The following is a 72089-nucleotide window of genomic DNA, read 5'->3' as shown; positions in this document are numbered from 1 at the left end:
CTCGATAAAGTGAAGTCTCAAACCATTTGCATGTCGCAATCTTTATCTACCACCTACAGCTCTTAAAACAGCGCCAAACCAAGAAACATCATTATAAATGCAAACAAAAGAACCTATGTTAAACTTCTCACACAGGAGCTACATTGGCTTTCCAACTCAGCCAGGATCATTTTGAAAGTGTTCTGCTTTTTTAACTGCGCCCTTTGGATCTCTGGTCCAACATATCTACAAATGAGAATGTTAATGGGCAACTCAAGCCACACTTTGCCTTGAAAGAGTTCTTCCAAGCTGCACCACCACTAATTATCAAAATCAGAGCTAAGCAGAAGAGTTGTGTTGCCACAAGAGTGAGTTGCAATGAAACTCCTTCCTTCAGGTCCTAGGGTACATTCAAGAAAGACCTTCCTCTTTTGGAAAGTCATTTGAATGCTTGCTTTCCCTTCACAGCTTGAACTTTCGAAGCCTAACGGATTGCACCTTCTCACAAGCTGCTTTTTTTTCTTTCATTGCAGCCGTTTGTACATCTGTTCAATAAATGATTTGGAACGTCTTGGAAACATTCCTGGAAATTGAAGACGACAAATTGTGTGTGGGTCAGTGGGTGATTGATGGTCGCCCCAGTAAGTAATGACATTGATATAGTATTTAAGAAGGGAGGGCTTGCAGTGCAAACAGATGAAACTAAACAGAAAAGAGTTCACCAACAAACACATTACCAAAGATTCTTCAGCTATCCCATATGATGCAAACATGTAATTGGTCCTTAAATGTCCATCTAGTCTTTGTCTTCATTGCTTCTTCCATGTTGTTTTCACATTTTCTTTCTTTTTTTCCTTCTAATTGTTTTATCCCTCTCTTCTGATCTCGTTCGACATTTCGCCTTCAAACTTTCTTATTACTCTTCCTTCCACCATCTCTCTTTCCCTCCTCTGTCTCTCCCCCCACCTCTCCTCCTACACTGAATCTCTATGCTCGGCGTATTGAACGGCCTACTTTGCATCCGCCTCCGCAAAGCGGTTGTCTTCGAAAAAGTCCTGCAGCAGCGCTTACTTTAATGAGAGCGCTGCTGCTTCGATGTGCTAAGCTCCTGCCCAGCCGCGCCGCCTGCAGAGACCCAGTGGGCGCAACACGGGCTGGGTATAGTGAGACACAACGGCAGACTTAAATACAAGAACTACAAATTGGCTGGCTTAGGTGATAGGCATGGAACAGGCCCACGAAGCCCGTGATTCACACTGGGTCTGGAGCATGCTGGCGTCTGTTGTAGCAACTGGCCCTAATGGAACTCAATGGTTCTGCTCCCTTTTGCTGAATAATGTTAGAGTTTTATAGAGCATGGAGTGGGCCAGTTCAGGCGCTCCGCCGCTGCACATTACTGTGGTAACGAGTCTCACAACAAGCCATGCTCAAAGAGAATACTTGTACACAAAATATTTTATAGCAGCTCATGAAGGAGCCTGGATTTTAAAGATGGCTGATTGTCTAATGAGGAGGTGGGACTGAAGGGCAAGGTCCAAGTGCAGTTATTAAGGCTTTCAGTGGGTTGGATGCGAAACAAAACGTCTAGGTGCACCACTTGTGTCATTCTAGGTAATCAACTTTATAATATGTGTTAGCCTGTATAAAAGTGTGTAGCTAATTTTCCTTTTTACAGTCTAGTTATGACTTCTCAAATCACCTGTAAAAAAACACATGGCTCCTTAACTATAATAAGTTATTACAGTTGAGCTGTTGTGCATGGTAGTGCCTGCTGCCAAAGTGAGCAGCCAAGATGAAATGAAGGTCTTAGTGCATAACTAAAGCAGCAGTTTAAACAAGGAAAACCAGAGGTGAAATTAACAGTGGTCAGCAGAAACGATGAATTTTTGATTATGTTTTTTTTTTTGCACGATACAGTGCATTATAGAAAATAAGTCTACTTCTCATTCTGAACTGCAGCCTTTTTGTCTACATTACATTAAACTGTTTCTAATTACATTTTTGTCAATACATTGCTAACCACTTTTTTGGTGTTTTTAACTTTATACCAGAGGTTCTGCTTTCTTTCGTAATGTCTACAACCGTACTATCACTTTCATGTAAAGGAGCAAAAAGCCAAGGATTTAAGATTTATGTGAGAAAGGTGATGGTGAGACCATGGTTTGTTAATAATAAAATACCCTCTTTATCATGCTACATTGATATTGCAAGTCACCTTGTAGTTCTATGATCTTATAGAGTATCTCTGCCTTGGGTCTTGTTCCTCTATTTGCTTGCAGAATCATAATTACAGGCTGCAAAGCATAATTACAGCTGCCATTTTGAACATGGAACTCAAAATCTGGCTTTCCTTCCTTTCATCTGTTTTTCTTCAATGTACAGGGATCCGTTGCTGAATAAATACTTCTGATACCCTCTTCTGCCATTTAAGACACCAGTCAGACCAAAATTGTGGCAAGACTTCATCTTCAGGAAGCAGTTTAATTTGCTTGCTTTATCTAATATGACCATTTGACACCTTTACGCAAAGTGGACTTTTGGAAATCTCTCCAAAGTAGATATGACTGGACCTGGATGTAAGTTTAATTATACTTGAGTAATCAGAGTAGTTTCAGTAATTCTGTGTTACTCATTGATGCAGAATTACCAATAATAACATGATTCTGCCCTCAATGAGGAGCGATTTTGGGGGGTGGGGGGGATACTATGTGAGAGCACATTCAGCGAGAGGTTGTTGCTGTTTTTGATCTATTTCAATTAACACTATTTTCTTAGCACAAAATCCATCCCTGTGTCCATTTTGGACATCATGGTGCATTTTGCGAAGAGAAACTACCCCTAAATACTGGGAGTTAGTACCCCCAGTATCCCAAGTGCCAATTTAGCAAGTGTTAGTGGGCTGCTCACACTAGCTATTTCTGTTCTGTTGCATTTAGTATTATTTCTTAGTGTAAAGTACATCCTCACATCCATTTTGGATGTGAGGGGCCATTTTTGCACAAAAATAGTTAATAATGCAGAATTACTCTTCTTGCGTAACTCTGTGTAATTTCAGGAACTTTTAGGATAGTTATTTTTTATAACAGTACACAGAATTATGCAAGTTATCCCTACCTATAGATATTGCTGAGGGGTCAAGTGACAGCGGACTATGATGCATGTAAAAGGCTATAGGCATGGGTAGTAGCTTTTTCTGGGGATATATTTTCTTGGAAAATAATAATGATTAATGATTATTTTTATGTTGGTCCCAATACGCACCTGCTGAAATATATGCTTGCAATTGAAACGAGTGTAATATGATGTATGGAAGTGTGTTGATTAATGTCATTTAGTTAGCCACATTTTTATGAAAACTCCATTTTGGATAAAATGGATGCTGTTTGATGCTGTTCTGTTATTCATTCACCCTTGTATGCACTCCCCACCCATCTGATCCCTTGCACATTTTTTCTCCCAACAAAGCTTTGCAGAACAAAGTCAATCTGATGTCGTGGATTTTACCAATGTGCTCTTATTTAACCTCCTAGTCTTCCTAACTGTTGGAAGTTATCAAGGCCTTTCCACTGTAGTTCTGTTGCAGGGAATATTATGAATAAACATTGTTCGAATGAAACATGTTAGTTTGAACATCTCCTGATAGAAATACACACGGAAAGTGCTGGAAGGTGTCTTAGAATGAGTTAGTGCTTAGAAATCTTAAAGTGACGTAGAATAATTTGGATGTAACAATAAAGTTGTTACTTGTGATTAAGCCATGAAGTATGTCCATTCCTTCTAATTTGTTATACCAGAATTGTGCATAGAAATCCCTTAATTCTGGGAGTACGCCGAAGTTAGAGAAGATTTTCCTTTTCTATTAATGGATGCTGCTCGATTTTGCTGCTCATTCAGGACTTCAAATGTTCCTTATTCTGACTATTCTGTATAACTCAGAATTTGAGCCTTTATTAACATTTGTTCTGTAACACCTGATTTTTTAGACTTTCTGAAAATTAAAACCTTCAAATTTCCTGTTATGTACAATTTAGTTTTTGTGAGGTCTTCATAATTTATGGTGCCACTCTGCTAAATTGATCTTGGGTAGGGTGCGTTTAAGGCAAGACCAACCCAGAGTTGAGCTGCCTGAGGTAAAATGTAATAATTAACATTTTTGGGTGTCATGATTATTGTAGTACAGTCCTAAATATTGGGGTACGGTGTTCCACTGCCACACATATATCAGGAGTGATTGGCTGCTTAATTTTTAATGAATCATGTTGTTTTGAGCTGGTGGATGCAGTTAATGTGTATCTGGTTTTAGCAATCAGATGTGGTTAGATTGTGTTGTCCTGCGATAGGGAAAACTGTTGTGGATGTCTTTGTAGGTTTGGTAAGCTGTCTTGATGATGGTCTTACTTTATGGGGGTCTAGACTGTGTATGAAATTTACAATATGGATACATATTCTCATTTTAGTGGACACCTTAGATCAGCTGGGCCCATTCTACTCTGTTGATCAGGGTGCATTGGTGATTTATCTATACTAGTTAATAGATCATCGTCTTTGTCATACATCATTGTATTAAACGCCCTACTACTTTGTGGTGATTGCTTGCCAGAATGATTTTTTATTTTACTTTTCACCGGAAATAGAACTGTAATTGGCCGGAGTTAGCTGCACTAAAGGTTTAATGTTAAGAGTGATAGAAGGCAACATTAGCCTTTTATATTAAAGAGCTGCTGTTAGCTTTGTAGAGGCACAATGGGCAGAAGATATATTCTCCTAGGATAGAAGTTTGATTTCTCCCTACTCTGCCAACAACTGCCACCTCTGTAATGGGTAGTGGAAAGCTCACCAAATTAGTAAGTTGATTGAGGGTCTTGCCATGTGGCAGTACATAAACTACTCTCCTGTCACCATGGGACTTCTGAGTGTGTCTTCCCACGCATTAGTGGGAGTAGGAAGTTGGGAGACGAAATTCTGTAATTTTTTATTCAATTACAGAGAAGGCGGTTGTCTATATGAAAAAGGCACTATTTGAGGTGCATAATGTCATCTACTAATATTTTTAGCGGCACCTGTGCTTACACCTCATCACATTAGTGTGTACGAATGTGCAGTAATCAAGATCCCCCCCAGTAGCTGGTGTAAAAAGCAAAGGCCATTGTTGATACTCAACATACAATTAACAACTGGAGCATTCTGTGTGGCATTAAGAGGAACATGATTAGGATAACATTCTACTATGCTGTCTAAGTAAGAGAGCAGGATAACATTCTGCAATGCTGTCTCTGTAAGAGATGCAAATAGACTGGAATACAGGAAATCTGGCAGTGCCTGAAGGGCTGTTTCACAGATCTGTGAATGGGCTGTTTTTTTATCAGTTTATAGGCCTGTGTTACGGTTTGGTGGGCCAGTTTTTACAGTTGATTTCCTCATATTAACACAAACATTGCTTGCAGCAAGCACAAATGGATGCATTCTTGCATACCTTGCAAAACATGTATACAGCATGTCTGTACAAGTTCAGAACTGCCCTGATTTGCAAATGTGGTGCACTTTTTTAGCTATCTGATTTGCTAATAGGGACCACTTTTATTTTGGTGCCTGGGCCAATTTTATATCCAATACAAGCCCGAGGAGGTGGTAGTGGAGCAGCATGAGTTAAGAGAGCTAGGAATAGATTCCTCACTAAAAGATATTTTCGGCCATTTGTATTCTGTGATAGAACTTATAAAGAGTAATTTTCAATAGCCCTCAGAAGCTAACAAATTATCACCACCCCCTCCTCCGCTACCACCATCACTACCAACCTTCCTACCACCATTATCACTACTATTACTATTGTCATCACTGTAGCATTTGGACATGCCTTTGTTTGCTCTACTCTATGTAAGCCAAACTATTGGCTTTGTATGTATTTTTTTTAACCAGAGCCAAAAGCGCAATGCCAAGCTCTGTGATGTCTATCATTCCCTGAAATATTTTGCACCCTCGTGTCAAAGCCACGTATCATGGCTTGTCTGCTAATAAATGTTCCTTGGTTCAAGACAGGCTTAACATATCAGTCAGACAACAATTTGGCAATTAAGATCTTCCATTGATCTTTTGCAAAGGGACCAGTCTTGTGGCCAATATTGCATGTCTCAGTCTGAATTGACATGAGACATGAAGAAAGTTGGGCTTGTTTTTTATTTTAATCTCTTGTCAGCTGGGAGGTAAGATCCATGCAGTGCCGGGTGTATCAAGTTTAATGTTGTCAGCACACTTATTTATTTTTGTGATATCTGTACATCAATTAGAATGATATTCTGTAGAGGCTTCTGTCTGTGCTTCCATTGCCTTCAACCTTCCCTAAAAGTGATTGACAGACTGCATCCCCTTGATTGATGTACACTCTGGAGGTGCCGGCCAGTCTGACTATATTGAATTGCCATTAGGTGATGATGTTGCACTCACTTTTATTTGTTCCCTGGCCACAGAGATTACCTGAATAATCAGTCAAAGTCAGCAAATTCTTACACGTGCACAATGATCTTAGAGAATTCCAGCTGCACCTCAGATATTTCATAGACCCATCTGGTTTTGGGGCAATAGCCTCATTACCATAGACACTTTATTGTTATACCAGTGATCTAACAGAAGAAATAACTTGAGTTGCAAAGGTATGATGCTTGGGTAGGTCTGGCAGTCTGGTTCTTGTGTAAACCGACAGATTGTGAACATGTGCTGTGCAGAATTGACCGTGAGTGGCCAGCATTGGTTTATAGGGGACACTAGGAGTAATGATGGGTAAAGCTTTCACCCTGATCTGGGACAGTGTATGAATTCAGGCACTTATGTGAAATTTTTCTGTTGAGTCTAGCAAAGGCAGTGGCGGGCGAATACCCTGTAACTCGAAAATAGCTGCAGATGTACAGGTACGGTAGGGTACCGGTGATTGGTTCTGGTGTTGGTGGACACTGAAACTCCAGGACATGCACCTGTGGGTGAGCGTCTGACCACAGACCTTGGAGATTGTGTGTTTAATGTAGTAAATACAATCTTCACTGTTCCTCTCTGACTAGACAATACTACAATACTAATGACATCATAGAATGCCAGGATGTCCCTCTAGCTGATTGTTCCTCTCTATTCCCTGTTGTGGCAGTTGGTCACCTGAGGCTGAGCTAACAACAGCGAGCTCCTGGTGGGGTTTTCTTATCTATCTACATTATAAAGTAATCTGTCTGTCTAACCTGGAAGGAACCTGTCATCTTTTATCGTACACTACTACTTTTAGTTATTCTAAAATGTGTACTTCCTTGCTGTTTGAGATATATGAGGTATTTATGCTGATTATTCCTTTGTTTTGATATTACTCCATAAAGAGAGAGGATGTGTAGTAAATACAATCTTCACTGTTCCTCTCTGGCTAGACAATACTACAATACTAATGACATCATAGAATGCCAGGATGTCCCTCTAGCTGATTGTTCCTCTCTATTCCCTGTTGTGGCAGTTGGTCACCTGAGGCTGAGCTAACAACAGCGAGCTCCTGGTGGGGTTTTCTTATCTATCTACATTATAAAGTAATCTGTCTGTCTAACCTGGAAGGAACCTGAATAAAGGATCTTAATTACTAAGTGGACTTGACATCCTTCATTTACTACATTTAACACCACAGGGAATAATATGAGTGGGGGATGTAGGGGCAAGGGATGCTGCCACTTGCTACAGCGGGAACAATTTCCTACTGGAGCTTTGTGCTTCTAAGATTCCTCTCTGATATATTAGCAGCTACTTGAGTCAATGCAGTGTTTAGTATGTTATATATAAGTATAATTAATATTGTTGTCATAACATGCACTGCTTTGTCGTTATACGTTTTAACGGTCTGTCTTGACAGTGCAGCTGTCGCCAGATAGCTATTTGAGCATCACTAGAGAGGGGCTTTGGCTCTGCCCACATATTGGGAGCCAGGAGTGCATGTTTCGATTGGGCAGAGGTTGTGTGCTTCCACATAAAAAGTACTTGCCCTTCACACAGCTGCAATCATTTTGTTCATTTATCCAGATACCAGAGGTTGACCTTTCAGGGGCACACACAAGACATTGAAATTATATTAAAGTGTCTTAGATGACAAGATAATTGACTGTGTTTTTCTCTGCAGCAGGTCAGGAGGAGGCCACTCATTACTCTACATGGATTTTTAGGTCTGGCTTGATAGTACTTTCCAAAGCCAGACCTATTGGCATTGCAATTTTGAAATAGTTTGCAAGCATTGAACTCAATTATTCAAAAGAAATCATAGACTAACTTGTCAAGAGGCTTGACATCTTCACGCACCCTTAACTTGGAGTTAGGTGCTGTATCATGAAATCTGATATGCACAACACAGGTTTAGAAACACATTTATCTATGTTGGAGCTAATAGGAATGCACGTGTGTGAAATGAAGTAGCCACAAAACGAATAAAACAGCCTAAAACCTGAAAGCATTTAATGCTGCCAACGGATTGAAAATGAGCCCACTAAGGTGAACGACCAGCCTGCCCCTGACTGAGAGCAATCTTCTGTTTACTTAAAACGACATGTGAATGTTGTGAAAGCCAAAGCTTTATCTTCTGTCATATAATTATGCCACACACTGAATTGCACTGGGCCAGTGGTGGCTGTAGATGCTTTTAGTAATGGTTTGGTATACAGATTTGATTGCAGTGATCTTTTTTATTAGAACATGAAAACCAGATCCACAAGGTGACGATTATATGAACATCCCCATTTGGTGGATTTTTATGTATCTCATATAAAAGAGAGATCATTTTGCTGAGCCAATAGATGACTTTCAAAAAATTACAACTCTCGATACTGAGGTCAGAGGCCATGCCCTTTGGCCACACATTCTCCACCTAAGTAGGTGAGACATTCATGTTTTGGAAGGAGCTCCACATTAGTGGAAGACCATCTTAAACCTGCCTTTTATGTTTGCCATATTTCCTATTAGAATTGCCCATTTAAAGGATCTGTACATGGTGTCTGCATTCAGCACAAACAAGAACCCAAGACTTCCCTACATTTAAGCTGGATAAACAAATATTAAGCCTTCCTTGGGGTTTTGAGACTCTTGCCAGTAAGAGCACATTCGAAGACAACCCTTAGGGCCTGATTCCCAAAGGTAACTTACATTTGTGAGTAAGTTTAAACTTTTGAGTGAGTTTACTACTTATTGGTTCTCACAAACTGCAGTTTTGCAGTAGCTTACACTAGTGTGGTAACTTACACCTTTGTAGCAAGTCCACCAATATGCATGGCCAACCATGGGAACTGCAACACCCTCCATTAGAAAATAATGGTGGTAGGTACTTACTACAAAATTGTAAGTTACAATAAAAGTGCAAGGAGATAGAGAGACCACATACGGACCCTTTTAAAAGAAACTTACAGCACCAGAAACCTAGGAAGATCTTGGTAAACTTCCTCTCCTGCGCAGTGAAAGAGGTCGTCCTTGGTATAGCTTTAAAGTGCAGATTCCTTACTGTTAAAGGCTTCTGTTACATCCTAAGGTCCGATGTATGTTAGACAACTGATCAGCAGCAGTGGGAGATTAGCAGACGAATGGACGAGCTTCACAATTTGGGGGCCAAAGTGCAACTAAAATTCCCGACGTATATGGAATAGTACGATGTACAATTATCGTTGTCTGAAAGACATGGATGTGTTGATTGACTCGATCAAAAGAGACTCATACGCTTGTATTTATGTTTCCATCTAGGGATCAGAAGTGGTCAGGGAGGTGCCGGTCATCTGCAGAAAAGTTTAAGTTTCTGTTTCTTTTTTTTTTCGTTTCCACCTCCCGGGGATGCTCTAGGGCATTTATAATGCCAATTAGTAGTGGGAGGGGTCCTCTGGGTGTGTTCTGGGAAGGGGCACTAGATGAAGAGCAGTGGGATAAAAGAAAAAAGACAAAAGTCCTCATATTCACCAAACTGCGGTATTTTTAACCATTGGCACTAACTACGTCAAAAGGAAGATGGGGCGAAGATGGTTAGAAACTACATGGGGTAATCAAAGAGATATGCTTCTTGACTTGGACGTCAATGGATGCAGGTCAAAGGAGAGGCAGAGATTGGTGCTCAGATACCTTGAGGGGAGCACCACCCATGTAATGATTCTGCAGGAGACCCATCTAACAGCAACTGAGAGTAGAGCCCTCTTTTTTAAATCTCGGTGAATGGAGAGCTATATAGTCTCAGATCAAGGTGTTTATTGTAAAGGGGGTTGCAATCCTATTGAGGTGAGGGATATCGGTAGAGGTTAAGGACTCAAAAACGCTACTCCGGTAGATGGGTTTTGGCAGATCTAAGGTGTGCAGAATAAGGATTTACATGTGCGGTCTTATAGGGCCTGAACGCTGATCTATCCCTTTCTATTAACCCTGGAGATTGGCAATTGGAGTGGAATCTGATGGAGTCCACAATCCCAGTGGTCCTCGGGGCGCTTTTAATATCTTATTGAACATTAACCTCAATAGATCCACCAAAGAGTGTGTCCATACACCTAAGACCAGACAGGCTCTAAGAGGTATGTTACAGGATTTCAGATGGGTTGTTGTGTGGTGCCATCAAATGGTTTCTGGAAGGGGGTACACATTTCACAGTAAGAAATATGACCACTTTTCAAGGCTTTATTATCTCTTTGTAGACGGTGCTTTAGCTGATGGTATTAAAGAAGTTAATCACCTCACAGGTCATATTTTTAACAATCCAGCCATAACTATGCTCCTCCAATGTCCTGGAGGTGTGCAGAATTTAAGGTGGACAGTCAATCGTGTTCTACCCTTGGATATATAAATCATAGTAGCCCTGAAAAGTGCTAGTGATGATTTCTTTCATCAATATCATGGGATCTGCTTTCCTATCTATAGTTTGGGATACCTTCAAAGCATTTGTGTGGGGGGTCTTGAGAATTGAATCTCACTTTATGAATAAAGCAGACTGAAAGGAGCTTACCTCCCTGGAGCAAGAAATTGGGGTTTTGGAAGCTAATTTGCAGACACAAAAGCTGGATCTGGTAGGGGGATTAAACATCAAAGCATTTGGAAGAGGTGCAGCTACATTTTCAAAGTAAGCTTGAGAAGAAGTGCAGGGAAAGATTACAGGCCAGGTGTCAGAACCTTTTTGAATATGACAAACAGTCAGGATCACCCTTGGCATGGAAGACGAGGACAGAGAAGTCCTGGAATAACATCAAGAAGCTGATCAGTAATTCCCAGGGGAATATTTCTAAAAAGGCAGGAGAAATGCAGGATCACTTAGTCTCTCTTTTCTCAGCAGTATACACAAAGGAGGTTTATCCAGACCTCGATTGGCTCAGGGAATAGTTGAGGGAAAGGAACTTCTCCTGGCTTACGGATTCAGGGAGTGAGTGTCTCAAGGCATAGATCACTGAGGAAGAAATTTTAGAGCATTTAAAATATGTTAAGAATAGGAAGGCGGCAGGTCCAAGTGCCATTCCATCACAGCTTAATAAGTTCCTGAAGAAAGAGGTAGAGCTTATCTGGGGGAAACTGTTTAACTCCATCTACCTATAAAATGCCCAGATGCCAGACTCAAGGAGAGATGCTATGCTAGTTTTGATTTTAAAACCTGCCAAGGACCCTAGAAAAGCATATTCATACTTACCATTTTCTTTACTGACTGCCAATTATAAGGTCGTTGTAGTAACAGTGTATACAATTAGAGTATAGCTTGGCATGAGACTGGAACGGTGGCAGAGCGGCATATATTGTCTGGCAGAGTGGCTAAATTAAATCCTCAGTTAATCCACCTCAATCAAAAGGGCTTTGTACTGAAGCCCCAAATTCATGATCTCACTCAACAACTAATAACATCTATTGACTTAGCCACAACATAATCAATCCCTTTGGCAGTTGCTACAATTGATGCTGCCAAGGCATTTGTCCAAGTATGCTGGGCCTATCTCTGGGAGGCCCTGGTGGCATTCGGCTTTAGCTCGACTCTCCAGAGATTATATATGAACTCGCCTGCCCCAATTCTAATTAATGGGTCATTGACTAAGCGCTTTGGAATTGGTATAGGCATGAGACAGGGTTGCCCCCCGCACCCCTTCTTTTCCATATTTATATTGAGCCAATTGCCCAACTGCTTAGAAGTGATCAACAAGTAACCCCAGTGGCATATCTTGACCTTTGGCTGGCCTCCGCCTCAAACATCACCAATGAGTAATCCTTTTCTCCTTGCAGCATCACAAAAATAAGATAGTACCTTATGACAATGATCTCATACTCTATACATCTTATTCTGCCCAGACCATCCCTCGGGCAGAAAAGTTGGCAGAGGAGTTTGGGGCCCTATCGGTATACTCTGTGAAACATATCAAAGTCAGTGAATCTTTTTTATAAAATTATAATATAACTCTGTGATTTGATGTATTAATACATATAACGTTTTAATCATATGGAGCGACATCCTTATAAAAAAATGTATTTAAACTGTATTTTGAATTGTGATGTTTTTTATTAGCTAAAAACAATAAAAATTGAATTAAAGAGATATCAAAGTCAGAGAGTATGTGCTGGAAGTCAGAGATCAAATACCTGGGTATTTCCATAGTTCACCCTCTGGAGCACGGGTACTCATAGTACGGCCCGCGGGCCAGTGGCGGCCCGGCAAGCCTTCCCTGGCGGCCCGCTGACCTTCCTGACATCGTACCCGTGTTGTATTTTTAAAAAAAATTAAATTGTGTCTTCAAACACTGCTGGTTGCTGCAGCGCGAGTCTGAGAGACTCTGCTGCTCTGTGGGGGCCGGCCGCCGGGTGATTCCAATGATAGTGGAGCTGCAGGGGCCTAAGAAGAGGTTAAGTACAGCAAGGCCTCATTAACATACAAATGGTCTTTCTAAAGACCTGTGAAGTGCTCGGGTGGGGCTGTGTGTGCCAGGAGGCTGTCTCAGCCCAGGCTGACACACGCAGGGTGAGGTGAAGAGGGTGACAAAGGGAGGTAGTGGGACGAGGGAGAGGGAGAGGGAGAGGGAGAGAGGGAAAGGAGACAGAAAGAAACATTGGGGCTTGTTCCATTAAATATGAGCTAATGAAAACAGTTTAACATAGATACTTTAGGTAGATATACACCACCTATGTGTATCTCGCCTGCTGTCTCTAATGTAGTCATCAAGTGTTTATTTAATGACAGAGCTTATATCGAGATTACTTTACTCTCTATCTTAATTACAGTGATCAAATAGCACGTGCTTGGCAAGAGCAGCAGCAAGTGCAAAATCCAGAAACACCGTCTTGTGTTCAAATCAAAAAGGTTTCTTAGTTACATAGACGCATTCCAAACTTGCCTGCAGTCAGTGCATGTTGAAGCGCTGGTGCGCTTCTGTTCGAGTAATTATGTTATTGCTGGCAATTCCTGCAGTGCAGGAGTATTGGGACCACTCAGTCCAATGCAGGTAAGCAATTGAAACTGCAGAATTGCGGTCCTTCAGACAAGCAGCACTAGTGCTTAGGGCAGTGTCTTTAGAAACCACATTGTTTTTAAAACAGGCAACGTTTCTCAGTCCCGGCGTCACAATGAACAAGATGCTGGCGCTCCCTTTTAGGGGAATTATGGTAATGCCAGCCCCTCACAGATACATGTGCTGGGGCACTGGGAGGGAGGAAAAGGGAGGGAGACAGAGGGAGAGGGAGGGAAAGGAATAGAGAGGGAGACAGACAGACAGAGGGAGGGAGACAGACAGAGGGAGGGAGACAGACAGTGAGAGGGGGAGGGAGACAGACAATGAGAGGGGGAGGGAGGGAGGGCGAGGGAGACGGAGGGGGCAGAGGGAGACAGACAGAAAGAGGGAGACAGACAGAGGGAGGGAGGGAGGGAGACAGAGGGAGGGAGACAGACAGTGGGAGGGAGACATACAGGGAGACAGACAGAGGGAGGAGGGTGACAGACGGAGGGAGACAGATGGAGGGAGAAGGGAGACAGAGGGAGGGAGGGAGAGGGAGACAGAGGGAGGGTAACAGAAAGAGGGAGGGAGACAGACGGAGGGAGAAGGGAGACAGACGGAGGGAGACAGATGGAGGGAGAGAGAGAGAGGGAGACAGGGAAGGAGTCAGGGAGGGACACAGGCATATGGAGACAGAGGGAAGGAGACAGGCATATGGAGACAGAGGGAGGGAGGCAGAGGGTGACAGAGGGAGACAGACAGGTGGAGGGAGGGAAAGGGAGACAGAAAGATGGAGGGAGACGGAGGGAGGGAGGGAGACAGAGAGAGGGGGAGGGAGGGAGACAGAGAAGGGGGGAGGGAGACAGAGAGAGAAAGAGGGAGACAGAGAGGGAGACAGAGGGAGGGAGAGAGAGACAGACAGAGGGAGACCGAGGGAGAGGGAAGGAGTGAGACAGTCGGAGTGAGTGAGAGAGGATGAGAGAGGGAGTGAGACAGTCAGAGTGAGACAGAAGGAGAGAGAGGGAGTGAGACAGTCAGAGTGAGTGAGACAGCGGGAAACAGGGAGAGAGGGAGAGAGAGCTAGAGAGAGGGAGGGAGAGAGAGATAGAGCGAGATAGAGATAAAGAAAGAGAGAGAGAGAGAGAGATGTGTGTATGCCGGGCCTGGTGGCTCAGAGGACGAAGGCGTCCACTGCAGGGACCTGTGATCAACCTCATGGCCAGTTTTTTTTGTTGCTCTAGCCCCGCCCCCTCCCCCACTGACCCCGCCCCTACTGGTGCGGCCCTCGGACACAAACCACACTGTAAATTTGGCCCCCGAGAGAAAGTTTGTGAGTACCCATGCTCTGGAGGCTCTCCCGGCATTTAATCTAGGGAGGGTGGCAAAGGAGGCTGAGGCCTCCAGTGTTTGAGGGCTCACTATATCCAGACACGTTTTAAGACATGACCAAAGTGGGCAATTGCACAGGGCCCCCGCCTTCCAAGCGGCCCCCTGAGAAAGTGAACTTCTAGCCTATGTGGCCTCTTCCTATTCTATTTCTCCATCTAAACCCCTCTCCCTCAAGGCCTACCTCAACTTATGAATCAGTCTCCCTCGCCCCAGTGTCAATTTAGGAATGTTTGGGGTCCAGGCAAGACATATTTCAACTGTTTTTGAGTGATTCTAAAAGTTTACACATTTTAGCATTGTTTGGAATCGTGCTGGGTTGAATTAGTAGGAAAAACGGAAATACAATTTTAAGTTTTTCTTTACAAGGGATCTCAAAAGTGTTTTGTCCGGGCCCCCCAAATCCTTAAGAATACACGGACTGCATCCAAATGATGCTGGTCTTTTACTACTTAAACAGGTGACAAGAAGTGAAGGTCCGTAGCAGTAGCACCCTTACTACGCAACTGGGTGAGGGAAACGTTTTTGCGCATGAAATGTGAAATGTGTTTACAGACCTGTCATCAAATATCAATGTTTCCCTGTAGGCCTTTCCGCCACAATTCAGCAAGTTCTTTCTGTCTGCAAACATTACATTTTTTACACATCTCAGATTACGCCTGCAGTCCTTCTGCGCTGGGTTCTCTCTCTTAAGTAGTTGTTTTCGTTATTTCCTCTTTCTGAAAAAGATTACCCAGAACGACTCCACTTCTGCTATCCATCAACTAGAGCGCACCGGATCATGGTAGCTTTTAAATAGACCACAAACCCCGGCTCGTGGGCTCATTTGACATTTTCGTACGTCAGCCCCCGTCATCCAGCGTGAACCATTCCAAGTCAGAGGCTGACATCTCTGAATGACGGGTGAGACCTTTTACTATCTCGCCTTCCGCATGTCACGAGGCAATGACATTTGCCTTTTCAGAAGACTGCCTGTTTTTTGTAGTTGTTGAACATGACCTTTGCTGAAACCTGCTTGTTTTCCTGTGAAGGTCACTTCTCCGGCTTAACGTGCGCCCTGGGGGTTGGCATGAGGCATGTTTCCTCCATTTCATGCGCACGGTGTAAGATTCCCTAATGGGGATGGCAAATGGTCAGCACCTACGTGGAAGATCTGATGATGGGGATTGATGTTTTGTGCTGGTTTGCCTAGGATAATGAAAACAAATATATTTTCAGCTGATTGAAGATATATACCTGGTAACTCTGAAAAATCAGTTCCTGTTCATAGAGCAGGTTTGTACAATTGGGAACAAACCATTTATGGATTTCTGACTTCTGACTGCATCACTCCAGCTTTGAGAGTGCTCCTTTGGTTTCCAGTGACGAAGAGAGCTTGCCAGGAAGTGGTGTGCCACGTTTCCAGGCTGTATCTAAGATGTCTGCCCCTATTCAACCCATTGCCTCGAAAATCCTTACCCGTCAGCAACGCTTAGCCCACGCAGGGAATGGTGGGGTTGCTGCTAGCACTAGTACTACATCAAAGAAAAGGAAGGCAGGCAGTACCCCAGCTACCGCACACCAAGCCAGCAAGGTACCTAAAACTAGGGGCTCCCAGGAGAGGAAGGGCCGTCCACAAAACACTGTCACCCCAAGTAAAAATATGCCATCAAGTGCGAATCCACAGTTTTCCCCTACGCAGGTCCAGTCTGATATGAAAAATCGCCCTATGGTGAAATTAGAAGAGAAACTACAGGCGTGGCTTCGGCGCCGGACAAGATGGCTGCCTAGTGCGGGACCTCTCTGATGTCGGGACGACCTTCCCTGGATTTCGCCGTCATTTTCACTCCTTCGTCGATGTAGGACGTCGGAATGTGCAACCGGAGTATCTGCTGCTCCTTTTGAGACCCTTCTTGTGTGCCGGTGAGCGCGCTCCGCAATTATATATGCGCGACCCGTTTTTCCTCAGAAACAGAGCTCCGCCATTTTAAGCGCTCTCTACGGCCGCGCTGCCTGTTAACGTGTCGATGTTTGGGACTCGTTACAGTGCTGGCGCGCTTCTTCCTGCTTTGGAACTTTTGAGTCTTCTTTCAGCAACCTGCCTCTATGCATGAAATTTAACAGCAACTCCATATGATGCTGCATAACGTCTCCTGCCCAGCTCCTTACCTGATTGCTTGTGGCCCCCTATGAGGACAGAGACTTTTTCTTATTTACTATCTGGATTCACATCATGCAGTTTGCTCCATTTCTTCTACATGGCTTCCTGTGACCCCTACATGCCGCCTTTAACTGAATACACGTGCTGGTGAGCCCTTTAGCGCTGTGTATCTCTTCTTCTGTGCCACGATATCTGCAGAATGTCACCTCCTACTGGATCACTATGTGTTTCTTTTAGATTACTGTATACTATTTCTCTGTAAGTTCTATACAATGCAGCAAATTACTTTTTCTCTCTCTCAAACTTTTTTTGAACTGTCCTGCTCGCCACCTTGCATATTTCAACGGATACTGTGGTTGGTCAAGCCTTTTTGCTGTCGATTTTGACGCTATTTGACTCTTTTGAACTCTTGAAGCCATTTTTCGCTCCTTACACGTAGAATTTTCCTCAAGGGTGCGGTGCTTCCTGCGTTATCTTGGTTGCTCTCTCGCTCATCTGGGACTTAAGTACTGTACTCTCTTCGGATAAACGCACTTCTTTGCTTACTTCACAAAACCTTCAGGAACTTTTCTCCACTGTGGTCATATGGTCAGGCTCCGTAAACCGAAGTTTCTCTTTGTCCCTTCCAAATCTCCTTTACCGTCATTCTCAAATCCACTGTCTGTTACGGATTCAGCACCAAAAATGGCCGGCTCGGCACCCCATCGATCTTCAGTCACACAGTCTGTTTCCAATAAATCCTCACCTCCTGCATCCTCTTCCAAACGCCTCAAGCACGACCCTCCCTCCCCTGACAAACCTTTATCATCATCTTCTACAGACCAGATTCTGGAAGAGATACGCGCGTTGCGCCCATTTTTCGAAGAGACAAGTAAGGACATGCAACTATTGAAGGAGAAATGGTCAGTCATGGATGCCCGAATTACCTTAGTAGAACAACAAACTCCTGAGATTCAGTCTAATTCACAACGTATCTCCTCTTTAGTGAAAACTGTTCTCTCTCTTCAGCAACACACGGAGGATTTGGAAAATCGAAATAGGAGGACCAACCTTCGTATTTATGGTTTACCGGAATCTTTGGAGGGAGATGACCCGGTATCTTTCTTTACATCCTTCCTCCCAAAGCTTTTAGACATGTTGCCGTCTACGGCCCTCAGTATTCAAAGAGCCCATAGACTTGGCCCTCGTTCAACTACATCTACAAAACCACGTGGAGTTATTATTCTCTTCCTGAAGTTTACGGATTTACTTGCTGTTCTCTTGGCTGCCAGAGCCAAACGTCAAGTCTCCTGGTTAGGTCAGCGTGTAATCCTGGCTCAAGATGTTTCCAATGCCACTGCAGCACGACGGAAGGAATTTCTTTCTCTGCGTCCTTCTTTGCGCACCCTTGGAGCAAGATATGGCCTGTTCCACCCCTGTATTTTTAAGGTTACACATCAAAATAAGTCTTGGACCTTTCAAGATCCCGGAGAACTGAGGAACTTTATTCTTCTACAAAATGGTGGTGGCATGGACACTTCAGCTTCTTCATCTAATGGCTGACTAGTTTTAGATGTTTCTGATGTTATATAATCGTCTTCATGTTTTCTATCTTGGCTGTTTTTTCTTCTCTCTTTTATACCTTCCTTGAGATTGTTGTATTGTTTCTGTTATTAGTTGTTCTTATTTACTCTTGTACTTACCTTATGTTATATTGATTGTGGCATTTTTCCGATTGTATTTTGTTGTCCTGATGTTGCTTATAATCATTTTCTTCCCTTCCACAGATTTGTGTTTGCCATCCCACTTGGCCTGTCATTCCCTCTTCTGTGGCCTTATGATGTCCCGGTACGGCTAGGTCCCTGTTCCTTGGCTGGTTCCTCTTGTTGAGTGTCGCCATCCCCTCCTCTCCCTTTCATATTTCCCCTTCAGGTATGTTCTTTACAGTCATCGTTTTGGACTTGTACTGTCTCTTCTGTCTATCTCTCTCCCCTTATCTCTGTACCTCTCCTTTGCTTTCTCTACTTCTTTTTCTCCTTATCTTTCCTATTTCTCTCTTTTATTCTCAAGTTCAAGTTCATAAGCTTTATTCGATTATTCATAGACAATCATAAAAGCATACAGTATTAAAAATGTCGTTTAAAAATAGTTATAAAGCAAAAATTACATATGTTACAATAATTGGGACAATTCAACAGAGGGAAAGTATACGACCGGGCAATTGAGTTATACAACAGGTAGAAAAAACAGTGTTAAAATTCCAGACTTTTTCTATGGGACACAGCTTTTAGAATAAAGGTCGCGGTAAAAAAACAAATATCCAGGGTATCGAGTGCAAATAGTAATTTCATGGCATGAGCAGTTGTAGACACAGAGTATTTCATAAAAACAGGTTTTAGATAACACAAACGAAGGTGCAAATACAGTGGGCAGATAAGCATAAAGTGAAATGTGCTCTGTTTGGTGGTACCATCACACGGGCAGGGGCTTGAACTATAAATTTTCATCCGTGGAAATGCCACCAAATTATGGACAATGCCTAATCTCAACCTTGTGAGAACAAACTGATGTGACTGTTTGGTAATTGCTTTCAAATACTTAGACATGCCATGACCTTCCTCCATGTTAGAGGAATAAAGAACATGAGTTGTAAAATGGCTACATTGAACTCTACGCGTATTGGATTTGATCCCCCAAAAAACATTTTTAACCTCCTGTTTGGATATATTAATAGCACATAGGGGATCAATGTAAATATCCAAATCAAAGATTTCCTTATAGGATGTTAAAACATAATTTAACCAGGGGATCTTGCGGACTTTGTCCAGACGAAGACAGTCTTGGATAATTCGCCTGGTAAATCCAGTTTCGTCCTTTGCCCAGATTGACCTCCAAACCATAAGGGGTCGCAATCCCGTTAGATCTGTCAAATGTTCCAACCCGGCCTCTTTATGAATCAGTTCGGTGGATGCCGAGGGAGGGAGGCAAAGGAGTCTCTTGAGGAACAAGTTCTCGGTTACTTGTAGATCCCCTAGGTTACAATGGCCCCATACTCCTGAGCCATATAGGGCAATAGAAGTGCATCTATGCCGATAGACATTTAACATGTCAGGGATGCGACGACTGCCCAATTTAGAAGCAAAGCGAAATACTCCTGAGGACCCTTTACCCATCTTGGCCTTGACATTTAAAATCTCAGATGCCCACGACCCACTACTATTAAAAGTTAGGCCGAGGTAACAAAATGTATCCACAACCTCTATCCGGTGTTCCCTGACTGAAATGATTTAAGTTGTTTCACCTTTTTCCCAAAGGCCATAATAAAAGTCTTAGAATTATTAATTTTTAATTTCCTCCCCTGAATAAAATCATAAAAACAATTTATAAGTTTTTGAAGACCAATTGGGGTTCTCGAAAGAAGGACCGTATCGTCTGCATACAGCAGTACCGGTACTGGTTGGCCCTCTGTTCCCTGCCTTATACCTGATTTAATCCTGATCTTCTTAGTGCATTCCCCCGCCTGGCCAAAGCGGATCTGGGCTGACAGCTTGTTATATAGCCTGGCCAGGAAATAAATTATGGCTGACGGAGCTCCCATTTCGAGCAGGGTGGACCATAAAAGGGAATGGTCCACCAGATCAAAAGCACTTGAGAGGTCTGCGAAACAAAGAAATAAAGAGCCCTGTTTAGCTTTAGTGCATTTTCCTACGATAAGGTCTAGGTTAATGCACTGCTCAATTGTGCCAAGACCCTTTCGGAAACCAAATTGGGATTCCGCAAGGATATTATTGGCTTCCATCCACTCCTCCAATCGCATCAGTAAGACCCTGCTCATAATTTTTAATGAGGAATTCAGAAGGGAGATAGGGCGGTAGTTCTTGGCCTCTCCTCTATCCCCTTCTTATAGATCGGCAGGATTATGGATTCACTCCAGGTAGATGGTGTACTATCGCTAACAGATGCATTAAACACCTGGGTCAGGAGGGGGCTCCAAAGTGCCTGATCGGTTTTATACAGGTCGACAGGGACCCCATCCGGTCCCGGTGCCTTCCCCCCTTTACTCTTACTAATGGCAATATCTACTTCTTGGATAGTAATCCCCAGGGGTAGCTTAAGTTCAATGGAATCGATACTAAAACTATCCTGAACCTCCCTAGCCGGATCAAAGATTCCTGTGAAGTATAGTACCCAGCTGTCCTCACTAACATGAGCAGTTAAAACAGGGAATTCTTCCTTTTGAAGGAAGGGGCTATTGGCCGTGCTCCAAAATAGCTTACTGTCGTGCAACTCTGCCGCTTTGGTCAGGTTATCCCAAGCTTGCTCCCTTAACTCCTGTTTTCTACATAACAGTTGCTGTTTATAAGTCGTCCTGAGGGATGTGATAGCCTCCCTATCTCTGGGTTGTCTCGACAGAGCCCTCTTTAATTCTTGTAACGATTTCGTGCAGGCACTGTCGAACCAGCCCATGGCTGTCCTCTTGGATATACCCTTAGTAATGGGAAGGGACCTTTTAATTATAACGCCCAGTTTCTCGAAATCAGCAATAATGCACCGGGGGGTAGCATAAAAGTCAAGACAGTTAAGTATCACTACGGACCCTGCCCCCACAACTTTACGCATATGTTTCTCCGAATTATCCCCACACCATTTGATACGGATACCGTTTTGCCTGCAAGGGGTGATCTCATCAACTATCATACGCTTATCACTGGGCTTGGTCCCCCAAATAGAGGTCGACATTGTGATGGCATTATGGTCTCTATTACCAAAATCTACAATAATCGGGAGTGTACAAAGAGGGGCAATATGTACTGATAACAATAGGTGATCAATGACGGAGGCAGAATTCCTCCCAACAAAAGTTGGTGTGATATTGCCCTCTTTATCCGTGGCCAATTGTTGAATCAATAAATCAGTGTTTAACATAAGAGTATTAAGGGAGTCGCCGTAAGGACTGTGGGTAAAATGGGCCCGGTTCTCCCCGTTGTCTCCATCGAACCCACATACATTAGTAAAGGAGTGGGGGCAAGTGCGGATGTTGAAATCCCCACCCCAAATGATATCATAGATCTTATGGGTATCACTACACATCTTCCTCACAGCTGTTTCAAGCTCATCCACTACACAAGTACTCGTGGCATCAAACGTGTTATTGTAGTGGTTAATCAACAAAGTATCATGACCCCTTTTATGTTCCAGCCTTAGGATTTGTGAGTGGGAGCCCACGATAAAATGGGATTTCACACGTGCAGGAAAGTTCACAGAGAGTAAAATTACAAGCCCACCTTTTGCCCTACCCATGTTAGACTCTTGCGCTGGGTTATTATAGGACACAAAGCCATCAAAAAGGATATCTGGTATTGCCCAGGTCTCCTGTAGACAGAGGATATCAAATTGGGAAAGGGATTTCCTCCAAACCAGAGACAACACTTTCTGTCTCCAACCGGCAATATTCCAACTAGAAAGTTTGAAGCCAGGAAGACAAAGGGCAGGCTCTACAATCTCAAGGGCACTAGAGGGCACTATAGATGGTAGCATTTCATCTAGAGTGTCCATAGAGGCTGTTGGGAGGTGGGTAATCATGGGGTCTGGGTCCATGGGTATAAGGGGGGTAAGAAAAGGAAGCATTATAGAGACTACATCCATTGGTATACAATTAGCAGGGGTTTTTACATTAGTTTCGGCCATACCAGCCGGTGTACTATTTCCAGTGCCAGAAAAAGAAGAACTTGGAACATGGGCTGGGGATAGTCAGTCGACTCCATCTAGACCGTCCAAACAACTGAACCGATTGAAATCACAGAAGGGGGCATATGGGGGCATCATAGCCGGTCTTACATCATATCTTCTTCTATGTCTACCCCTCCGCTCAACCATAGTCCAGTCGTCTCTTCCTCTATCAAGATACATATGATTAGGGGGAAAGAAAAAGGACACTGAGAGCGTCTGAATGGTGGAGTCAAATGATCTATTGGAGCCCGCACAAATATGCGAGACCGTTCTAGGGTCTCTAAAGCTGACCATTATGCAATCCCCATTTATGGTCTTTACGGTTTTACCCAACCAGGGCACCCTTCTAACCATGATGATTTCATTATGAAGATGGGCCGGGAGGGGTCTGTTCCAATTAAGCCATCTGACAACTTTGCTTTTTAGAGATTTAAAGGTTTCGGCCTCCCCTGCTTCCAACGTGGGAGCTCCTGCCAGAACTACCGTAAAACGATTGGCTTTGGGCGGCAGGTCTGGCAAGCGTGGTCTAGGGGCTCTAAAATCATGGCTTGTGTGGTCTATTTGGCTATCAACCGTTAGCCCATTTACATTCGCAGTGGTCGAAACAAACCCAGATGGTAACAAGGGGGGTATGTTATTATTATTAGACTGAGTGGGGACCTGGGGGCCTAAGGGAGGGCCAGATGATAACAGGGGGGGTAAGTTATTGTTATTAGACTGGATTAAGACCTGAGGGCCTATGGGAGGGCATATTGAATTGGGGGCCTCTTTCGCTAAAAGGGGACCGGGAATAGTAAAGGTAGTATGCGGGATACTCAAAATATTAGGCTTAGTAGGTTTAGCCAATATAGCAGCTGTGGCTTTCTCAATAATTGATAATCGGAGTTCTATTCGTTCCATTTTGGCCTCTATAGGAAATAGGAGCGATTTGAATAAAGCTCCCAGGTTTTCGGTTGATACCTCTTTGCTAAGGGGAGGGGTTAAACTTTTTGGGGAATTGATGGTGTCATGTTTATGTTTAGCTGATTTAGACTTTCTGCCAGATTTCTTGTTATAGGACCTCTTGGGTTTAGTGGCAGCCCCTTCTTTAACCCCATTAGGCAAAATGTTGTTACGAGTATCATCGGGTTCAGAAGAGATAGACACATTGTTGTCAAGGGCTAAATCAATTTCTGGCAGAATTTCGTTAACCAGAATGTCCAGATCATGTGAAGCCAAAATGTCCTCCCTGGGTGTTAGCACTTGACCAACCACATTGCTGATAACTATATCAATGGGCCTCTCGGGGGTTTTAGCATTAGCTATTGTTCCAAGGGATGATCTCTTTAAAGTCGATAGTTCCTTTGATAGACGTTTTTCAAGGACATTAATTTCGGTGTCAATGAGGAACTTTTCCATACCTCCAACTGTAGCACCACCAGCTAGTGAGGTCTTACTCCTCAGTTTGCGACCGGCCATCTCCTGTCGCTGATACTGAAATGGGTTAAAGCAGATGCAAGATGGGCGGCCCGGTCCGGTCAAGCCCGGTCACGAACGGGCACAAACGGGCCCGCCCTTGGCCCGGGCTTCGCCCCGTGCTCCGTCCCGCGTGCGTCCCGCGTTCCGCGGGATGGGCCGGCCTTTTATACACAGAGGAGGAGGGGTCACGGGAAGAGGCAGCAGGTGCGCGTGATGTTTCCTGCGCGCTGACCTGTGGGCCTCGCAGTCCCGGACCCCCGAGTCAGCAGTGATTCCACAAACAGGAGCAACGATGGTCTCAATGGTAGGAGAGGCAATGTAGGTACAGCTCCCTCGTTGACTGCAAAAAGAGACTGCGAGCGGCTCCCGCGGAGCGGGGGCCGCGTGTCGTCTTTTAAAGTGAAGCCGGTTTCAGGCAACAGGCTCGGCAGGGAGGGGTCGCGGGAAGAGGCAGCAGGTGCGCGTGATGATTCCTGCGCGCTGACCTGTGGGCCTCGCAGTCCTGGACCCCCGAGTCAGCAGTGATTCCACAAACAGGAGCAACGATGGTCCCAATGGTAGGAGAGGCAATGTAGGTACAGCTCCCTCGTTGACGGCAAAAAGAGACTGCGAGCGACACCTCTTTTATTCTCTTTTCCTCTTCTTTCATTCATGCTCTAGTTTGTTCATAATTGCTATTTTTCTTCCATATTTTGTATTTGACATGTTTATCCAGTTTACAATTTAGAGTTGTTTCATGGAATGTGAAAGGTTTTAATAATCCCATCAAGCGACAGAGAGTACTCTCTTATTTATCTTCTCATAATCCCGATATTGTCCTTCTCCAGGAAACCCATCTTACTGATCTAGAATCTTTAAAATTGAAAAGAAGTTGGGTGGGTAATGTTTTATATTCTCCGTCAATTCATAAAAAAAATGGGGTCGCTATCTTAATCCATAAGAAACTCCAATGTAAGATTCTATTAGAAGAAAAAGATGCAGATGGTCATTGGGTTTTAGCTAAGTTGCTTATAAATGCGATACCCTTTACAGTATTTAATGTCTATGGTCCTACTACCTTTGACCCTTCCTTTTGGCCGTTGATCACTAGCAAATGTATTCAACATCAGGATGATTTTTTCCTTTTAGGAGGTGACTGCAACCAAATAGTTGATCCCTTTTTGGATCGTAAATCCTCTGTCCGTTTTTTCCCACGTAAACCCCATAAACAGTTTTTAGACACCATCTCACAAGCTCATCTTTCTGACTCTTGGAGACTCACTCATCCAGACACGCTAGATTTTTCTTTCTTTTCTCCCCCCATGCTTCTTTTTCTCGTCTCGACTATATTTTTCTCTCCTCTTCTCTAACTCAAAACCTTTTGTCCTCCTCTATTGAACCTATTGTAATCTCAGACCATGCTCCCATTGTTACAACTTTTGACTTGCTTCCTCCTCCTCCTAAATCCTCTCGCTGGTGCTTTAATTCCTCTTTGTTAACCGATCCTATTTTTTCCTCTTCCTTCCGTTCCTTTATTAGTGACTTTTTCCCAATCAATTCTGACCCTCATATCTCCCCTCATGTCCTTTGAGACTCATTCAAGGCTACAGCACGGGGTTTCATTATTGATTTTGTTTCTAAAAAGAAGAAGCAGTTTCTTCAAAAGCGGAAGGTTGCTTTAGATCATATTAAGATTTTGGAACATCAGTTTTATACCTCTTCTCCTACCCGCATGTCCTCTGAACTTCTTCAAGCTAAGATTGAATTTAATAAACTTACCACTGGCTCGGCTTCTTCTATCCTTCTTCGCAGTAGCGCACGTTACTATGGCGGGCGTAACAAATCTGGCAAACTCCTTGCTAACTATCTTAAATCTCGCAAAGAGCGCACTTTTATTGAGTCTGTTTATTCCCCTACTAATACTCTCCTCCATACAGACAAGGACATTCTTGAGCAATTCCATTCTTTTTATAAATCCTTGTTCACCCCGGAAACTCCCCCTACGCCGGCCCTTCTTCAATCTTATTTTGACAATTTACCCACACCCGATAACTCTCAACTCCAATTCGCAGACATGGAAACACAGTTTTGCCTACATGAACTTTCCACTGCTTTGTCTTCTCTTGCTAAAGGCAAAACGCCGGGCCCTGATGGTTTTCCAGTTGAATTTTATTTACACTTTTCTGACCTCTTGTTACCCAAGCTCCTTGTCCTTTTCCAATCGTTCTGCTCTTCTGGTCTTGCACAAGGTTCTTTTCAAGATGCTACTATCTGCCTTATTCCCAAAGAAGGCCGTGATCCCAAATTTTGTAAAAACTATCGGCCAATTTCATTAGTTAATGTGGACTACAAACTTTTTGCCAAATTGCTCGCTCTTCGTCTTGACCCCTTTATGCCACATCTCATTGGAAAAGAACAGTGCGGTTTTGTTAAGGGTCGTCTTACCTCTGATAACTCTAGACTTCTCCTCAGTGTTTTAAATAAAGCTTCTTCTCTCTTCTCCCACTTGTGGGACACCCCCGCGCCGCACGGCCACCAGCTGCTGCGTGTGCCCCTTGCCTGCCTGTGCCTCGCTGCTGCCTCGTTTGCCGGTTGCCGCCGCTGCGGTTGTTTTTGCCCTTTGTTTTGACGTGAATTTGTGCCTGCTTGTCTTAATCTGATTTTTCCCTTGTTTTTGTGATTATTTGTGCCTGTTTTGTTTTAATCTCTTTTTCCCCGTGTTTTGCCTTTCCTTCCTTTGTTGCCCGCCGCCCTCCGCCCTCCCTTCCCGCCAACGCCGCTTTTCCCCGCCCTTTTTCTATTCTGTACCCTCTCCGCTCCCGCCTCCCAGCTGCTCCGCCCACCCGCGCACTTGGCCTTAAATGGCGACCGTGCGACGCAGGTGAGTGTGACCCACTTGTGGGACACCCCCGCGCCGCACGGCCACCAGCTGCTGGGTGTGCCCCTTGCCTGCCTGTGCCTCGCTGCTGCCTCGTTTGCCGGTTGCCGCCGCTGCGGTTGTTTTTGCCCTTTGTTTTGACGTGAATTTGTGCCTGCTTGTCTTAATCTGATTTTTCCCTTGTTTTTGCGATTATTTGTGCCTGTTTTGTTTTAATCTCTTTTTCCCCGTGTTTTGCCTTTCCTTCCTTTGTTGCCCGCCGCCCTCCGCCCTCCCTTCCTGCCAACGCCGCTTTTCCCCGCCCTTTTTCTATTCTGTACCCTCCCCGCTCCCGCCTCCCAGCTGCTCCGCCCACCCGCGCACTTCGCCTTAAATGGCGACCGTGCGAACGTGCAGCGTTGACACGCAGCGGGTGCGCCGATTGTGCGCCGAAGGCGCGCCAAAGGTAAGCCCGTCTGCGCCCGTCCGCGACCGGATCGCGACCAGGGCCAGGACCCCTGGCCCACGAAGACCCCGACCGACCCGCCTGACATACGCCGCCGCCACCCTCACCGCTCTCAACACCGGCCGACTCCCAGACTGCCACCAAGCCACTCCACGACGTACCCACGGACCTTTCAGCTGCCACGCCTGCAAGTTCTCCTGCATCCGGACCTGCCTCGCACCAGCACCCGCAAAGACGAACACCAGCAGCACCCACCTCAAGTGCATCCTGATCAACACCCGCTCCGTCCACAGACACGCCATCGAACTCTGGAACCTCCTAGACGCCACAGCCCCTGACATTGCCTTCCTCACGGAGACCTGGATGAACGCCTCTTCAGCTCCCGACATCGCCATCGCCATCCCAGAGGGCTACAAGATCGTCCGGAGGGACCGAAACGCCAACCAGATGGGAGGAGGCATCGCCATCATCCACAGGAACACCATCCGTCTCACGACCAGCACCGACAACACCCTGACCAGCGCCGAACACCTGCATTTCCAGATCCACACCAACCCGAACACCACCCTCAGAGGCACACTGATCTACCGACCCCCTGGACCACGCACACAATTCAGCGAGGACATCGCCGACTTCGTCAGCCCGCATGCCCTCCCCTTCGCTGACTACATCCTCCTGGGTAAGCATGAGCGCAAAATCCGCTCCGATCGCGGATTTTGCGGATTTTCGGTGAATCCGCGATCCGCGAACTCTCGCGGATTTACCGAAAATCCGCAATCCGCGATCGGAGCGGATTTTGCGGTCAAAAGTTCAAGCGAGCCCAATTAACGATGGCGCCGGCAAGCTGCCAGCGCCATCCTGCAATAGTTACTTAATTAGCTTCAACAGGAAGCTCTAATAGATAAGATACAGCAGGGGCTCGAGCGCCTGCTTTATTTTAACAGTTGGAGCTTCCTGTTGAAGCTAATTAAGTAACTATTGCAGGATGGCGCTGGCAGCTTGCCGGCGCCATCGTAAATTATTTCAACGGTGGTGTCTTCTTGAATAAATATGAAGGGCAGGGTTCATTCGGGCACGACGGTCCTGGCACAAAAAAATAAACCTCAACAGGAAACACTTGCAGATATCAATAAAGCATGTGCCCTAGTTGAAGCTTAAATTCAGTGACTCATTCATCAGCCCAAAAATTAATCTGCTGCTCTGATCGGTCTCTGCCCTTTTATACACACAAGAGGCATGCTCGCATGGACGCCCCGTCCGTTTGGCCCCGCCCACACACTCGAGGTGTGCACCGTCTTCCCGCCATTTACCCACTATGATGGACATTTCACTCAAGGGACCCCTGCGCACTTCGGCGCGATTGCATAGTAACACACACTTGGTCGCTGGAACTAGTTGAAGCGCAAATGCAGTGACTCATTAATCAACCCAAAAAAAATCGTGAGCGTTGGGAGGCTGGGCAGATGTGCCTTCTTCCCAAATATATCATCGAAAATCCGCTGTGATGCTGCTCTGATCGGTCTCTGACCTTTTAGACACACAAGAGGCATGTGCGCTCGCGTGGAAGCCCCGTCCGTTTGGCCCCGCCCACACATTCGATGAAGCCCCGCCCCCAAATCCGCAAATCCGCTAAATCCGCGGATTTTGCGGATCCACGATCCGTGGATCCGCTAAATCCGCGAATCGTGGATCCGCAAAATCCGCCCATGCTTACTCCTGGGAGACCTCAACTTCCATCTGGAGAACAACAACGACCGCAACACCACCACCCTGCTCGACAACCTCGCCAACCTTGGACTCAAGCAACTGGTGTCCACCCCCACCCACCTCGCCGGACACACACTCGACGCAGTCTTCTCTTCCAGCACAGACATCGAGTTCAGCCACGCCACAGAGCTTCAATGGACGGACCACAGTTGCGTCCACTTCACCTTCAAGAGAACGACGACCCACCAACACCAGCAACAGGCCGCCCGCAGAAGCTGGAACAAGATCACAGCAGACCAGCTCGCCACCTCCCTGAGCCAGCACCCCCCTGCCAGCTCAGCGAACCCCAGCCAGGCCGCCGACAACCTCACGAAGTGGATCAGCAACTGCGCGGACGAACTCGCCCCTCTGAGGACCCCGCCTAGCAGACCCGGCAGCAAGAAGGCCCCATGGTTCACCAACGAACTCAAGAGCTCCAAGAAGAACTGCCGAGCCCTCGAGAAAGTCTGGAAAAGGGAACCGACACCGGACAACAGGACCTCCTACAAACTGGCCACCCGGAAACACCACCAGCTGATCCGCGCCGCCAAGAAAACAGCATTTAAGGACCGGTTGGACAACAACGCACACAACTGCAAGGAACTCTTCAACATCGTGAAAGAGCTTTCCAACCCCAGCGCAGGAAACAACAACGTCACCCCATCGCAAGACCTCTGCAACTCCCTCGCTTCATACTTCCACAACAAGATCACGGACATACACAGCAGCTTCAACAACCAACCAACGCACACCATGACCGAACAACCACCCCCCACCACCATCCTCCACGCCTGGACCCCGATCAGCACCGAAGACACCATCCGCACAATGAACTCCATCCACTCCGGATCACCGACCGACCCCTGCCCTCACCACGTCTTCAACAAGGCCGACGCTGTCATCGCACCCCACCTGCGAGACATCATCAACACATCCTTCGACACCACCATCTTCCCGGAGAGCTGGAAACACGCCGAACTCAGCGCTCTACTCAAGAAACCAACAGCGGACCCCACCGACCTCAAGAATTACCGCCCCATCTCGCTTCTCCCGTTTCCAGCCAAAGTCATCGAGAAGACCGTCAACAAGCAGATGGCAGCCTTCCTCGAGACGAACGGATCCCTCGACCCCTCACAGTCCGGCTTCCGAGCCAACCACAGCACCGAGACCGCCCTCATCGCCGCCACCGATGACATCCGAGCCCTGATGGACAATGGAGAAACAGCGGCCCTCATCCTCCTGGACCTCTCCGCGGCATTCGACACTGTCTGCCACCGCACCCTAGTGCAGCGCCTCAGCAACGTCGGAATTCAGGAGAAGGCTCTGGAATGGATCATCTCCTTCCTCGACGGAAGAACACAGAGAGTCCGCCTACCACCGTACAAGTCAGAGGCCTCCGAAGTCATCTGCGGCGTCCCCCAAGGATCATCTCTGAGCCCCACCCTCTTCAACGTCTACATGAGCCCCCTCGCGGCCATCGTACGCAAACACAACCTCAGCATAATCTCCTATGCCGACGACACCCAGCTGATCCTCTCCCTGACCAACGACCCCGCCGCCGCCAGAGCCAACCTGCACGAAGGGATGAAAGAGGTAGCCGAGTGGATGACGATCAGCCGCCTGAAACTGAACTCGGACAAGACGGAGATCCTCATCCTGGGCTCCTCACCCTCCGCCTGGGACGACTCCTGGTGGCCTCCCGCCCTGGGCACCGCACCCAAACCGACAGACCATGCACGCAACCTGGGCTTCATCCTGGACTCCTCCCTCTCCATGACCAGGCAAGTTAACAACGTCTCCTCGGCGTGCTTCAACATCCTACGCATGCTACGGAAGATCTTCTGGTGGATCCCCACCGAGACCAGGAAGACCGTCACCCAGGCCCTCGTCACCAGCCGTCTGGACTACGGCAACGCCCTCTACGCCGGTACCACCGCCAAGCTCCAGAAGAGACTCCAGCGGATCCAGAACGCCGCAGCCAGACTCATCCTCGACATCCCACGAACCAGCCACATCTCCGGACATCTGAGAGACCTTCACTGGCTCCCCGTCAACAAAAGAATCACCTTCCGCCTCCTCACCCACGCACACAAAGCCCTACACGACCGAGGCCCGAGTTACCTCAACAGCCGAGTCAACTTCTACGCTCCCAAACGCCACCTCCGATCAGCCAACCACGCCCTCGCCGCCGTCCCCCGCATCCGAAGAGCGACTACAGGAGGAAGGTCCTTCTCCTACCTGGCCGCCAAGACCTGGAACTCCCTCCCGACCGACCTGCGCCTGACCCAAGACCACCTCTCCTTCAGGAAGAAACTGAAGACCTGGCTGTTCGAGCAGTAGCGGCACCCCCGCCCCCCCCCCCCCCCAGCGCCTTGAGACCCTACGGGTATGTAGCGCGCTCTACAAGTGGCACTGATTGATTGATTGATTCTCTCTCTATTCCTCTGGCAGCTATTTCAGAAGACGCTGAAAAAGCTTTTGTCTGGTCTTTTTTACTTGCTTCCTTGAAATGGCACGGTTTTGGCCCTAAATGTATTTCCTTTATTTCTTTGATATATTCTATGCCCAAAGCTTCAATTCTTGTTAATGGCCAACATTCCTCTCCCTTTACGCTTCAACGTAGAGTTCGACAGGGTTGCAATCTCTCCCCTCTTCTTTTTGTGTTAGCTCTTGAACCTATTCTCTCCTCTATTCGCAACAATCCCTCTATTTCTGGTTTCCCATATGGAGACCATCAACTAAAGCTTTCGGCATATGCTGATGATATTCTTTTATTTATTTCAGACCCGGAAGCCTCTGTCCCTTCTTTATTAGCTGAGTTTGAAAAGTTTTCTCTTGTTTCAGACTATAAAATTAACTCCGACAAGACGGAAATACTTCCATTAACTAAATTTTGTCTTCCACATTTTTTCTCTTCCACGGGCTTTGCGTGGAATAGTACTAAAATAAAATATCTCGGTGTTTTATTTTCCAACTCCATTTCATCCTCTGTCAAATTGAACATGTCCGCAGTTATTTCTCGAATAGAACATCTTTTTACCTCTTAGAACCCTTTATTCTTTTCTTGGTGGGGTCGCCTTGATTCGGTTAAAATGATGTTTGCCCCAATTCTGATTTATCTGCTTTCTATGCTTCCTGTTCATATTCCGGCTCTCTATTTTAACCGTATTGACTCTATTTTGTCCAAATTTCTTTGGAAACAGAAAAAAGCTCGGAAATCCTTGACAGCTCTTCGCAAGACCAAGTCAAATGGGGGGGGTCAACTTTCCTGATTTTCGTCTCTACCATAAATCTTTTTCTCTACGTCAAGATTCCACATGGTTGTCGACAGAGCCTTCTCCCTTTTCCCCCCTTTGGGTTCATATTGAACGCTCTTTGTTATTACCCTTTGCCTTTCAAGATGTAATTCGGGTTACCTCTAAATCCCCACATACCGTTCCTCCATTGTTTAAACACACTTCCTCTCTTTTGAAACCCTTGCTGTCCACATTGAGTATGTCCCGTGAATCTTTTCTACTTTCACCCATTTGGTATAACTCACTTATACTTCTAAAGAACAGACCTCTTGCTTGGTCTTCTTGGAGATCGAAAGGTATTATTTGGGTTCATCAACTTTTCGACGGCTCGTCGCCTTGCTCCTTCCCCCAATTTCAAGAACAGTTCCGTTGTCCTCGATCCTTCTCCCAGAAATATTATACTCTTATGGAAATTATCTTAGACGGTTATTATTCTCTATCGTCTTCCAACTCGCCTCTGGCTCCTTCTCCTCTTCTTGCCATCCTAGCCACTTTTCCTAAGGCTTCTCTTATCCATTGTTTCTTTTCTGCTCCCAACCCTGCACGTCCCAAGACTAAAGTGGAGCTCTCCTTGGAAAGGGATCTTGGTTGCTCATGGCCTGTTTCTAGCTGGGATAAGCTATGGGCTAGAACTCTGAAGACTTCCCGCTCTGCTCCCTCACTCAATCTATCTTTTTCCTATATCATAGACTTTATCTTTCCCCACTATCTCTCTCTCGCTTCCGCTCTTCCTCTACTTCTAATTGCTGGGCATGTAATGCACCTGAGGCCGATCTTCTTCATCCTATCTTTTTCTGTCCCTCTGTAGTAGCCTTCTGGAAGCAGGTCTGGTCTTTCATTACATGTACTTTTACACTCTCTGTCCCATATTCTAATACCCTTATGTTTCTGGGGAGCCTTTCGGAATCTTTACACCTTCCGTCACACTCTCAGAGTCTTTTTGACCTCATGATAGCTCTCGCATTCCAACACATTGCCTCTAATTGGAAATCCCTCACCAACGTCTCTATTCGTTGTTGGTGGAATTTACTATGTAATTTCCATAGACTTGATGTTGCCTTTGCATCCTCTTGTAAACCGCCTCGCAATGTCGAACTCTATTGGCTGCCCCTTACCCTATATCTAGATCAATCTGCCAAAAGGACCTACACTTCCCTCTCCTCCAAGAATTTTAAACCTCCTTGAAAGATTCGTACTCTCGCTTGTAGCGTTATTTCCTAAAATTCACAGTTTACATTGTATTATACTGAATTTTTAGTTATTGTGTATTCTTTCATGTTGATGTGCACCTGTTTTTATATGCTGTTTTAGTTTATATAAGCATGACTTATACTAGCATGGTTACTATTCCCCCCCCCTGTTTTTCCTCCCCCCCTGCATTCCCCCTTACAATTAGAAAATGCTTTTAGTCCTTGTGTTGTCATCAGTAGTCTGTAGATCTATCCATATATTTCTCTCCTGCACTTGAATCCGTTTTGATACTGATGTCACATTATTGTTATGCACCCTTTATTCTTAATAAAGCTTTCAAACACAAAAAAGAAGAGAAACTACAGTCCATATTTAACCCCATTTTTAGAAAGCTTAAGGATATAGATGGCAGATTGTGTAAAATTGATAATCATTTACTGCCACCTCAGAGCACCTTGGGGGGGGGGGAGGAATAACTGGGCTAGTTGTCAGGACTGGGGAAGGGAACAGGGAAGAAGTCATGGAACATAGTACTTTGCATAATGGGCATATCAGGGGACAAAGTAGTAACATCCAAGCTCCCAGGGTGGGGAGACGCATTATGGATCCTGTCTGTGTAAGCGTGAGTCGTAGACAGGAATCAAATAAGGGCGTACCTCACGGCTTGGCACATGGAACTATCTACCGAGTTAACCAGTTTAACCTACCCCCCTGAGGCTACTCCTTTGACTGTCATATTATCGAATGTCCCCCCCTTGCAGCAAGGAATGGAGGAACATTGGTCAACTCTTAGAAATAAAGCCCTTTACCACCTCGACAACCTAACTGGGTTGGGCAGCTGCCTCTTTAGAGATTTTAAAATGACACGCAGAGTCCCCTGGATTGGCGACTCTGTGAAATCGAGTGGTGGGGACTGTGTGGTGCTTAATTTTGGGTCTCCGCAAATTGTTAAATTGATTCTTGAAAGGGTAGGGACAAAGAACATAAGGGATGTAGGCATTAACATCTTACCCCTAGGGTTCTTTTTATCGTAAAACGGTGCCAATAGAAAGAAGTAGGATAGACATGTCTGGCAGGGTACAACCTTGGGGACTAAATGAAATTATTGTCCCAATGCAAAATAGATTTGAGATATATTACCAACCTTGAGGAGATAGAGTGACTGGACCCCCCAGTATTTGCAGAGATTACTATGCCCTGTGGGACAGCAGTAAATAAGGAGTCTCCTGTATTAAATGCCCCGATGAGGAATACCAATGTAGGAACAAGGATACTAAGTTGGAACATCGCTGGGCTAAACAATAAGGCCAATGACACTAAATGGAGGGATTGTATCACTGAGTGTGATATCATTGGGCTGCAGGAAACCTGGGACATCAAAAATACCTTTCATTTGGATGGTTATGCAGCATTCTGGTCACCAACAATTGCTTCCTCAATGGGGAGGGTGAAATGAGGGTTACTGACCTTGATCTCTCTAAGAATTGAGGGCACTTACACCAAAGTGGAGACTGGTACACCTTATTGTTTGCTGTGCAAATCCTAACTAGGGATGCCGGTATCTGACTCATTGTTAATTTTTATAATTCCTTTGATAAAGCTTTTTTAAATGAACACTTAGCCAGTCTACATGAATTTTTAGAATCGTATAGTAAAAAGACTACACATTGTTATTTGGTTTTCGTGCTGGGCCATTTTAATCTTCACTGTTGTAAAGGAAATTGTTATGTTTGGGATAGTCTAGGACCGAGTGACCAAGAGAATATACATTTTGAGCACTCGCTACAGGGATCCTATCTTGAGGAACTGGTGGCAGAAAATGACCTGACCTACCCAAAGCAAACTGAAGGGGAAGTGCCTACTTTTAAAGGTAAGGGCCTTGGATCAACTATTGAGTACATTTTTGTTAGCGTGGCAGTGGCCAATAGGGTAAGCGGGTATAGTGTTTCCTGGTCTACCTTTAGTGATCATAACCCTGTCACACTGACTTTGTTAGACGATTTAAAGAAAAAGGAAAAACCTAATAGATCAGTGGGTATTTTAGATATACGGCCCACAGACCAAGCTCGCCAACTAAAATGGTGCCGGGTGGTGCCTCACGATTTTCATGACAACTTAATAGCCAAGGTTGGACACGAAATGTCCATTTGTCTAACAGAAGGTAAGGTGGATGAGGAGGTTTTGGTGGCCTATGCCAAAATTTGTGCCCAAATTGATAGGGATCTTAAACTGCCATGCAACGGACATGATAGGGCCAGGGAGAGATGGTTTGACCATAATTGTTTCATAGCCCATCGGAAGCTATTGGCAGCATTGAAAGCCACCCCTCCGGACAAATCAGCCATAGCTGGCCTAAGGCATATATATAAAATGACCTTAAAGAACCGGAAGAAGGAAATTAGGGAGGAGGCTTGGAATGAGCTTCTATCTGCTGATGTTGTCAATAATAGCGCTAAATTTTGGACGGTGGTCAACAGGCCCTTTCTCCATGAAACCTGTAATAGCGAGCTTGATTGTGGTATTCAGGAACAGGGTTGTCATAGTCATTTTAAACAAGTTTATGTTGGAGGAGATATGCATACTAACCTGGACCTTAATATTGAAGAATGCACCTTATCTTTTACTGAGCTAGAGGTATCAGAGGCAATAATTCAAATGACGAGCAACAAGGCCCCTGGACCGGACGGAGTGCCGGCAGACCTTTTTAAATCTGACATTAAGACATGGTCAAAGATATTGTATAATGTCTTTGTCAATGCCTGTCAACTGGGTCTGCCTAATACATGGGCAAAATCCGTTAAAGTCCCAATCTTTATAAAAGGTAACAGTGGGGATCCTAGCTGATTGACTCTTCGGTTAAGGTGCTAGGAAGGGTGGAGTTAAGCCAATTAACTGGCTGGCTGGAGGAGACGGGAACACTCTCTGTCATGCAGTATGGTTTCAGAAAGGGGATGGGCACGATAGACCAATGCCTAAATCTGCATTTATTGATTGGGAAATATACTGTCGCCAAGAAGGGTGCACTTTTTTTGGCCTTTATGGACCTGTCTTCGGCCTTTGACCGAGTGAACAGGTCCAAATTGTGGACTATGCTCCTGAACCTAGGAGTTGACAAAAATATTGTCCACTTCTTAGCAGACCTACATAGAGATTTATCTGCTACTGTAAGGTACGACCAGCTGGGCAATTGCACCGAAGGAATACCCATTGTCAATGGCGTCAGGCAGGGGTGTATTTTGGCGCCCCTGCTTTTCACACTGTATATTAACAATCTGGATTCCACCCTACGTGATTCATGTAAAGATATTCCCTGTGCTGGGAAACGCTTGATTCGGGCACTCCTCTATGCGGATGATGCCGCCCTCTTAGCTAGAACTGCAGTAGGACTCCAATTACTTTTAAATTCCTTTGCGGTTTTCATGAGATCACTGGATTTGAGTGTAAACTTTTCCAAATCCCACGTAATGGCCATTGGTCAGAGAACCACAAGGGTTAAAACTCTTCACTGTGAGGGGACCATTTTAACCAGGGTCTCGACATTCCCATATTTAGGAGTTCTATTTGATGACCAGGGATCCTGGGGAACTCACATTTTAGCTAAAAAAACTGTCATGACCAGAGCTACATCTACCGTTCTAGGTTTTGCTCGTAAACTAGGAGCCAGACCAATGAAGGCCCTTTTTCAAATATACAAAGCTAAATGTATATATCTTGTAATGTACGGGGCGGATCTGTGGGGCATTAAGAATGTGAAGGCAGTCCAGATGGTTGAAGACAGGTTCCTTAGGAACACTCTTTCTGTCCCGCAATCGTCAGCCAATTACATTGTCCATCATGAATGTGGAATTGGCTTTGTTGAAGACTCAATTGCTGTGGCACCCTTGTTAAAATGGATAGTGACTTGGCTAAACCCTGAACTAGTGTTAAACCACGAGATCTTGAAAGATTGTATGGCCCTTGATTCTGGGCATTGTATTCCCTGGCTTAAATATGTCCATAATCTATCAGAAAAGCTGGGTAGACCTGAATTATATAACTCACCAGAAAAGTTATCGAGGGGAGATATAAAATGGACTAAAAAAACATACCTGCGAGTAGCTACTATGGCAAGAGAAGAGAGGGAGTTGGAAAAAGTGACAGTAAGGGCTCATCAATTGCCGAAAACTACCCTGTCCATGGAACCATACTTGGATATTGTCTAAAACCCAAATCACCAATTTTTATTGATTAGATTAAATCAATTTCATTTTCTTCTCGGTGATTCACCAGGCTGGAAGAGGGTTGAAGATCTTGGGGCTTGTACCTGTGACAATTTCTCTGGGCAGGACATTATGCACTTTATGTTTTTCTGCGAGCATCTTACTGGCATCCGGAAGCGCTTTATTCTCCCAATCTTAGCTAATAGGGGCTTTGTGCAGGTTAAGCCAGCTTTACTGTATCTGCAGATGTTAACAAATGTATGGGACATTTTTAACATTGCCAGCTTTCTCTCTGCGGCTGTTAGAACCATAAGGAAAATAAGTTAAGCTCAAATTGTACATGTCTTAACCTATTGTCGTGTCCTGATGTAATCTACCCAAACTGCCTTTTCGAATGTTTCATGTATGTAAATATTTGTATATTTTTAAAGATTTTTATATGTAAATCATGGTTTTATATCACTTTTGACATTATATGCCTTTTAGCATACTTTTATGGTTTGCACATAAACCGAATAAAGTAAATTTGACTGACTGACTGACTGGCTGTCTCTACTTCCCATCCCAACAAATTCAGGGGCATATTATCAAGGACGGCGTTAAAAATTATCGCCAGTTTAGCGGCAGAAAACTGCCGCTAAAGCAGCAATAATGGGCTTGATAATGTGCCCTTGACAATTTCAATAGAAGTCCATGTTCTGGTGTGAACATGGGCTTCTATTGGAATTCTCCAGGGCATATTATCAATCCCATTATCGCAGCTATAGTGGCAGAACTGCAGCTAAACCGCAAAAGTGACGCAAAACCTAAAATGAGATGTATCAAGTGACGCAAGGCCACCTTGCGTGGCCCTGTGTTGCTTGGTAAAACGAGAGTAACATGAGGCCTATCGAATCGCTGCCTTGCGTTACTGTGCAACAGGGAGACATGCCATGGGTAGAGTGTGTGTGTTCCCACACATCCACCAATGGATTTTGACTTACAAAAACCCGTTGACCTGGGAATGCGTCAGAATTGTACACCTCCCCACCAGAGGTGCAAGGAGGAGAAACATCTCTATTTTTCGTTGTTGTTTCCTCTTTCTATGTGTGCTGCATTCTGGAAAAGAAGAAGGAAAATGCCTCTGAGGATTGTTCTTTCTTGCACAAAAATAATCCTGCCTACAACGCAGGCACCTTTGCACAATGGGACAAAGGTGCCTGCATTGGCCCTAGGCAGCAGTTTGTGTGCCTGTGCAGGCAGAGAGCGTGAATGCGCCATATAAGGTGAAATACTGCGCATTCCTGCCCTCATTCCTGCCCTCTCCCTTTCATGCAGCACAGCGCAGCACAGTGGCTTGATGCGTTGCATGAAAATATGCTAAATACGGCCCAAAGTACAGAGATTCATAACAAAAAAGCTATGGCTACAGAATTTTGATGAATACTTCTGCCTCTGAAGGCTCTCGTTTTACTGTTGAAATGACAGTAATATCATTTGTTCATCAGACATAGCCTGGAGACATTTCAGTTTGTAAAATAACTCATATATGTGTTTTATTTGACTTTAACTTAAGATCACAAGGGTGTATATTATATAGAGCTTTACAAATGATCATAACATAAAATGATCTTCTCGTATTGTGTTGTAAACTTGACAAAAGTGTCTAGAAGAGGAGCAGTTTGTTGTGTGTTGTGAATATGTGTCTCACTAACTCAAAGTAGGGTGGCCATGACTGACCACAATCCATCAAACCTACAAATATAAGGATTTATTTGTGTTTGAAAGCCCCTTGGGAGGGTTTCGAACGAAAATTCGCATGAAACATTGAAAACTGTCTTCAGTGGCGTAGCTAGAGCTTTTTCTGCCCAGGGTGGTCCCTGAGTTTGCTGCCCGGTGACAGCTTGTTCAGGTAAAGCGGGATCGAGAGATGACGACGAGGGAGAATAAAATTTAAAAAAAAGAAAACCACTTACCCTGCGCCCACCAAAATTGCTCACCTCGCGTGAAGTACCAGGGGGTGGACCGCTCCCACCCCCCTCCAGCATCGCCACTGACTGTCTTTTGAACCTATATGTGGTGAGCTGTTGACTGAGAAACTCCCTTCCAGCACGGCATCATTAAGACTAGCTAACAGGCCTCACTCCATGGCTGAAAGCAGTCTGCCAGCTTGAATGATCAGCAATCAGACTGAATTCAAACTCCATGGTGTTCACAAGCTCTACTGTTTATATTTGTGGTGCATTAACCCCTTGGGGGCCGTCACGCGTCATGGTGAGCATGTGCGGAGGACGGCCTGGGGCCGTCCGAATCCCGACCACTATTTAAATTGCCTGCACAGCGCAAAAATCCGCGCCTCATGCAAGCGGTTAATATTACAGTGGTTCCCAGAAACTATAGTTCTGTGCTTCGCTTTTTAGTTTCAGAAGTACTGTAATTTTTTCGGATGAAGTAGAAAGTGCTGCTTAATTTGACTGAATCTCTAAACTAAGCTCCACCTCTTCAAAATTCATTATACAGAGGGGTTTCCATGAATAGTGTCCAGACCTTTACTCAATCAATCAATCAATCAAGTCATACTTGTATAGTGCGGTTTATCACATGTGAGGTTATCCAGGTGTTGCTGCGGGTATGCGCAGGACCGTGCTTTGAGGAACATTTTTGGGAGCTTCAGGGAAATGCTAACAATTTACACACACAGGAATTAGGTTTACTAAATTACCAATGGGGTCCATGTCATATGAGCAGCTTCATTGAATCCAGATGCCATGCAAGGCCAATGGTTACCTTTATTTTGTTGCCTGCTCCAAGAAATAAGAATCGAATGCGAGATCGCTTTCAATGTAGCCACATTTGTGTCTTCCTATCAGTATCTATCTTTGCTAATCATGCCATTAGCACCCTTGCAAAGTCTATCTGGAAATAGATGCTTGGTAAAAGTCAACTGAGCTGAGATTACAAAATGTCACTGTTCCTCAGTCACCTGATCACTCTCTTCCCTCTTGCCTTACACAACAGGGGGGCACTGGCACCTCCCTCTGCAGCCTCGATCTGGTGAAGCAAGATTTAGCACTATGGGTACCTGGGTCATTTATGAGGGGATCTGATTGGGGAATAATCTACTGGAGTATACAGGAAGAATTGATGCTTCTTGAGACCTTTGTTTTTTTTTTTGGAAATTGACCCAATGGGCATTAGAGTGTGTTAAATAGCAGAAGGTAAATTGCAGGGCACTATGACTCTGCTGGATTGACCAGAGAAAATAGCATCACTACTTGGGGCGGGACCCTAAGGAGGAAAAGGATGACCCAGGTGGGGATCTGGAGAGACAGCAGGGGACAATATCGACATAAATAGCGCTCAGGCACACTACAAAGTATAGAAAGATACCTCCTACCAGGGTGTTACATCTGCTCTATGTTGAGGTATTCTACATCAGGCGACAAAGGTGAAAATAGTGCCCAGAGAACACAATTGTTAGAGGTGCAACTTCAGGATCTAAATCATGGTCACCCAAAGGTAAATAGAAAGCAGTGCATGGGATCCATGCCCTGTTTGCTCTTAAGGGTGACATCGGAACACCACCCTGATCACATACAGGCAAAGAAGAAGAGGCGTGACTGCGTTTCCAGTGACGAAGCAGGAGGAGTGACGGCAGACTCTTGACAAACATTGTGGGACCCTGAAATAAGAAAAAAAAAACAAAGCCAGGCGTAGTACTGATCAACACTGCAATTGGTCATTTCCAGAGCCTGAGTCTTGCATTGAGAATGTTCAGTCGTCCAGAATCCTCCCTGTATTGTTGGCCTGCCCCATTCTGAAACGTGGATGACCCTCTGCTACTAGGTGATATGCAGGGTTCCATTTGTTATTGTAAGTAGGTGAAGTAGTCCCGTCCAGGATTTTGTCTCCTGAGACAGCTGATATTAAATTCATCGGCTGACTTTCAGAAAGTGTCTCTTACCTAGGACCTAGGATGTATGGGAGAATTTCCGATTTTGGTTGTGTTATTGTTATGTGAACTGCTACTTTTCCTGGTTAGCTCATTATCGTTAATTGAAAGACCATTTACATAAGAAGTTTGTCCTAGGAGGCATTTGTGTGGCAGCATACCCTACCTCCCAAACCTCCTTATCCACCACATTACTTCCGGATCATTTGTGACATGGATTTTATTCCAGAGAGAGAATATAATGTGGGTGGAGGTCTCCTCCTCAAATTAAAGCACTGGCAGGAAATAAACTGCAGTTTATGAAAAAAAATTGAAGCTCTCAGGGAAAGAAAATGTGTATTACAATGTTACAAGAAGTACCATTTAGGAGTCATTTTTTAGGTCTGGCCTAAAGGGGGGCTATGCTGCTATCTAGCCCCATGTAATAACAAAAAATCATGAGAAGAAAAAAATACATACATTTATGTATGCGTAAAGGGACTTTGAGACAGCCATGTTCATCCATTGTTATGTTTAATTTTCATTTATATTTTGCTTTTGCCCATCATGTGAAAAGGGTCAACAAACTTGAACCATTAACTTTCTTGCACCTTGAGAGATGGCATTTTTGATGATCAAATGTCCACATCTGCCTAAAAAGAACACCAATACCCGCCAGGGTGGGTGGGCGAAAACTTTACATTTGACAGTGTTTTTTTGCTTTCCATTCTTTACCTTTTTTTTTTTATTTATGTCACCCTTGTGTGTTTAAACTATGTCTTCAGGCTGCAGTTATTCAAAGCCAATAATACATTGTCTTTGTCCTTTTCGAGTGATGTGTTTTAAAATCTAAAACGGTTTCTATTACTCTTCTGCAACTGTTCTTAGTACACCTACCTCATAGGAAGCACCCGTACTGTTCCATTATAATTATATGCCATGATTATTAAAAAAAAATATTTAGAATATGATAATACTTTATTTTCTTACTTTTATTTTCTTAGCATATGCTTGCATTAAAAAGATATATCCATCACACCAGTTAGCCGAGCTAGAACTATTGTCTGTGCCGATGCGTGTTGTGCTTATTGCACGCTCACCCTGAAAAGGAAGGTCGTTCAAAGGTGGTATTCCCTTCCCATTTTTGAGCAATTTGGTTCAAAGGCCCCCTTTCTTCCCAAACTAAGGCATTTATCGTGAATTCTCACCTGCCCATGCTTAGCTGTTGCTTGGAAGTCACAAAGCAGAGTTCTGAGAAGTGGAAGAGACAATAATAACTTTCTATGAAAAGTCGGGGGGAATCTGTCTCTCCTGCTTCCCTTCTAGTTATACCCAATGGCAGATGCGACCTTTTGAGCTACACCCCCATGATGCCGCTGGACCCACCCTCTGAAGGTAAAAACTAAAAAGTAAAGGGCCCTTGAGGCAAGCCCCTTGTCTCTTACTTTTAATGAAGCATTAATGTTTCATCATGTTGAATTCTCCGAATGGGCCTGAGGCGCAAACAAACACGCTCTCACGCTGAGAAACAAGCACACACAGAGGCAGACCTGGAGACTGGAGTGTCATTCCCCACATTTTCAAATAAGCTTTTAACTTCTGCTGGAAACAGAGAAATGTGTTTTGCTGTTTCTTCTGTATATTGCTATATAGTATTCATGCAAGCGTGGTAGTAAAACTGAAAGTATGAATGCCACTGTTACCCTGCCCAGGAAGAAATGTAATGCCATGATACCTGCATTTTAATTAAGGGCGTGCAGATAACACAAGCATTGGCAAAGCCTGGTGTTGGCTGCCACTCACCACCCATTTACCATCCATTCACTAGCCATTATAAGTTCCAGGCCATTCTAAGGCTATATAACAGACAGGGCAAACATTTCCTGTTGCGCCACAGTGCACCTTTACTTAGGTGTGTGAAGCAAGCTGGCTCTGTATATACTACACCAAAATGAGGTATAGTGTGCACAGAGTCCAGTGGAACCACATTAGTAGGCAGAGGTAAAAGTAGACTTTTGTGGTAGTGTGGGCGAGCAGTAAGGCTTTATCAGAGGGTAGTGTTAAGCATTTGTTGTACACACTCAGGCAGCAAATGATGTCACACACTCAAAGACTGAACTCAGACCAATTTGTTTGTATCAAAATTATTATTATGTTATTTTATTTCTAGAACCAAGCCAAGCCTGGTTCAGGTAAGTGAAATAAATACTTTGCAAAATCTTATGCAATGATGTACAGTTGAATGCAGGTTCAAATTCAGTTGATTGAATTACAGTTAAGTCAATGTTTTGAAATTACTTTTCAGTTACTATACCGATTACCTTGAACGTTAGTTTTTAGATTACTTTTTAAGTTACTTTTTCAACTCTGTGATATGCCTAGATATCACACTTGGACATTTCCTAGAGAAAAGGTAAGTACCTCAGTTTGTGTACATTTGCAGTTTTTCAGTGTTTTATACAAACCACTCCACACTTAGAACAATTTTCAAGGAAAAACTGTCAATGTATTCCTATGGAGAAAAATTAAGTTAACGGTTTGCAGGTAAGTACTAGTTTGTGGGAGTTGGTATTACGGGGTGAGAACCAGGGTTTCCCCAGGTTTAAGGATGCACTCCTGAAACACCCTCAGCGGCACTAGGGCGGCCGGGTGCAGAGTTCTGAGGCCCAAAGTTATCCAATGGGGGATAGGGGGCCTTCGGTTGGTGGCTGCTCACGAGCAAGCCACAAGGTTGTGGTTGCAAAACTTCTGGTGTTAGGCTCAGGGCAAAGGGGTATCCGAGTTAGCCCCTAAAGTACACCCGCAGCGGCGCAGGGGCGGTTGGGTGCAGGGACAAAGACTGATGGCTCAGGGATGAAGATCTTCTGGAGGTGACCACCAGTTGGAGAGGTAAGTTGGGATGCCTGGGGATGCTGGGACACCGTTGTTTGGGCCATCCAAGGCTGTGTGTCATCAGGTGCAGTAGTGTCTTTAGGCGTCAGGTTTTCTTACCAGCTCCAGTCGCTGTCAGGGGGATCATCCAGAAAAGGGGCTGCAGGCTTCGCTTTGAGATTCAAGGCAGGTCAGAGATCACCAGATCTCAGGTCACGATTGCTGGGGAGACCTCCTTGTGGTGTTGGGCCACTCGAACTCGGGCCGTGGGAGTCAGGTGCGGAGTGGTGCAGACTTACGGTTTTGGCTGGGGCCAGAGTCTGTGGGTGAGCAAATCCTGTGCCCATGGGAGACAAAGTCTTGGGTTTGGAAGACAGTGCATGTCCTTCGGGTTATTGAGGCTGCTGGCTGAAAGACATACTGGGATTTCACTGGAGCAGGTTAGAGGTGGAGAAAGGCCGGTAGTGCAGGGTCCAAGTCAGTAGGCGTCCTCCTCGTCAAATTTCAGCATGGTTTCTTCGGTCCTTCTCTTTCGTTTCTTCTGGTTGGTTCTTGTCTGAGGAGGCAATGTTCAGGGGAGCCCCTACATACTAGATTTAGGGGTGTTACAGGAAAGTAAAGATTGTGACCAATGGGTCCCTTCCTTGGGGTGGGTACACCCCCCCATTATGCCACCCTCCAGTGAGAGGGGGGCTTATGCCTCTCTCTGGTTGGTCGGGTCTGCTCATCTGCAAGATGGCAAGGACTGAGAGTTGTGCTTTACCTCACCTTCCGCACCTGAGGGATGGGGTTGGCAAAGGTGGGCACACATCCCTTCCTCATGTTGTTTTCCCGCTGGTTCTCCCACCCAACGTGAGGGTCAGAACCAGTGGGAGCCAGTTGCTGGAAGCAGCTAAGTGCTGGGGTAGCTCACAAAGGCAGCACGCCTTTGAAGCTTCCCCTTTGTGAACCCTGCCCATCCTGGGGGAGGTAGCTTGGCACCTGTGCATTGTTTCAGATCTCCGAGCGCAGAAGGCTCTAGACCCAGGGGTCCAGAAACATGTCTGGTGGTGGCAGCGGGCGAGCAGCTACTCAGCCAGGACACTGGATTTAGTTCTTTTTTCAGGGTCATCTCTAAGATGCCCTCTGAGTGCATTTTTCAATTAGTCCCACACTGGCATCAATGTGGGTTTAATGTGCTGAGAAGTTTGATACTAAACTTCCCAAAGCCATGGTACTTTGGAGTTCATAATGACAAACTCCCAGCACCTTATACTCTTAATGTCATTACTGCACTTACAATATCTAATAATTGACTTAGGCACTTTAGGGGTACAGGGCTCATGCTCACCACTTGTATAGTGCACCCAGCAAGAGGGGTGACTGCCTATGCCAGGGCAGTGGGTTGAAGGCATGGCACACAGGGAAGTGTGCCATGTCGAGTCTTCACTTTGCTCTGCACCAAAACATACAGCCTGCAATAGCAGTGTGTGTGTGTGTGTGTGTGTGTGTGTGTAAAGGTACAGGGCCTCTAAGGGTGGCACAACAAGTGCTGCAGCCCTTAGAGGCCTCCCCTGGCCACAGTGCCCTTAGTACCTGTGGTGCCATTTACAAGGGACTTACCTGTGGACAAAGAGTGCCAATTGGGTTTTGTTTTAATGCAGGTTAGGGAAAGAACATAGGCCCAGGGTACCTGTTTGGCAGAAACCCAGAGCTCACTCATTCAAAGTACATCAGCAGTTTGGCAAAAAGTGGGGGCAACCGTGCAAAAAAAGGGCACTTTCTTACAGTGTGCCGTGCACAAGAAGGGAACGTGCTCCCTATTGTGAAGAATGCATTTATCTCAGATAATGAGCTGTGAACTTGTACTGCCCTGGTGGCAGCATATTCAAGTCAAATACACAGTGGCTGCTTCAAATCCTCTCCGTGTTTCACTGTGCAGGTGTCAACTCACCAGCACTTGTAGGAGGGATTAGAAATCCCTATGCATGCAAGTTCAGCGGGTGACTCTACCCACCTATAAGGGGATGTCTGGGGGTCAAAGGGCTGCCATCTGGGGGCTCACTGACGGTACACCACCTTTTTGTGGTGCACTTTTAGTGCACCTCCTGACAGCTTATTTGCTTCTGTGTCTGCGTCCATAATACAGAACGGATGCAGAGCTAAAGAGATTCTGTCATGTACATGGGGCTACACCCACATGCAAATGAGGGTGCGCTCTCTTAACACTGGCACTACATGTGCGCTAGTGATATCTGTATTACAGAATTGGCCGCACAAGCGTCCACTGTAATACCAAAGTACTCCGAGGGCACACAAAGTGGGTGCACATCCCCATTCCGCCGCAGGGCACTTTCTATAATACCGCCCCAGTGGGCATGGAATAAATGGCACATGGGTATATTATCTGCCCACCAGAGTTACACCATTTGAGCCAAGACATCCAATGGCTGGAGAATCAATAGTCACACCTATTCTGCCATTTCTTCAATGCCACTCTAAGGAGGTTCCTTTGTGGAATGGGGCAAAACACTGCAACTAATGTCTTGCAGCCTGACATCCCACCCTTCTTTGGTAAAACATAATTCTGCTGAGAAATCATGTTGGAGAATTTAAGGTTTGCCTTAGACTTAGTCAAGGAAACTTCACGCAACTTCATCAAGAGCAAAGTTTCTCGACTTTGCAGGTGAAATGTAATTTTGTAGTCATAGTTCAAATTTGGTTTTCCTACTAGACAAACCTCTACTGACTCTGGGCAAATTGCCTTGTGACTCTGTTGCTTGGCTCTTTTGTGTGCTGAAATTGACAGCAAGTAGAAACCCACTTACACCAGTATTAAGAGCTATATGATATGAAGCTGGACAATTTCTTTTGTGGAGTGGCCAAAGGGCAATTGACGTAATCATCATTTGGCGTAAATTTGGCGATTCATCATCCCCAAGGAAGTAAACCAGGAACTTACAATTGAGGGTGTTCATTGATCAACGATGGCCCATGGGGGCCACATCCATGTCAGATTTTCAGGATATCCACTAACTATGTCTAAGGTTTCCCTTTAGATTCGTCAGGCGTAAATGTATCTCCTTTGGATTGCCTAAAATTCTGGGATGGTTCCCGTAAATGTGGACTAATGTTGGAGAAAATAAGCAATTTAGGAGGCCTATTTTCACCCACATTCCCTTTTAAACCTGTCATTTCAATACATAGGCAGATACTTTCACAAAACTGTGATAGGGTAAAAATGTTAACATGCATGATGCCGGTCACCGAAGGAGTGAATAAACTCCTTAAAGAGAGTTTTGGATAGGCAAAAGGAGTTTATCTCCATAAGAAATACATGAACAATCTTGTCTTTGAGAAACAGTTGGTCATGGAACGAGAAATACGCAGGGCGTTATTTGCAAAAATAAATAAATGCCAGGGCTCTTGTCAGGAGGCCACCTCAGCTTGCACCACACATTGAGGCTGCCATGCTGGCAATTATAGTAACAACATAACTATTAATCATCACACTCCAACTAGTTTGACAATTCGAACTATTTCAGGCCCCCAAAGCTATAAGAATGGCTTGAGCAGCAGGTAATAGTCATTTTTAATGTATATTGAATACATTTTGTTGTGGCCATCTGTAAATTAGCCAGACAGCACCTCCTAGTGGCAGACTGTCACAACCGCTGGTGTTGACAATTGAGTGCCGGTGCCGAGCAGCGGATCCCACCGGTTCATATTAGGCACTCGAAATACATATAGGTGTTAATGGACCAACAGAAACAATGTCAGCAGAAGAAGTAATAAAAGAAATAGTGCCGCTCAGAAAGATGCGCCATGAAAAATAATACCCTTTAGATAGACTATGTGTGGGATCCTAACTTACCCTTTATTAGGCTTTGTCTAAGTTCATAAAGCAGAAGGGCAACTTATTTTCACCGCCTTCGTCCTATTTCCAGATCCTCACTGCGTTTAAGAGACACCTCCCAGAGACAGTTAAACCTTAAGCTGGAAGCTAGGAAGAAATTAAATAATGCTGCTTACTTAAAGCTAATTTTTCCTCTATTCCCTTACCACACCTACTCCATATAACCTCAGCTCAACCTCTCTACCTACACCTGTTTTATTTCTACTGGTGAGACCTTCCCTTGCGCAACAGGTATGTGAGACACAACCCTGTTGATATGGTCATCCTTCAGGCATACATCACCCTGGTGTCTCTAGGAGACTTTATGGTGTGAAAAAGAAACCTGTTTTAACGTTCTAGTTCTTATGGACGGCCAGCGGATTCTGAGGTTCAGAGAGGTCACAAAGTTACCTGTGTAGCTTCTATTCAGGTAGAGGGAGTTCTGCTCTTGCTGGGGTATTTGTCTAACTGCTTCTTCTTCTTTTTCAAAGCCAGAGTCCAACACGCAGAAGGACTGCCACCGTCGGACAGGGCCGGATTGGGATCACAATTAGGCCCGGGCACTCTAAAAGAAAGCGGCCAGCATTCTCTGATCATTCCTTTCATTATTGCCTCTGGGCATTTACGGAAAGGGAGGTGTCAAAAGGCACACTGCTGCTGCTCAAGGGGGCGGGTGGGAGGTAAGAATTGCCCAATAATGCTTTCCTCTCTGCAAGGGCCCTGCATACAATTCACCCTCCCTGAACCTGCCATGGCCTAAAAGTGATGGACCAGAGGAGAGATTACACTGCTTCTGGCAGGACATGTGAGGCAGGGTGCCAAGGTGAGAATGCAGCAAAGGCTAAAGCAACACCTGGCCCCCAGCCTCAAGTTACAGTGTTGCAGGGGAGTGACCAAGATACTGGCACCACATGTAAGTGGCCTGGTGGGGACTGGGGAAGAAAGTCATTCTCTCGGGCCGGTTTACAGAGGCCCCAAAAAGACCGGCCCACAGGTGACCTTGAGGCACTAGCCCATCGGCCAAAGCCCGATTGCCCACCTTCCCAATCCGAGCCTGCCGTCTGATGGATTTGGGCATCCTTCTGAACGCCTAGGAGTCTCATCTAGTGGCAGCACTGGAGAGACAATTCATTGGGGCTCTGTTTAGGACAAATCTGGGGACTATTTTTCTGGAGGGTGGTTGGGGTGCCACATTGATGAAAATGAAGTTGAAGGGGAATTAGGCATCATTGGAGCTGGTCTGTCCTTGAACTGGATGCAGCAGTCCTTCTCATCCTTTCCAGGTTTGCTCCACACGTGACGGGATTGGCTGTGTGATTAGGTATGAATACTAAACACCATGGCAGGGCCGGTTTGACATTCTTTGGAGAATCATGGTGCTTCCTCAGAGCCTCATAGGCACACAGTGCAAAATATTCTTGCTCTTTTGGGAAAGCGGTGAGCAAGGACGACATCAGCGTTCTCCTATATAGCAACCTTTTTGGCAGGAAGACAAGGGGTTGCAGTGTGATGGCAGAATTAAAATATTCCAGCGTGTCCGAGGGCACTGCAGGCAACAAGTGCCGTCTCTTCCCACAGTACATCTGACTAAGAGTGTCATCTGTCTACCTGCAGTATAATACTCCGACGGTCAATCACAGTGCACCAGTAAGCCACAAGGTAAATGGAGTCACAACTTACAGAAAAAGAGGGGGATAGAGAGAAGGGCACGAAGAGAGAGGGGGGAGAAAAGGAAGGAAAGTAGATGGGAAGGAAGGAAAGAAGTAAAGAAAGAAAATAATGGCGAGTAGGTTTGATAAGTTGAAGATAGTGACTACCTTGTGCTTGTCCGGATGCCCGTATAGTTCACTTTCTTAACAATGAGGGTTTACTCAATCGGGTAACCTACACTCTACTACCAGTAATTTAGCTACTACCGATTCCTATACCATTAACTTACCAATCCTTGTCACTGGTACCTTTGACCACAATGGATCAGGGAGTTAGTTGTGAAGATGGGCAAACCAGTCAAAATACCATAACATTGGCACTCATTTATAATAACCACAGACTCGAGAAGTTTTGAAAACCTTTATCTAATCTTCATCAAGAGTTGTGAGCCAAAGGTTTACAGCAAGCAAGCTATCAATAATCAGAATCATGAAAAGTGTGTAACTATGCAAAAGATATATTATGCCAACCATTTAGAAGTCTAAAGTGAAGGTAAGAACAAGGAACATACTGGATTGAACTTTATAGAATTAAACGTAAACTGGTAATTTTCTAAAGGATGAGGAAAATAAGGGACATGCTATAAGCCACAGTTTAATCATTTGAAGAGGGTGGGTAAAAAGAGGGAACACAAATGGTAATGACGAAACTGAATTTATCATGTAACTATAGGGAAGGTAAGAAAATGGAACACGCTAATAATTCAGGATAACCACTTCAGCTTTTCCTTAAAGGGCCGGTAAAGAAAGAGAACATCTAGTTTTCATGAACAGTTTCTTTATCTTCAATTCTAATGGTTGGGAGAAAATGTGTCATGCTAAAATAGCAAGAATCACGATTTTATTAATTATCTCAAAGGAGGGGGGGAGAACATATGCAATTATGACATTAGCAAGATTCAAGAAGGGTAAGAAAAGGACGCAAAATGTACTATTTGTTTCCCACACAGATTTATATTTACCTAGAACGGTGTGAAGACCAACCCTGGCCACGGGTCAGTTAAGAATAGAAGAAACCCCAAGGAATGCAGTTGCCAGTAGGCAGCAGGTGCAGTATGGAAACCGGGACAGGGTAGACCAGATTAGGATCAGAACAGGACCACCGAAAGTTGAGACCAGCACCCGCAGTTCAGTTGCAACGCCTGCGCTACTCCCTCTCTGCAGCTATCAGTCAAAACCCCGATTGGGTTATCAATTTCCCCAGCAAAGTGCTTCACCAAGCACTTAAGGTCCCAGAACCCCGATTGGGTCAGCGAGTCTCCTGACAGAGTGCTCCGCAGCACCTCTGTTCTCGATCAGCCATTGAGTGCGTTGGGTCAGTGACAGGTCAGCTATTCGGACAAGTTGGACAATTTCTCTAGCTAAACGTAGGCTAGTTATACTATTTTCCAGGTCAGTGTACCACCCCCCAATGTTTCAAGTGTAAGGATCCCCAATTTCGATTGGACAAAGGAGGAAGACACGTCATCACACCACCTAAATTTTGAACTTTCTCAGGCTCCTTATTTAAATTTCGTCTACGCCCATTAAATTTCAGGTTCTCATGACATATGCTTTACATATAACAATGGTGAATTTAACCCTGTATACAATGTAATAATTTCAGTACAGTTCAGCTCCTTCTGGCTGGGTTAGGGTTCGTCTTCCCAGGCGCATCTTGGCTGGAGTTGCCATCTGGCTGGGATTCAATGACAGATGATTTCAGCCCTCCTCTCACAGCGTGCCGTGTGCAAAAGGACTTTCAAAACGGAGTATTCCCATCTCTCAGGCCCAAAGTATACGATACATAAAAGGTAAAAAAGGAAAAGTTTTAAAACACAGAATAAATGATTTCACTGTATACCATGAATCTCTACACTATTCCCATTACTTTATAATAAACTATAGCATTAGGATTAAGCAGAACAAACAGCTTAGCAAAAGCAGCAGTGCAAGCTTCTTGCATGTGAGAACACAAAGCAGCCATCTTAGCTCTAGTGCGCAAGTGTGAACAGTTTCCCTCCAAAGCTGCGAGTACGTCACGTCACATGGGTATGACCGACGCATACGCAGTAGAAATTCCCGCTTAGCAGCAGCCATTTTAGATTGCAAGCGTATTAATATTAGTAAACACATAAGCGAGCTTCTCTCGGATCCCCGTGTAAAGGGAAAAATGTGCAAAATTAGTAAAACGAACATGTTGGTTATATTATTAACATTATTCAAGGTTCATGAGTACGAGCAAGTCACTTTACGTGCGAATCCTTGCTCCATCACTTGCATACAGAAATCTAAGGACGATGTACCAAAAGTCAGTGAGTTTGCCACCTCTCAGTTGAACTACACCCCTTCACCTACACTGGTCCTCAGACCAAGAGCAAGATGCATGCAGCCCCAGCAGGGGTGTAGGTACTCACCAAGGACTGGCCGTTTTGTCCCCCATGCTGGCGATGACGTTGAGATCAGGGCCTTCATATAAAGGAACAGCCACATAAGAGTCAAATGAGCCCCATATAATATATTAAAGTAGCACCTATTATAAGCAGCACTTAAAAAAAATGTCACAAGAGGGATATGCAGCACTATATGAAACTCAAACTGATTTTGATTGTTATTATCACTAAAAATAAATAAAGAGAGAAGGGGAGGGGAGGGGCGGAGGACAGCCAGGCTTCTTTCTTCCCCCATACCAGAGAATTAACCTGACTGCCCAGGCCAATCCTGCTTCTCCTTTCTCCCCTTCCACAGAGTTTGACTTGTCTCCCCTTCTACAGAGTGAACCAGTCATGCTCAGGTCAGTTCAGACTGTCGTTGTGTTCCATAGCAAATGCATATGTGTGGACCCCATATATGCTACACAGGAAAAAGCTTGTGCTTCGGACACACTACTGTATTTGTTGTCAAAACCTCTGGGAGTTAAGATTGCTTTGAGGAATCAACACAGCATGTATGCATCCTTTGTGCTCCTTAGCCCTGTTTATTAGAATATATATGTACATCAGGAGCCCAAACAAAGGATTACAGTTCTCAAAGAATTCAAAATTCTAAACTAACAAAGTCTGCTGCTTATTTCAGAGTTTGCAGGAGCCCGCAGTCAGTTGGGCTGTGTTGTAATTGCATTTATGAAGCACTTCATGCAGCTGAATATGAGCCAAAGTGCATTAGCAGATATGTGTCGTGTTACACCACGTGGTATTGCTGGACTGGAACTGTATTGAAAGTAGTGTGGCTTTTGTGTTAAGCTTTTTGGTTTTGTGCTTGATGGACCACAATGGGAACTGCACCTAGGCATGTAGAGGAGTGCAGAAGAGTGAAGGGCACAGCACATGAGGGGCACAGCAACACCCATAGAATGCCCCTTTCATGCAGTGTTCTGTGTGAAAGGGGCACATATTTACAATGCCATAAAAAGCCATCTAAAGTGGCTTTGCGTGGCCTGGTAAATATTCTGCGCCATATTACGCCACCTGAGCATCAAAAAAGTGATGCTCCAGCTGCAGAAAAGTGCCGCAAGGGGCATTGTAAATGAGGCTTGCCGTTTGGAAAACTTTTTAAGCTCTGGTTTGAAGAGGTCCCCACAGAGTACACCCAGGAGAGACAGAGAAGCAGTTCACAGTCATGCACTGCTTACAGACAGTGTGGATAAACGACCACAAGATTCCATCCATGAGTAAAATAAGTGTAACCATCAGACACAGGCACAGGAACATGGCAGTAGTGAAGCTAAGTGAATACAGACCAAGGGCAGCTCCACGGATGTGGTGCATCATTTAAGCTGTGTGAATTCAAACAGAGGACAGACCTGTGAACGAGGAGCAACTGCAGATGTGTGAGAATGCAGACCGAGGGTACCTCTATGAATGAGGTGCACTGTCAAAGGTGTATGGAAAAAGGCTGCAAGACAGGCCCCGACTGAGGTGCATTGTCAGAGCACTGTATTTATTGCAGTTTGCTTTTGTGCTGCACGTCACAGTGGGGAATTGTTGTTGTTAATTGAGCTGGAGCAATTTGAATAAGAAAAGATAGTTGTATTTTTGAGGTGAGGAGAATCAAAATAGATTTTCAATCGGAATCGAGTTGTCTTTTCTGATATGTTGAGCTGTTTGTTGGCAAAATACACTGTTTTGGCATGGTAAAACTGCTTTAAAATAGTACCATTTTGCACAAAGAAAAAAGTGACTTTGAATGACCCTTCTATAATGTTTTCAACCCCACATCTATCTTCTCCAGAAAGGGTTAGTCACTGTTATGATATTTATAGTAGAATGTCACCATATTAGTCAGAGCTGTGTTTAGTATAGGGGATTTCTTTCGGGCTTGAACGCACCCACAGAATATCAGCCGTGGAAATTTTCAAGGCCAAGTGCATCCCAATAGCCAGCTATGAATGTGACATTTGGGGTTATGGGCCTGCCGCTCCAATTCAAATAGCAGAATAGAAATTCCTTAGAGGGCCATCAGGGGTCCCACAAAGCATACCCTATGAAATCATGCATGAAGAGTTGGGCTTGGACTATATCACTGACTATCTCCAACTCTGTTGTTTAAAACTCTGGCTTTCAAAGAAGAAGCTAGGTCTCAAAAGATTAATCATGCAAGATTGCTTGAATATGGATAAGCCTTCTTTGATTCCCTGGCTGGCTTATATCTCCTCTAATATGAAATCTTTAAGGGGACCTGAACTCTATACCAATCCAAGTAGCATAGCTAAACCCGATGTCAGATGGGTCATTGAAGCGTTCAGAGACAAGATGGCAGCAGACAGCAAGGCCATAGCACTATATAAACATTCAGTGCGTCACGCGATACTGGTGAAAACTGTGAGCAGTCTTAAGCCCTATTTGACCTGGAATTTGTCTCGCCACCAGCGACGTCTATTGACAAGTCTTATGCCTAATTAATTTCTGCAATTATTGCCTTTTAATCATGACTGTTTCAAGGCTTTGATGATGCCCTTGTGTGATTACGATAATGTTTCAGTTAATGACACCTTACACATTGTCATGATCTGTATGAAATGTAATCATTTGCTATTTAAATTCATACCCCCACTTTTAAAGCCAATGAATTTTATCCAAGAAAGACCTGCCTTATTGCATTTACAGTTTTTAAATACACCTACATTGTGTGTTTTTCTATCACTTTATCTTTCTGGAGTTTTAAAGCAAGCGTAATTTTAACTTGTGTCAATGCTGATCTTTGTGCTCAGCTTTATACTGTTTGTCTTTTATGATTTTATGCCTAAAATCGAATAAAGGATATTGATTGATTGATTGATTGATAGTCACTGATAGAGTGACATAAGCTGTGACGCAGGTTTGCACAAGGCCAAGGGAAGATCAGCCGTCGATGATCTCTTACTGCACATGGGCAAATACAATTATAGGGAGCATTACCTACCTGTGATCTTAATCACTTCAAGTCCCAGCCTTTCTCATCCCAGTTGTCTGGTTGCCATTCCATCACCTTCCTCCGCTTCATAACTGGGACCCAGTCTGGGCATAGTATTGAGATGTAGGTAGAGGAGCCGGACAGAGGTTATAGGGAAGAAGACTGCTTTAAGTAAGCAATAGTATTGAGGTCCAGACTGGCCCTAGTTGGCACCAAGCATGTTCCTGGGGGCTGGAATGGTGGGGAGTGATTTTGAAGCAGAGGGACAGTTTTGTTTCAGGGGGACGGTTTGACAATCGCCCCCCGCACCCAAGACCCCCCAACCCCCACCCCCCGTGACCAGTCTAGCCAATTGCCAGGGCTAGTTTGTGTTCCCAGTAGTTCCCTGATAGTATTGGTTTTTCTTTCCAGCTTTCACCTGAAGGGTTTACTGTCATTGGTAGCCATGCCTGTTCTACTCAGTAAGATCTGTGATGAGAAAGACTAGGACAAAGGGTTATTGAGTGATTGGGACCGCTCCCATCATATCACTAGGAGTAAGTCCACCACTTGGAGTAAACAATGACCCCTCTCCTCTCCCACACACACAGGACTACTGCTCTCTGGCTGGTAGTGTGCCAAGAAAAAAACACTCTATAATGCTGATGGGCAGAAACAAATAAATGATTATTACAGTAGAGTCGGTACTAAAACATTACAGTTGGTTTATATAGTAACTCTGAAAAAAAACCTGAATGTTTTCAATTTAAAACCCAAAAACCCAGTGAAACATACAGGAAAGTGCCAGCCCTATAACATCCTTCGCAGCCATATAAGTCTGAAAGAAGCAACAATTAGGACTAGAACTGTCAGTGAGGCTGTACACAAAAGAGAAGCAACAATGGATGCACTACTTAAAAATAAGACATCCATAATCGACGTTGTGATGGGAACAAGTTACAAAGGTCTGGCTGGCCAAGACAGTACATTTGTCAGATCGATAGACGTTGTTCCTCATGGGTTGGGTCACTCCCTCTGACCCAGCTGCCTCAGATGCCCAATGTCTGATGTGGGTTTATTTATTAGTGTATTTTAGAACACCCAGCTGGCGAAACACTTTTATGAGGAAGACAATCTGAAGAAGGAAACACTCCTGTTCAACCCAGAGCTTGATGTAACATGCTTCCTCTTGCTATGCAAATATTTCCACATGGCTCTCTAAATTCACATGTTGATCACGTGTACCTGTTGCTAACCACAGTGCTCAGCTGCTCCAGCAGCTGAGATGTATGAATCCCTCTTGTTCAACCGATACCTTGATGTACCACTCTTCCTCTTGCTATGTAAATATTTGCACGTGCGCCTTTAACATCTCACGTGGCTCATGTGTACCTGTTGTTGTCTGCAATGCTCTGCTGCCTTAGCCCCAAGTGATCACCAGTGGCTGAAATGAATTATAGCATTCCTTACATCACATTATTTGTTGCAGTAGACACCTTAATTGCAATAGGTATGCCCAGACATACGGCCCGTGCTCACTGTGCCAGTGGACTCAAGCTATACCTCAAAAGGATCAGGCCTAGAAGTTTGGGAAGGACTGTTCCCATTGGAGCAAGACCAAGCCAGATATGCAATGGTAGGTCCCTGTCTAGAAAGACATGGTGTTTGAAAAACAATGGTTCCTAAAGAGGCCCAAGTGCTCACTGGTGACTGGGATTCTATCATGCATTCCTTCAAGCACATTGTTGTTTGTTGCAATAGACTCCCTTAGTGCAATTGATTTGCCCAAGTGTGGGTCCAGTTCTTTCACTGTGCTACAGGACTCAATCTATACCTCAATGGCAAGACCTCAATAGGTCGAATTATGACTGGGGCTGCTTTCAATTTGAAGTGGCCTGGTAGTTAGGGCTGAACTATTTGCACTGGAGCAGGACCAAGATTGATTTGCATAAGCCAGGTATCTGTCCAGAGTGTCAAAGTGGGCAAAAAACAATTGGTAGGAATGTGGCCCCAAGTGAGCAACAGTGGCTGAGATTAATTCAAGCATTCTTTACATCACATGTTGCAGCTGCCCCGCAAGGACTTACCCATACTCTACAAACACCTGAAGCACAAAAAATATCATAAAACACTTAACAAGGACTGTTTCTATGTGTTAACTACAGAAGTTCTAGAAGAATCAGAAGAGCAAGGGAAAGTCTTATGAATGTGGACAAAGAATCCCAGAATTTGTGTCCTCCTCACATTAGTGCTTGATTCAGAGTCTGGGCTTTTTTTTACAGTAAAAGTCTGTTTTGGATTTTAGTATTGTGAGAGCCATTCAGAGTGATTCAAAGATCATAATTTCTAGCTCATGATCTATTTTTAATGTAGGTAAGGCAGTTTCCAAATAGTCTCTCCTCACTGCATTTTCTACGAATTTTGGTTATCTCTCCAAATGGAATCCCCTTGATTATTGATCTTGGATGTACACTGTCTGCTCTCAAAATGTTGTTAGAGCGTTTTCTTGAATAAACTGTGTTGAATTCTGGTATCCTTGATCAAAAAATGGTACATCAAGGAAGGTAATTTTATACTTGGCCATAGTCTTTGTTAAATAAATATTATATGGGTTTTGATTCAACTCTACATAATATTCCACCATATGTTGTTCTGTGTCTGTATTGAGTTCATAGCTTGGCACTATTTCATACCACGCCATCAGGAGCTTTGCATAAGAAGAGGCAAACCTAGAACCCTTAACAGTACCTTGTAGTTGGTGGTAACATTCAGCCCTAGATAGAAAGACATTGTTTGGCAACCTCAAATCAGCCATTTCACTTAACATCATAGGGGCCGATTAGGATGGCGGGCGGACTTTCATCTGCACAACCCTAGCGGTGCTGGGAACGGCCGCCAGTGGTGTGGCAGTCCCGCACTGGCAATTAGGATGTCACCACCACGTGGCATCCTCCATTCCCAGCATTGTGGCGGGCGGTGCTCACAGCACCGCCTGTCACAATGCTGGGAATGCACGTTGTGCATTGTCATGCACAAGGTGACAGGTACCGGGTAGTGCCTGCCACCTTGTCCATGACAATGTAGGGGGGTACCATAGGTACCCCATGTGCACCCCCACCCCATACCCTGGGAGCCCTTAACGGGCCCCCATCAGCAAAGTCCGCCTGACTTTCCATGGCGGGGTCTCCGCCATGGAAAGCACGCACCACTGCCCATGCTAATATGGATGGCGGTGTCTAGCGGACACCGCCACTATATCCAGCTCCTTTTCCGCCAGGTCGACTGGTCAACCAGCGGGAAACCGGCAAATGGTATTTACGTCTGCTGGGGTCCCCCCGCCATACTAATATGGCAGGGGAAATAGGTGGCAGGCGGAGGGAAATGTAGGGTGAATCTCCACAGCCATGCGAGCGGTGGCGATCCGCCCTACATCGTAATCAGCCCCTTAGTGTGTTCAAACTAATTAGCACATTTTGAAGACAAGAAGTGATGCATGGCATATGTTCACTTTACCTCATAATATTTAATGGATTGCATTTATGTTAATGATCAACATACCTATGAAGTTGTAAATATGACTGAGGACCTTCGTTGTATGATGCTATCCTCTGCTTGTGAAAGTTGTAAATAGGAATATTAATTTGTTTGTTCAAGAGAGTTTATGAGTTTGTGCTTGAGAGGATCATATTGAAAACTTTATATATGTGGTTACATAACAATAATTTAATTTTTGTTTTGTATAAATTTGTAATTTGTGTTTATGGACTCTTACAACCTGCTGAAATTCCAAAATGGAACTAAAAGTGTTGGTTGGGCAGATACTTTATATTAGATACGATACACCAATAAAGGACCTTTCTCAGTGTTGGAAGATTGGTTGTGGGGGTCTTTATGAACCTGACAATATTACATCAAAATAGGAATCTCTCCTGTATAATTGTTATGGCCAAATATTTAAAATTACATAGAGAAATATGAGTATTGATTATTCCCAGTATTAATAAATGGCATAAGATTTAAGTAAACACAACTTATTATTGTAATCAAGATGCGAAAAACTAATTTATTACAGTATTGGTCTGAAATCATCAGGACAGCACATTGGTTTGACCTAGTCAAAGGGTGTAGCTTGTACAGCATTAATTTAGCGATTTTTGTGCTGTGCTATTATAAGTTGACGATGTTGGTGTTGTAATCTAGATTGTTCACATGTTGAGGCAAACATTTTAAATGAAACAGAGTGATGTTGCTGCTGGAATGAATCAAGATGGTGGATAAAATGAGCAATTCAATTTGATATCAGTAAACTTGCATGCTGCGCAAGAAACTGGCATCTAAGTTACATGTTATCAGTTCTTGAGATTAGTATCATCATTTTGCATCCCCTTAATCTTTTCAAAGTCGTGGTTTCCATCTCTGATTAATTTTCTTCAATGGAGACAGTGCAAAACCTTTTCTATGCTTATTTCTACCTTTCTTTGGAGTCACCAGTTGCCCAATGTTAATGACATAGTGGCATCACTCATTATAAAACCCTTCATTTAAGACTTACCTCTTGCAGTTTGAGCATATGAGTTCAGCAATTGCTGGTCAGTTCCTCTGACTCCTCACCTCCACCTTGTCAATGCACTGACCACACCTCTTAAAGTCAGGTGAGAATTCTGTTCAGAAATAATCAACTTGAGTACCAGGGGTTGGGACAGCTGGAAAGCAACCTCTTAGTCAAGTTCTCTGCTGGCTAAGAATCCATATAGGCAATCTCTTTGCTAACTCCAGTAATGATATACAATTTAAAATTGGCATGGGATCCATTCATAGCACTCAGAAAGGTAAAATAAGCAAAGGCAAATCATTTAATGTTTGTACAGTGTGTGAATCGGACAATATCGCACCATGCAAACATTAGACCTATTGAACTAAAGTGAAGACGAAAGCATGTGAAAAAAATTATGCTATAGAAAATAAAGCAACGCGTTCAGTTCTTTAGCATCCATCTTTTCAGGTGCTTTTATCAGGGCTAACACCACAATGCTACAATTCCACTCACTGTCTGATTTCACATGTACAATGATCCCCCATGCATTCCAATAGAGGTGAAAGAATACATACAAAAAATCAATATGAAATTATGACATTAAAATACACCAGTTAGCTTATCAAAGATAGCCAGAAACATAGGGTTATGGAGAAATCTCTGAGAAGCAGGGTTAAGAAATCAGGGAGAAAATAGAAGGCCCATGAAGTGACTGTCATGTTGATGATCTTAAGCCTGACTCTCCCAACCATTCCCTGAGGATCTCCTGCTCCAAAAGAAAGGAAGAACGGACATCAAAAAATTATCCCTTTCTAGTCTTTTCATAAAGCTTCTGAAAGAAACTGGTAGACTACTATATAAGTTGCCCTGGCTTACTTCATGCTCTGGCACCTTCGTCTCCTTTCTGAGCCACAGAATGGCTTTAATGGGCCTTTTGGGAAAACTCTGTCTGCGCTTTCGTTAAGCGTTTACATTTCATGAGCTTGTTTGAATAACCCAACACGATTATCAGAATGCAAAGTAGTGGGTAGGATTTTCACTCAGTGTTCCCCACACATACTCTGCACTTCAAACTGTTTATCTGAAGCTAGTCATGTTGGTATGTGTGAGTGCATGTCTGTGTGATTGTGTGTGTGAGTGAATTTATTTATTTGTGTATCTGTATGTAAGAGATAAAGAGGAATAGAGGGAGATATCAAAGACAGTAGATTCCTTTCCTAACTGCCGGGATTACTACCCTCATAATTCCAAATTGAAACCAACTTGGTCAAACTTTCCTAACAGCTAAAAATACGATTGAGGGGGCAGTACAAGGGGTAGGTTAGGAACCATACTCACACTAGAGAGATGCTCAGATTTTTGATATATCCAAGAACAACTAAACACTATCAGAAATGATGAAAAGTGACTTTAAGCTAAATACATAAAAATAAGGAAATCTGGTAATACGCCCACCATCTTCTGCAGCACCCACCTGCCTGTATCACACCTTTTCTTCAATCATCACTTGGTAACTTGCCAAGTTACCTACTTTAATCACTTAGGTATCAACAGCAGCACATCTTCATCAATTAGAGATGTAAACAAAAGGGCTGACTTCTCTCTAAGAACAACTATGAGTCTGCTTTTCTTACATCACCTCAGAAATCCACAGAACAGTAACAGGCTCTTTAGTAGAACACTTGAATATGCTAACGTCTTTTACGCAGGACTAGTAAAACGTCAATTGAATCATCTTGAAAGATGCCTGAGGTGGACCATATCACCAACACTACATTCTCTCTCGATAACAGGCAACTTTGTATCCAAATCCTTTTTTCTCGGTAATAAGGGCTCAGTATCAGTACACAAGCGCACTAAGGATCAAGCCTGGGCGGAACTCCGCAAAGTGCAAAAAAACCTCTGCGACGTTATGCCAAGCTCTGCAAGCGTCGGAGTGGGTAAGAGAAAATGCAGTTAGCGATCATTTTCAGTGCCGGGTGCTTTTATCCGCGCTGTGAAATTATCGCGAACAGCACCATGCACAGCACATGTGGGCTCTGCTTCCTTTCTGCCACATGATTAGATTTTCTAACTAAGCAGCAACTTTCTCAACACAAACAGACGGTTTTTAAAAGCGAGCGGTCATGACCATACCCGGCCACCAGCATTGAGAAATCTGACCACCCGCTATGAGATATCTCGCCTGGAGGTTGATTCCCTCATTCGCTAACTTGATGTTGACGAGCGCGAATGAAGAAAAATCTTGCTGGGAGGTGGATTTTCCTCACTCACACTCGCCAACTTGATGTTGATGAGAACAAGTGAGTAAAAAGACTATGCTCTGCGGAGCGGAGTTTTTCAGAACTGTGCGAGCTCCGCGTACCACGGAGGGCAGAAAACTCTGCAAACTCCACGAGCGCCCAGACTTATTAAGGATATCACCCTAAATGTCAAACATTTCGTAGCCCACTTTTGGAAAGCCAAAATATAGACCAGAAAAAATAGTAGGGTCAACGTTAAAAAGTAGTGGAATTTTTAAGCTAAACTCATGCTCATCTCACTCATGAAAACCCATAGAAATATGTATCTTCTGTAAACCACGATGACATGTGCTGGCAGTGGCACAATTTCAGGAGTGGAAGAACCAAGCAAAACTTGCCCCTCAATTCTGTCAGGTTCCTTAGGTAAGTTCTGCAAGTCATACTGAAAGTAAATAGGGGTTCAGAAAATATATGCTCACAAGACATGATCTCCATAATAAATGGAATTCCAGGAGTAAGGCGACAGAAAGGTAAAATAGCGGGTTTTCATCTTCAAATTCACTGAAAATCTGGGGGCAAAGTATGAACACCAGGAATATTTTGAATGGAAATCTAATTGACATTAGTAATCCAGATCCAGGTGAAATACTGACAATTGGAAGTACTAAGCTGTCCTAAATGGTATAAATTCAATAAAAAATGTTTTTTTTAATCTGAGGCTATCATGCCTATTGAAAAAAAAACATCTAGGAGTTATAAGGCCGGACAGAGATACTCTGCCGGAAGACAAAACACCATTAGAATTACTGCAGCGGTTGGTATAACGACCACTAAAAATACTGTTCCAGGAGATGAAATGCCAATTGTGAATGCACTACGTGAGAATATACATTTCTCACCTGAAATATTGTGATAGGAGGGATATGTCGTATTAGTAATGCTATGCCAGGCATATGATGTCAATCAGAAAAAGTAGTTTCAGGTGATATCATACCCATAAGACAAATGTATCCGAATAAAAACGTCTCGCAGAAATTCTGTTGCAGGGGGCATAATGACTACCCGGAATAGTGTTGAGAAAAAGTATGCCCATTGGAGATACTGTGCATGGGACATAATGATAGTTTCATGTATGAAGCCTATGATCCTTCGGGAACCTAGGATTTCGTTGGAATTCAGTAATTGGCTTCCTTTTATGGCAGTACAGCTGGGTGTAGATTTTGCATAGAAAATGAAACAGACCCCTAATCTAAACTGGTTGGCATACTGCTTCAATGGGGTCACTCTTTTCCTGCAACAGACTGATGCTGGCAGGCTCACTGTGAGCTTTTTTTTATTTCTTGGGAATTGTTCTTATCATGCAGAGGAAACGAAGAACACCACAAGAAAAGTGCGTGTTGATCACCTAATGGTGGGTCTCAATTATTTAAAAAAATGAATAAAGATACCTAGGCATTATTTTATTCATAATCCATCCTATTCAAGGTTAAAACCTGGGGGCGGGGCCTTTTTTGTTGAGGACCTACCTAGTCTCTAAGCATGGGTGAACATGTTTCTGCCCTAATGTACATGTCTGAAGGGAGGGCGCATTTATAAGGAAATAATCATACTTTCTACAAATCTTACAGTACTTCTAATGCCCTAATCTCAATTATGTTTGTGATTGAGGTAGGTGAAAAGTAGTGGAAAACCCACATACAGCTTTAGAGGACGGTCATAAAAGGAAGACAATTACCCTATTCTAGAAAATATCCTACATTTCTTAAGGACCACTATATTTGTGTAGAAACTCTCCAAGGGAGGGCAGACACTTGGGTCCTTACAAAAAAAATACTCCCATGCTCCTCCACCCAACACCGCCCCTTTTTGGTCACAATGAGATGTAATGCCTGTTACAAATTTGGAAAAAATGCGGATCAGAAGTATTGTGAGTGGCAATCCTGATAGAAGCACATCAGAAATAATCATTCAGAAGATATAATGATCTAGAAAAATACATTTAATGGAGGGTGTATTGACCAGCAAAATATTGTTCCCTGCTAAATGATAACCATCAGAAAAGTGGTGAAGTGCAGAATTTATTGCCCTCTGGAATGCCAAGACTTTTCAATTCAATTGCGAAATAATGTTAATCAAGTGTGAAGACTATCAGGTATAAAGTAATACAGGAAATGATGCACAAAAAGTTACAGGACATTTCAATATTGATACAGAATTATATGACACATTGCTATGGATCATTCCAGTTGTTCTTCCCAGAATGCTTGAGCATCCGTCGCAAGGCTTTATTGTCTGGCACTGGGCCTCCTCCGCCAATTTGCACCGTCAAATCCCAACAGTTTTTTCTGGGAATAGAAATGTGTGGGGCTCAGCTGATGCTCATTAAAAAAAAAAAAACCAGCGAAGAGAAGTTGTTAATATTTGGAGAGGCAAACATCTGGATTGCTTCCTTTCGCCTCTTCACTTCCGGTAATGTCAGGCACTCTTTAAGAGAGCGTTAAAAACACATCTGTTTGAAACAAAAACTACCTTTGATCTCCTGTAGCTGTAGACTGCCTACCCATCTCTTCTCTCTGATCTCCTCCGCCTGCATCTGGCCAGCTCGAGGCACTTCTTCACCTCTAGGCTTCTTTGGGAGTATGCGACTCACAAACACATACCAAACATGTATTGTGCGTTGAGAACTCGTTCATTGGTATCCTGCTCTGCATTTGTTACAAGGTGAACCTGAGAAATGTGCAGAATTCTTGTACCGTTGCCCAATGACTGTATTAACTTCGTGTGTACCTGTGATCTGTCTTCCTAATTGAAATGGGTGTAAACAGGCCCTGTTTGCAGTTCTTTCGGGTGACGTCCAGGACAACCGTCTGCATGGCCAGCTTTAGCGTTGGTAAGTGAGGCCCAGTGCAACAATTTTGTTGGCGCCCCTACCATCCATGGTGGAGGTGATGACCACCTCCGTCGCCACGGATTTCCTCACCACACCTTTTAACAGTGTCCCTCAAGTCTCCATAACAACTCTGTTTGAATGCATTTAATGAGCTATATAGCGCCTCTCATTCCAGCATAGGGTATCAGAGCACTTTGCATCACACTCACATTACACAGAGACAATAAATCATGCATGTGTAAATTAGGGTATAGGAAATGTTACATAAACCAGAAGACCACAAGGTGTACGAGTAACATGTCATCACTGGCAGGCAGCATAGTTTAAGAGCGCTTGGTCTGGAGTGGCACAAACTCAGAATTGAAAACAGAACATCATCTCTTTAATAATTAGAATCAATTTCTACCAAAATAAACCGTTTTTGCAACATTAATCTATTCTGTTATCTATAAGCTGCAGTGTGCACGCAGTTCTTTGATGACAATTAATAATTCACTATTCTACATTAGCATTTTAACTTATAAACTGCAGGCAACAAAAGGATGTCTCATAGAAAAGCAGCAATCCACTGACCTATTTACATTAAATGCACTTTGTGATCTGCATGGTACACATTCATTGCAGCAGGAATATTACCCCTCTGTGCTATTTATGATCAGTCAAAACCTCATCTAGAGAATACTCCATCGCTCTTCAGGAAGAACATAAATCAAAGGTGTTAACTTGACATTTTTATTGTTGCTTGAAAATTGCTGGATGCAAGGAACATGGCAGTGGGTGCTTTTAGAAGCAAAATATACTTGTGAATTCGGTGACCCCTGAAGTCAGCACCCAGAGTTCTCCCGCATTCTTAACTGGTGACCACACATTCTTATAGTGAGCCAGATAGAGCAGAATGGATCCAGTTTTGAAGCCACTCATCAGGGACGAAACCAAAGAGTGACCCTAGTTTACACCCTCCCAATCCCGTTCCCTTCCCTGTGAAGCTCCCCATGGTTTCTCCCCTTTTCAAGACTACTTAAGTCTTCCCTCTGCCCTAGACACATAAGTAGCTAATGATCATCTCTTGCAGTATCGGGGTGTGGGCCACAAGGGGATGTTTCACAGATAGTACACCTGGCGGTGGTGTGGTGGTCAGGAGGCCGCAATATGCTTAGTGGGACTACCACGATCCCGCCAAGCATGTTTTGAGTTTCCTTTCTACCATCGGTGTCATGGAGGTTCCTCCATGAACACTGCGGTGGCGCTGAAACAAAGAAGGCTCTGCAGTGCCACAATTGCCTTTTCCACATGGTGATGCATGCTGGGGGGGGCATAACATGTTCCCCCCTGGGATGTATGACATTACAACACATAATTTTACAACGCCTACCTTTACATCGCAAGTTTTACAACGCATACCATTACAACGCATAATGCTTTTGGGCACTGGATAGTGAATAGTTTAATTTACTATTCCAACTCCAGTCCCCGTGGATAGTAGGGAAGGTGTTGGATAGTGCATTAAACCTATTCCCTATCCTAGAGCGCCCCCCAGCGCTATGCGTTGTAATGGTTTGCGTTGTAAAAGTTGCATCGTAATGGTAGTGCGTTGTAAAAGTTTTGTTGTAAAGGCTGTATACCGCCCCGCTGTATGCATGCACCCCAGTTCCTGCACGGCATGGACTTTACAGTCAATGCCGCTCAGGAGAAGTGCGGTGCCCATTTTCAGAGCACCGCGGTGGGAACACTCCAAAAAAAGCCCCCCAAACATTAGGACACGCCTAATCTGGCAGGCGGCGAGACCACAGGTTTAGTGGTTTGGCAGTGGGGCGGACCCGGCGCTGCACCGCTAAAGTTGTGATCAGGCCCTCAGTAAACTGCAGAATGTAACACGCATAGAAAGAGCAAAAACCGAAGAGAAATAACAGTATTTCTCCTCATTGCGCCACATTAACATCTCCTTTTGAAAGGCATTTGTTTTTGCCGTGGCCTCAGATTTACAGATCCTTGTAAGTCTAGGACAGTGTCAAAAGCAATGGGTGTTTCATGGGAATGCCCACAGCAACACCCCTTGCACACCCCTTTGCCGCAGAAACTGCATTGAGAAGAAGCGTATTTAGAAGATGGCGTTAAGCCACGCCCTTGTAAATATGCCCCTATATTTCCTGAACTCCGGTTCTTATGTCACATTATTTGCTGGTTTACTGTTATTTCTATTCCATGCTCCCGGAAGCGCTCTCTGCCACCTCATGTTTAGGGTCAGAATGCACTACATAAAGAACTTAAATAAAAAAATAAGCAAACACAGCCATAAACAGACACAGGTGTGACACAAATACACGATTACATAGCCTTATAAAGTACTCAAGAAAGGATAATTTATGCAAATAAGAAACGCTCATAAAATTGGACTACTATCAGTTTTAAGATATCCAACAACTATATAAATGGTGAGTAAAATCTCCATTTACATGCACATCACCCCTCAAGCGTCAACTTCAAACATTGCTTCTGGATAGAAGAAGGCAGGCAAAATAGCATTGTAAAGGATTTTTTGGGAAAAGATTTACGAGCTCATTAAAAGATGCCTCTTATCGCCTAAAAAAAGCAAAGAAGTTAAACCTCTTTATCAAAGTAATGAAGAGATTAGCACACCCGTCCTAGAGAGGCATTCATCTTTGCCCCTGTGAGACAAGATGCAAAGTGATTGGACGAGTGCCGGGAAAAGGGCCTGAGAGGCAGGCGTGCTGTGAAACAAACACCCTAAGAGGCAGGATGGCTTAGTAGAAGGCCTGATGAGAGACATTATACACGCTATGCAGAAGCAAACCTGTCAGCCATTCAGCGATATGATGGGACACATAGTTCAATCATACATAGGTGACACATGCATCTGTGCTCCAATTTTCCTAGGTATTTTAGTCAACAGTTAACCGGTTGAGGAGCAGCTGCATCCTAAATGGTTTTGGATGCCTTTACCTACTTCTACCATGTTCCCCAGTCTCTTGTGCTTGGGCAGAGGGACACATAGATAATTTCATTGTATAGGTTGGATTTTCTTAGGAAATCTACAAGTGCGCCTGTTGAGCCACCACTTCAACCTAATAATCTAAATGATCTATTTATACAGAGTTTTTGTAGGCACACAGTGCTGCTACAGGGCCCTTCAGGAAGAATCAAATAATTGCAGGGGCAATGACACTGCAGAGGAGACATATCTTCAAGGTCAACCTCCATCTAGGCACATACATTGATTAAAGTCAGCATAGCCACTGCACAGATATTATTTTGGTTAGGGTTGGTTGAAGTTGCATAGCCTAACAGCTTCTAACACTATGGAGTTTAAAAAAGGCCCTGCATATTAGTTAAACAAAAAGCAAGCACTCCAGCCCTGAAGCGTTCTACCTTAGCTTTGATGAACCATGCTACTGATCCTCTCACCAATTTCTGAGTTTCCCTTGGGTGACTTCTGGAGTCCCACAGAGAGAGTATGGAATGTTGGAATGCACTGTGGGATGAGTAACAGAGCAAGAATGCAAACTGGCGAGAACCCTTCCAACCTGATGCCCGAACTCTTGGAAGGGACATCAGACTGCAGGAACAAATCAACGTTTTTTACGCTGTGTAGGGAAAACTTAAGTAACATCACTCTTCTAAGTAAAAGGTAAAATTTCCCAAATTCTTCCACCAGAATGAATGTAAATTAAATTGTGTGTCAGATTGGGTTGCAACGGACAGTTGAATGCTTGAAGAAAGAGTAAGTAAGCCTAAATGCTAAATGATATGTGAGACTAGTCTAAACATGGGCATGTAGGAATTGTGAGGCTGGCTTTTTAACAACTATAGGAAGTTTCTCTAAAAATGTTGCCATCTTGAAGACGTTCAGCATGCCATTTTTTGCTTCAAATATAAAAATCTTTGCGCTATTCCTACATGAAGAATTGACAAGGGTACCCATCCCCTAATTCCAGGAGACAGTGGGAGACTGGCCAAGAGGTATTTGTGTTTTCTCTTGCCTTCAAACCAGTGGATTTTTCAATGACTTAATAACTGTGTGATCTGGTAGGAAACTGCTTGAAATTTTAAGTTGCAGTCATCCATATAGAGAAGTTAAAAAATCAAAGTAGCTATGAATCAAGTAATAGTTTTTTGGACAACACCGCAGCACGAATAAATCACACAATCTAAATGGTGAAATACCAAGTATTAGTACCAACAATGTATTGATCAAGCAACTTAACAGGGACATTGAACATTTTAAACTTAAATTCTCATGACAGTGAAGGAACAGTAGACCATCTCACTTTCTCAGGATATGGACTGTTGACATATGTTAGCTATAGTATATAATGCAGTGAAACTGGGGTTAAAAGGGACTGCATAGCCAACTGTCTACAAGTATCACAAATGTAATCATAAGGTTAAAGAGTTCTTGAATGGATGGACTAAACAGGACGAATTAACGGAGGTGTACTCTTCTTTGTGTCATAGCCAGCATAAGATCAAATATTTGAAACTAGCCCGACCCACAGTGGGATAGGCTTATTAACTGTACACTTTAAGATGCGCTGTATGTGAGTGTAGGTCAAACTAAGAAGGTACGTTTCTAAGCATTTGCTAACATTTTAGTCAACCACGATCTTTCCAACAGTAAACCGGTCTCAATTGGAGTTCCGTATGGATCCGCACTTTCACCCACACTAAGGGGTCCATTAGGATGTCGGGTGGTGGCACCACCGCGGTGCTGGCGGGGCGGAAAACGCCTTTTCCCGCCAGCGAGCATCGGGAAATACGTCCCCATAATAGTATAGGAAAACATAGGTCAAATCCCTTCCGCCGCGGAGCAACGCGCACCGCCATCAAAGTGCACCCGCCACGGCGGCAGAGGGATCCAATGGAGACTCACCGCTGTGCAGAATGACATCCGCCCCGCTCCACGAATTAGGATGGCCCAAACAGGCAGACGCACCGCAGCGGAGACACCATCCAACCAGAGACGGCGGAAACTCAACAGCGGAGCGCAATAGCAGAGACCCGGTCCACACCACCCGGTCACGACCGCCATGGACCCAGCTCTAAATGTGTTTCCGGTGCTGTACCTGCTACACCACTATCATCAAATGGGCCGATGACGCCGCAGGTACGCAACTACACAAAAACAACAGACAACACACAGACGGACACAGGGTCCAATTCCATTACAGACACCCTGCTGGGGGTCACAACACATCCACAAGGGCACCCACACATGACCCACCTGCCACCAAGTCACCCCACTGCAGCCGGGACACACATCGACCGTGAACTTGCAGCAACCTCCCAGTCACGTCACCGCAGCGGTCAACACATGCGCACAACACAGAAGGCAGAGCCATTCCAAGGCATGGACAGGGCACAAAGACCACCCCACCCCCAACCACACATCAACACACCCCAACAAGTCACAGGCCAGGTGCCCATCCTGTGCACCCCCATGCACAGCAACAAGCACACCAACAAGTAAGCACAATCCACCCCCTGCACCACACAACAAAGAACGAGGGAGATAGCCACTGCAGGAGTGGCTGACAAGGAACACACAATACCAATGCCACACACACTGAAGGCTGCCAATACTTGCCAGCACATACACACACAAACAAACACACACTTTGAGTGTAGCCACAAACAGAACACACACACACAGGGATGCCTGAACGGAAGCCTGCAAAAAAACAACACACAAACACCACAGGAACACACAGAGAACCCCATCAGAAACACACATACCCTGTCTGCCAAACTGGGGAAAGGCAATGGGAGCACACACACAATAGGAGTGCACAACCTCATCACTCAGGAACAAAACACACACAACATACCACAAATCACACAAGAAGTACACCAGCACAGAACTACACTGCCACATCAAACCAACCACAGATGCACATGAAATCAAAAACTGAACAAACACCACAGGACATCAGGGGATGCACATCAGGCAGTGCCAAGGCCACATACACACAGCACTGTATGCACAACAAGTAGTGTGTGCACAACAAGCACAACAGTCACACATAGACATGACTGACACAACCTCAACACACACAACACCAATCAGCACAGCACAAACACAACAGCACACCCGAGAAGTGAAGCTATACCACAGCCAACACACATACATCCAACACAACAACAACAGATGCACCACGTTGGGCAGCAGACACAGCTGAAGTGCACATGAGAAATCGCCACCGACTAATAGTACAAGAACATCACACATAAACCATTGGGGCAATGTCCAGAGTGTAACATCATTCTTGGCCCAAGAACTGCACCACAAAGCACAGTCTCACAAATGAAGTGATGTGGAGGCACACACACATGTAAACCAAGTGGACAGCTGACATCAAAATGAACTGACCTGCATGTCAGTAGTAGACATGTAAGGGGTGTACCATACACAAAATGAGTGAGTGCAGACCCACAATGCGTAGGCAAAAGTGGCACACATAGGGGATGGCATTACACCACACACCCCATGCCATACAGGAGGATAAAAGGCACCATGTGCCTGCAATGCATGAGAAACACAAACACAATGGCAGTGTGGAGCAGCATGGCTACACAGTCTACACAAACACACTCAAGATACATTGATGATCAAAGAAACACAACACTGATGTGCAAGTCAAACACTTTGCACATTCATACGTGGGCAAAACAACAAGGAGGAGTCAGACAGAATAGCATGGACACACCAACACACCGCACAGTGCACAACAGACAACTCACGCATGTGCATACAAACATATCCACAGGGCAGGACAATCCAAACAATAGGCATACGACTCCTAGGTGACACATGTGTGTCTATCACAATCCAGGGGCACACACACATCCACACCCACTACAAAG

The sequence above is a fragment of the Lissotriton helveticus genome, chromosome 7 (genome assembly GCF_964261635.1).
Source record: "Lissotriton helveticus chromosome 7, aLisHel1.1, whole genome shotgun sequence".
Taxonomy (NCBI): domain Eukaryota; kingdom Metazoa; phylum Chordata; class Amphibia; order Caudata; family Salamandridae; genus Lissotriton; species Lissotriton helveticus.
Note: the sequence above shows the minus strand (reverse complement) of the source record.